General features: G+C 40.7%; 3 protein-coding genes and 1 long non-coding RNA gene across 4 annotated transcripts; 3 read left to right on the top strand and 1 right to left on the bottom strand.

Moving 5' to 3' along the window:
• The first annotated feature begins 13,060 nt into the window (after window positions 1-13,060).
• On the top strand, window positions 13,061-16,552 carry LOC121689473 (ly6/PLAUR domain-containing protein 8-like). Its single transcript, XM_042069339.1, has 5 exons — window positions 13,061-13,170; window positions 13,303-13,413; window positions 13,532-13,672; window positions 14,743-14,853; window positions 15,342-16,552. Exons 1-5 carry the CDS (start codon window positions 13,122-13,124, stop codon window positions 15,734-15,736), a joined length of 807 nt encoding a protein of 268 aa, XP_041925273.1. The 5' UTR covers window positions 13,061-13,121; the 3' UTR covers window positions 15,737-16,552.
• A 13,783-nt stretch (window positions 16,553-30,335) lies between these two features.
• On the top strand, window positions 30,336-54,052 carry LOC121689529. The gene is made up of 5 exons (XR_006024808.1): window positions 30,336-30,634; window positions 31,021-31,026; window positions 37,870-37,884; window positions 43,734-43,735; window positions 54,042-54,052. It is a non-coding gene; the product is annotated as an uncharacterized LOC121689529 (long non-coding RNA).
• On the top strand, window positions 45,357-46,815 carry LOC121689480 (urokinase plasminogen activator surface receptor-like). Its single transcript, XM_042069346.1, has 5 exons — window positions 45,357-45,497; window positions 45,719-45,829; window positions 45,960-46,103; window positions 46,204-46,317; window positions 46,403-46,815. The coding sequence occupies exons 1-5, from the start codon at window positions 45,449-45,451 to the stop codon at window positions 46,687-46,689; spliced, it is 705 nt and encodes a 234-aa protein (XP_041925280.1). The 5' UTR covers window positions 45,357-45,448; the 3' UTR covers window positions 46,690-46,815.
• On the bottom strand, window positions 48,049-51,877 carry LOC121689448 (GTPase IMAP family member 7-like). The gene is made up of 2 exons (XM_042069292.1): window positions 51,786-51,877; window positions 48,049-49,389 (listed from the first exon to the last, which is right to left on the bottom strand). Exons 1-2 carry the CDS (start codon window positions 51,814-51,816, stop codon window positions 48,245-48,247), a joined length of 1,176 nt encoding a protein of 391 aa, XP_041925226.1. The 5' UTR covers window positions 51,817-51,877; the 3' UTR covers window positions 48,049-48,244.
• Window positions 54,053-72,089: the final 18,037 nt, after the last annotated feature.

The following is a 72,089-nucleotide window of genomic DNA, read 5'->3' as shown; positions in this document are numbered from 1 at the left end:
TACATTTGTCTGACTCCTTTTAACCAAAGCAACTCCCAACATGGTAAACAAATAAGGTTAAGTATGATAAATACAAGTTAGTGCATCAGTGAGTGCTATTTCCATACAGTCAAGTGTCAGTTCTAGTCAGGTGATAAGTTGGAAGTAGAGCTACACGAGGATATATTCTCTGAAGAGCTGGGTCTTCGGGGGTTTTTTGAAGATGGAGAGGGATGCCCTTGCTCTATAAGAATTTCTCTTTTTATCTCTGTGTAACTGGTTTCACATCTCATTCAATTAAATTATCTGCTACCATCTACTTCTAAATGGCAGCGCATACCTCAAAATAAAAGAAATTTATCCATGGACCTGTTTACTGTTGACTCTTTTGTGTGTGATATGGGGTACTCTCTCCCTCAAAGCCAAGTTGTAATGACAAGCACAAATCTCAGTGTGTTAAACAGAAACAGAAACTGTTCTCATCTTGCACGTCATCATCGGTGATGTTATCATCCCCAGAGATTTTTAAATGTTTTCTTTGAAGTGCATTCTTTCTATTACCAACATTTAAGACCATGAATGATAAGTTTTATGAAGGTGGGTGGAGGTGCTGCTGTGCTGTGTAGGGAGCAAGTAGCTCAGTTAATATAAAGAACTTATGACCTATGTGTGCTATTTCTGGTGACCACTGTCATTAAAGGTACAATTTCAAGACACCAATACTGACATTTAGTATAACACACACACAGAGAGAGAGAGAGATACAGACACACACACCCACACATACGCACATACACACACACACACACACACACACACACACACCAAACACACATACACACACAGGTGGTATAGCAATTGAGCAGCAATTTTGATGACTGTCGATCGTACAACATTACGGTTCTTGTTTCATGGCATGATTCCAGTGTAACTGCATCTCCCTTGTACTATGCCACTGACATCAAGAGAAACAAACAAAAATGTCCTAAATCTCTTAACACAGTTGGACAGGAAAGTGTTTACTGTATATTTATTCACACTAGAACATTCTAGAACATTCATAGCCCTTGGAAATGCAGATAATCATTCAGCACTCAAGAGGAGACTCTTCCACCCAGTCACTACACCACCCTCTGGTAGTCTAAGGGCAGACCAACATAAAGTAGTAGACCAGCAGGAAATATGTGTGGGAGAGAGCACTACACAGAGGAGCTTCTGTTGTTGACAGGACAGTTGGAATACAAATATGTGTTAAAGTGTAGAAATCATGCTAGTCCTGAAGATATGTCTTTTGTGTGCTTTGCCACTGTGTTTATTACTGGATATTTAAAGCATCAGTCATGGTATGCCATTATGGCATTATCCTCTATTTACACGATTACCTAACCGGACCCCCTTCAGACTGTGTTTGATAATGGTTTGATGGGTACAAAGTACAGTATATATTGTTTGTTGTTGAACATAAGTCTTGGTCAAGTTGTATGAATTTCCCTGTCTTTCAAATGTGGGTATTTTGTGGTATGGCATTTATGCATGGTCTACAAAACTTGTTTGTTTTTGTTTTTGATCAAATACATTAAGGAAGAAAATCCATTATAAAACGCAATTCAAAACACAGCTCCAGCTTTGACCTGTTGGGGGCACTAGAGGGTTCAAGGCAGACATGACACTAGGCTTCTCTGCTTGGCCCCCAGTAATAACTGGTCATAAATAGGCTAAACAACAAGACAATTTCTCAACATGAGCTTTCCCTCACAATCTGCACAACAGGGTCCATAAAGCCCAGAACCAACTCTACCTGAATTTTTAATTTATGATGCTGATATTCACCCAAATGAACCCATATTTGGTCAAATGTTGGAAGAAATGCTTCCACTTATACAAGAGGGCAAGACTTAATTAAAATACTTTGAAACTTTGGGTTTCTTGATATACCTTTTTTATTATTATTTCAGGGTTCTTCTTCATTATCTAAGGGCCATGAAAATGAAAATGCAAAAACAATAGAATGTAGAATGCATGTAGAATGCTGGGCCGAATCATTAATTCTGAAATAAACGTCATTAGTGACTCAATGTGTACTCACCACCAGGTGGAGACAAATACTTGCCTTTTTTAACATTTGCATGGTACTGCCTCTTACTATCAGTTGCTGCAAGTGTGAATATGGTATTATTTGTTTGTATTACTATCTGTAATGGTGTAATGGGCCACTGTTGTTGAGAAACAAAACCACATCACTCTTGAGCACAGCAGCCCAATTTGGAGCCCACTCGATATTATTTTGCCCGAACTCTAGTCAGAATTAACAGTTTTTAAAACAGTTTAACATTGTTTTAGATGGTGCAATAGGGGGTGCAATTTTTTTAGACATTTTTATATGAAATGGATTCTTGGCTAAAAATATTTTACTGCTAAGATTGTTAAATTAACAGATATTGTTATACACCCCAAAACCAAAAAAGGACTAAAATATAGCCTGTCCGTATTGGAGTTAAGGCATATAAATTAGTGCAGATCAATTACACAAGCTCTGAGACCTTTGAAACTTGGCATGTTTATAGTCAGAAAGTTGCTTTACCTACTAGAAAAGACTGGATGTGAATATCTTGATGTATGGAATGAGTAGAGACATGTAAACATACACCTAAAATAAGCGGACATGCAAAAAATTAATATCTATGCAGAATGTTTTCATTTACTTTGTGGCTGCCTTGCCAGGGATTATCATAGAAACACATATGATAGCTTGTTGGAAAGGTGGGGTTGTACTGAATCCAACAATACCAAATATGTAAATATAGTATGACGAATTAGGGTGTTCTGTCACTCAATGTCTGAGGTGTCTGTATGCACTGGCAAAATACAGTCTCAAGTCCAAATCACATTATCAGTGGTGAGAAGAATGTTGACAAATTCATTGTTACTGCAAGGTAAGTTACATAAGGTAAGTGCTGCTCTATATTTACATTTACATAATGATACATTTCATATGTCCCAGTATTAAACAATTCATATGAAATACAGATCCAATTGATTCAGGTTAACATTGGGATGGAACACCTTTATTACAATATTTATATTCACTTGAATTTTGTTTTGGTCATGCCATTACTGAATAATGGAAAATAATATAGTTAGCTTTTATCTGTTCAGACCAGCAGTGGACAGTAGAGCCTACACTGCTTAAGAAAAAAGATCCCTATGTCCAAAACCCCACAGTAGAAGTCCTCCAATGCATACTTACCCTTGCTCAGCAGAGAGTGAGATGGTGATGTCCATAAAACTCTGGCTCCATATACAGATGATATTTCCTCCAAAATCAAAGTTTCATATCATGTAGAGTGAACTACTGCAGTAAGACAAATATCAGTGAGCAGCAGCAAGTTGCAAATGTTGAGAGTGAGAGCACATCTGCACCAAGAAGGCTGAGTAGGGTTGATACAACATCATTTCAAATACGGAGAGATTGTTTTATTTGTGGGAAGGCCAGCTCTAGATCAGAACCTCTGACAGCCATTTTGACTGGTACAGGCGCAATGTAAACTAGATGTACCGCATAGCGGTACAAAATATGACCGCCGCTCAGTCCTGTACATCCGTTCCGCGAAAATAAATCACACTTCAATTTGTCTCCATATTTTACTCCATCCCCCACTCTTGAAACTTTTGTGTATGCTTGTTTGGCATGCCTGAGTGTGTGTGTGCGGCTGCACAGAAAGTACCCTACTGGTGCTGAAAAGGTGAATAGATTGTAGAATAGCCAAAGAAGATGTAGAATTGTTATAAAACCTTTAAAATCTCTAAACAATCACAAGTAGGGCAGTTCATCACAGTTCATCCATTGCAACTGGATTGATGAAAGGTCACTTACACCTGTAGGCTACATTGTATTTGGGAAAAGCAAAAGGTATCAGCATAATGTTTATTTATTTATTTTTATTTTTTTTATGTATTTTTAAACAAAAACATCTCTGTCAGTTCCATGCCGTTTTCAACAGCTATCAAAAACAAAGGTCATTTTTGGATGGATGGATTTTTTGTGAATGTTTCTTCTTCTTACATAAGATTTTAGTCATCTTTAGTTCATGTAATACTTTATTGTCAATGCACAAATTAAGTAACAGTAGTCTGAAACGTTATTGTTAATGCACAAATTAAGTAACAGTAGCCTAGTCTGAAACGAAATGCTGTTTTACATCTAACCAGTGGTGCAAATAACTGACATGTCCAAATGGGCCTTGATGAAATGCGTCGCTAGACTGTTCATACACATTTTAACGGGCCAAAGTTGAAGAGCTTTTGTCCGTTATTGTTAGTGCAAATATAGGCTGATTCATGTTCCCTTGCATTGTTTAACTGAGGTCCATGGCTAGTCTGGCTTTCATCAGACCAAGCTCAATCTTTTAAGAAATCAAAAAATAAATAGCGGGCAGATCAGGCTGGGTTCACCCAGCCTAGTCCATAGGCACCCGATATTGTTTAATTTTCCGATTGAGATATACACGCTCTGGCTATTCTAAATGCAAAAATGCATCAGGGAGTTATGACAAAACGGTAACTAACAAACTAGATCCTAATAGAAAGCTGTTAGCTTCCCTAAGCTACAGGTAGGATTATAAGGTAGGCCTATTTACAACATAAATTGTCAATAGGCTATGCTGGCGACACAAATAAAATCTCCTTTGGAAACCAATGGCTTACGCCTTACAAGCGGACTTAAACTGTCATATCGTGGCGAAAAGTTGTAATAACATTCACGCAGCTCCATGAGTCAAGGAAAGCGCGAATGAAGTAGCCACTTCTAAATGGGATCCACTACACAGTAGCTTAAGGTGTTTTGCTAAAGCAGCCATAATGAAATGAAGGTGTCATTGTTTGGATACTTCACACACACGTGCTTTTTAATTTCACAGACTACAACTACCAAGCTGTAATCAAAGCACATCGATTCCCCTCTCACACCCTGCACGCACTTAAAACAAAATAAACAGGCGTCTCAGTCTCACGCATGTATAGGCAAAACTGTATCAGACCGGTGTAACGTTGGTAAATCTTCCATTGCACAGAATGATTTTGTAGCACGTGCAATAAATGACAGTCGAAAGATACAAACAGTGCTGCTATACATTTGCTTGGTATAACCGCATTTATAGTTTTCTACAAATGCAATAAATCAAATGCCTCCATCACTCAACCAACGCTAACGGTAACATTACCTAGGTCCTTATTGATATTACAAGATTAACGTACCTGCAGAAAAACCAAGCATGTCCGATAAACATCCTCAGATTTATTTCGGCTTCAAGAAGAAATGGGAATTACACTTCATGTGAACATCGTCCTATCCTTATTAGATGTTCGCTGCGGTAAATTACAGTCCTTGTATGAAGCGTCCATTGTTTTTTCCAACTCACTTTTAACTTCCAACAAAATTACGTCTCACTGCAACGATGCGCCATCTAGTGGACAAACGACTACTTCTCGCCAATACTGAAAATGCAGCCATGATGATGATGATGAATATTTATTTTGGCTTTCTTTTAATCCTACTGATTTTCATTTTTTACCGGGGGGGGGGGGGCAAATCACAAATGAGTGATTATGAGCCAGGTTGATGTGGGCCCTTGAGACCAACATACCATAAAAGATTCACAGAGAACTGTGTCTGCCCTACCCTCCTTTCGGGGGGTCCAGTCCAGCGGGGGGGCTGCAGATGAAAACGAAAAATGACGGTTCCATGCTATCCATGTGGGGGTACATGCCCACCAAGTTTTGTGTACCCCGGTCTTTCAGTGTCCCGGGAATCCTTGTTGGTGTACGTCACTAAATGTACACATAAATTATTTTATTGTAAGGCCCCCATGAACGAAAGTACACAAAACTTGGCATGCATTCAGAGGGTGTCATAATGATCCTACACTTTTAATTTCGTGCAGTTTTGACCTTGTCAGCCAGAGATATTGAGATGAAAACACCTAATTTTTTGCTTTTTAATTTTTAACTAGGTGGCGCTATACATGAAATAAGTGGTAATGGGATGGGTTGACATGCCCCCTTAAGACCAACATACAAAAAAAAGGTGGACCTCCTAGGCCCTACGGTTCTCGAGATATTCACAGAAAACTGTCTCCGGCCACCTACAGGCCAGTTGGTGTATAGTAACATAAATTAATTTATTGTGTGGCCCCCCATGAACGGAATTCCACAAAACTTGGCGTGCATACAGAGGGTGTCATAATGATCCTACACTTCCAATTTCGTGCAGTTTTGACTATGTTAGGTCACAGATACCTTCAATTACAACACCTCATTTTTACTTTTTTGTGTTTAACTAGGTGGCGCTATACATGAAATGAGTGGTTATGGAATGGGTTGACATGGCCCCTTGAGATCAACATACAAAAAAAAATGGTCCTCCTAAACCCTACGGTTTTCGAGATATTCACAGAAAACTGTGTCTGCCCTACCCTCCTTTCGGGGGGTCCAATTCAGCGGGGGGGCTACAGATCAAAACGAAAAACGATGGTTCCATGCTATCCATGTGGGGTTACATGTCCACCAAGTTTCGTGTACCCCGGTCTTTCAGTGTCCCGGGAATCATTGACGGAAATTTGGGCATGCGAAAAAGAAAAAAAAAAAAAAGAAAAAAAAAAAAAAAAAAAAAAGAAAAAAAAAAAAAAAAATCTGACTAAACCTATATGACCGCCGCTTCGCTGCGCGGCGGTCATAATTATAGGCCAAGTACACTTGCGTATACAAGGAATTTGGTCTCTGCATTTATCCCATCCGTGAATTAGTGAACACACAGAGCACACAGTGAACACAATGAGGTAAAGCACACACTAACCCAAAGCAGTGAGCTGCTTTACTACAGCAGTGCTCGGGGAGCAGTGAGGGGTTAGGTGCCTCGCTCAAGGGCACCGTGGATGTGGGCATGGGAGAGCAGTGCTCAACCACTTCCACCGCCTTTTTTCCTTTTTTTCATTCTGGGTCGGGGATCGAACCAGTAACTCTTCGGTTACATGCTCGAGCCCCTAACCAGTAGGCCATGGCTGTCCCCAGTACCAGAGACGAGGTCCTTCGGGCAGCTTCTGAAAGGCTTGATGAAGATGTACTGTACATCTTCAAATTCTTTCATGCCCAGATCTCTTTGCATATAATGCCAAATACCATAAAATGTGCCTTGCACACTACAGTACATATCTAAACGAAATATAACAGCAGCCATAGAAAAGAATCAAAAAAGCAGACCAATGTCTATAACAAAGCCTTTATTAAGCTCACTGAAGACATTGATAAAACAGTATTGTCCAAAGATATGAAAGTGAGGACTCAATTCTTCAACTGATAGCTATGACAACATACTAAAGACCATTGCTGAACAAGAAGGTGTGTCCATAGTTCAACACAAGAAATATAGATCCTGGAAACTAAAGGAAAAGCTGATACAGCACAAAGACAGGCTTGCATTTGTTCCACGTCCAAGACAGTCAGATCTGATCTGCTCAGATAGTATGACCATATTGTGCACTGAGGGAAGCTGCTAAACTCACAGACATAAAATCCAAATATTACACAGGGCTACAGACATATTGAGGAAGAGCATGGATCAGGTAGAGTATGACAGTGAGTAATATGTCAGCAGTGACTGTCTATTATGTTTCCAATGCAGCAAATATGTACCCAACATCCTGTATGACTTTGTGAACTGGTGTGTTGATTAACATGCCCACAGAGATTACCAAACATGTGATGATGACCTAACCTGACTCTCGCCAGATGAATTTCGTTCCGCCTAGCTCCACTCACATCCATCTGGGATTGATTCCGTTGAGAGTGATTTCAGCACGAGATTGTATGGTAGAGCCAATCAGGACGCAGGGCGGGAGTTTCATAGATGTGCCCTAGCGTAGAAGCGACTGTGAGACTGTTCTCAGCGTCACGGCTTGGCTTCGATGTGAGTGGTTGAAGTAGCACGTCAATAGATGACGGACAAGTGGCTTATCCAATCTTATGCAAGGATTTTTTAATCCTTGAAGGCCCAGCCTTCTGAAGCACCACTCCAATGGATCGATCCCAGATGGATGAGTGGAGCTAGGCGGAACGAAATTCATCTAGTGAGAGTCAGGTTAATGATGACCCAGCTTCAAAGCAGAATCTGTGTGTTATCGCAATTTGTCATGACCTCATTGAACAGAGCTGTCACATCCATACGCCAATCACACTGGGACTTCCCATTTTGATACATCATGATTTTAGTAGTAAGACAGTCATCAATGAGCTCAGTGCAAGGGGGTACTGTGTTTCCTATACAGAAGTCAGGGACTTGTCACATCTGTTGCAGCAGACCAGATATCAAGGACAGAGAGTGGTGTCTACATCCCAACTGGCCTCACTGGAGTTGCTGAACATGGAATTTTTGATGCAGCCATCAGCAACTTTGACCAAAATAAAGACACCCTGAATGTGAAGAAGGGACAAAAGAATGGACAAAATGTACCTGTAAAGTTTATCTCCATTCACATCAAACATGTTTAAGGTGGTGAGGGACCTCTGTGGAACCTGTGCTATAGGCATTTATCTGCTGTGGAGACTTGGCCTCTTCGGAACACAACGATGCCATAACATGAGTTGTATGCTTCCTATCCAGGGTGTCTTCATTTTGGTAAAAGTTGTTGATAGCTGCATCAACAATTCCATGTTCAACGTCTCAAGTGAGAACAGTTGGGATGTAGACACCACTGTCCTTGATCTATATTTCTTGTGTTGACACACCTTCTTGCTCAGCAATGGTCTTTAGTATGTTCTCATAGCTATCAGTGAACGAGTTGAGAGTCCTCACTTTCATACCTTTGGACAATACTGTTTTATCAATGTCTTCAGTGAGCTTAATAAAGGCTTTGTTATAGACATTGGTCTGCTTTTTTTATTATTTTCTATAGCTTCTGCTATATTTCATTTAGATATGTAGTGTGCAAGGCATTTAAGTATAAGTATAAGTATATATACTTTTTTGATCCCGTGAGGGAAATTTGTTCTCTGCATTTAACCCAATCGGTGAATTAGTGAAACACAAACAGCACACAGTGAACACACAGTGAGGTGAAGCACACACTAATCCTGGCGCAGTGAGCTGCCTGCTACAACGGCGGCGCTCGGGGAGCAGTGAGGGGTTAGGTGCCTTGCTCAAGGGCACTTCAGCCGCGGCCCACTGGTCGGGGCTCGAACCGGCAACCCTCCTGTTACAAGTCCAGGTATGGTATTTGGCATCGTATGCAAAGAGATTTGGGCATGAAAGAATTCAAAGTTGTACATCTTCATCATCTTTGGTTTTGACTCTGAAGAAGACGGATGGGCGTCGAAACGTTAGTCAGTTTGCACTAATAAAAATCACTTTAAGCATTTAGTGCTCCGGTCCTGGTCCTTGGCTCTTGTTAGACCTTGGATCTCCCTTTTTATCTTCATCAAGCCTTTCAGAAGCTGCCCGAAGGACCTTGTCTCTGGTACTTGCGCCTGTTCCAGTTGAAATTGCTGTCAGAGGTTCTGGTTTAGAGCTGGCCTTCCCACAAATGAAACAATCTCTCCGTATTTGAAATGATGTTGTATCAACCCTACTCAGCCTTCTTGGTGCAGATGTGCTCTCACTCTCAACATTTGCAACTTGCTGCTGCTCACTGATTTTTGTCTTACTGCAGTAGTTCGCTCTACATGATACATGATATGAAACTTTATCATCTGTATATGGAGCCAGAGTTTTATGGACATCACCATCTCTCTCTCTGCTGAGCAAGGGTAAGTATGCGTTGGAGACCTTCTACTGTGGGGTTTTGGACATAGGGATCTTTTTTCTTGCCCTTTTCAAAATGTATTCCACAAATGATACAAAGCTTTGGATCCAATGTCTGTAAGACATTCTCCATAATTCAAGAGACTAGTGAAAAGGAAAATGATATACATTTCAGATATTTTATTGAAATGCAAATCAAGTTGAATTACACATTAGTCAGAGGGCTAAGTACTAAGGACAGACAAAAGCTAACAATATTATTTTCCATTATTCAGTAATGACTTGACCAAAACAAAATTCAAGTGAATGTAAATATTTTAATAAAGGTGTTTCATTCCAATGTTAACCTGATTCAATTGGATCTGTGTTTCATATGAAATGTATCATTATTAAGTATAGATACAGATCAGCACTTACCTTGCAGTAACAATGAATTTGTCAACATTCTTCTCACCACTGATAATGTGATTTGGACTTGAGACTGTATTTTGCCAGTGTTCTGTTTTCTTTCATTTTGGACACCTCATACATTGAGTGACAGAACACCCTAATTTGCCATACTATATTTACATATTTGGTATTGTTGGATTCAGTACAACCCCACCTTTCCAACAAGCCATCATATGTGTTTCTATGATAATCCCTGGCAAAGCAGCCACAAAGTAAATTAAAACATTCTGCATAGATATTAATTTTTTGCATGTCCGCTTATTTTAGGTGTATGTTTACATGTCTCTACTCATCCCATACATCAAGATATTCACATCCAGTCTTTTCTAGTAGGTAAAGCAACTTTCTGACTATAAACATGCCAAGTTTCAAAGGTCTCAGAGCTTGTGTAATTGATCTGCACTAATTTATATGCCTTAACTCCAATACGGACAGGCTATATTTTAGTCCTTTTTTGGTTTTGGGGTGTATAACAATATCTGTTAATTTAACAATCTTAGCAGTAAAATATTTTTAGCCAAGAATCCATTTCATATATGGGAGACCTTAGAGATGAGGAAAAACATTGGTGGGTTTAGTTCTACCTCCGGTAGGGGTATCTCAAAAACGAAAGCCCTTTCTGACCATTTGTCACTAGCCTAATATATCGTTTTGATTTAGATATGTCAAAAAACAAATGATCTGAAGAAAATGTCAATTTGTCCCATAGGAGAATAGGGATAGGGACTGACATCGGGGATCGGGCCAGTACTAGGTACTACCATATACCTGTACTCGTAAGAATTCACCGATACCACTTAATTACACCCTAAATCATAGTAGCTTAGCCACTGCCGCTTTATGATTTCATGTAGCCTTGCTATGCTTACTTCAGTCTTGCACTTCAAAAACATAACAAGAGCTAAATGCAGGTATCTGCATTGAAATGAAATGAGAATCTGTCACGCAGCATCTCAAAGATCAGTCTCTGGCTACAAGTACAATATACTTTATTTAGTTTCAGTATTGTTTTAAGTATATTTAAGTATAAGTACAAGTATACACTAGATATGAATACTTATCAGTATAAGCCAAGTATAATTCAATTTAGTGTATCTCTGAGCAGTACACAAAAAGTTATATATATGTTTAGTTCAAAATAAGTAGACCAATAGTACACTTCCATTAACTTCTTTTTGCTAAGGGATATCAACTGTATCTGAAATCCATGACAGCTGTTTCTCAGAAAATAGATAGCCTGTATCAAAGTTCATGTAAAAAAACAATTCTTTACAATAAATTATTTTGGTTCCATAGTTTTTTTTTTTTTTTGGGGGGGGGGAGGCGGGGGGGGAGGAGTTCCTCTAACTGCCTTTTTACTTTTTATTTTGGCAAATTCTTTCTTTGCTTGTAAAAAACTACATTTGGACTACTTTACTGTAAAAAGCTTTTGCAGTTTACTGTTGCCTGGATAACACCATACTGCTTCTCAGGTCTTACAGTAACAGGTTTGGTGGGGACTACCCAGGCTATGTTTACACAAATAACAAATCAGTTATGGACCATGAGGAAGCAGGCACTTGTTTTGACAAAATATCAGATCTCGCTTACTTTTGATTTGACACATGCCTCCACAAACCTCCTTTATAAAGATGTTACACAGTGTACTGTTTAGAAATGCAATGTAAGAATGACAACATCCACTTCATCTGTACTAACTGTACTACTATATATGACCTCATAACTTCTTCAAAATCCATTTTAATTGGAACAACCCCTTACAGAAAGTTCAGGTTTCTGGCAAACAGTTGCCGCAAATTTGCGGCAAGGTTATATTTTCACATGCAAATTAGGTTTCTGGCAAACAGTTGCGGTTAACTTTTGGCAATGTTGCAGCAAATTTGCAGAAATGTCATATGCAAATTAGGCTTGTCACTAGAAGTTCACTGGAAGTTTCCCTAGACTGGGTAAACCCAGCCTGATCTGCCGGCGATTTCGCCCTGCAGCTCAGGCTGGAAACCTCCACATTTTTCGATCCTACTTCCGTTACAAATTTACGGGGACCAATCACAAACTGGCTTATCCACCTGGCACACCTGGATCATTGGTCTGATTGGTTGAGTCACACTTCTTGTGCAGTAGGAAATACAGAGTAAACTGCCCAAACTTCAGAGAAATGTGTTAATCATTTATCTATATTTTGAAGCAATGAGCTTTTTCATGTTACACATTATAGAATTTTAATGTTTCAGTATCTCTTATATTTCTGTCCCCCTCACACTGCATGCAATTCTCTTATCCTGTCTAACTTTTTAGTGAAAGGATGAAGAGGTAAGAGCTGCTGTGGGGGGTTCCTGTGAGATGGAAAGCATGCCTTTCAGCATTAACATTTACCTCATAAGCAGGAACTGACTGGCCTGTGAGGTTTACTGCATTTGTCTCTTCATGGTGCTAATTATTTAATGGTATGTGTTAATAGTGGCTGTGTCCTATTGAATGGACACAGACAGGCTGGGATAAAGGTGATGTTTGCATTAGGCCACAAAAGTGCTCTGCAACAAGACAGCTGTTTGTCACAAACTAAACTCTATCCAACGTTCCTGTGGAATAACTTATTCACATTGATTAGCCTTTTGATTCCATGACACAAATGGCTTATTTTACTTTTCTCGTTATGTCAGTCACTTGTAAGGACCTTTTGACCAAATTGAAATAATACTATGAACAGCTTTCTGTCAATACTATGAGCAGCAGTTTACTAACAACAGAGATAACATCAGTTATGGGCCACAGACAAGACTCTTGTGATAAAAACATTAGGTCTCGCCTGCATTCGATTTGCTGTTTCAGTCATGGAAAATCCCATCGCACCTCCTTCATATAAAAAGGTATCATTGTGCACTTTTTTATCAATTCAGTCAAGATGAAACTCAGCATTATCCTTGGTCTTTTGTGCATGCTCATATCTGAAGGTAATCATTTTAATGATTTGTGATTTTAAAAAATATGAAGGATTAGTGGTATTTTCAGACACTCAGACTATTTTGGCGTGCTCTGACATTTTTGGAAATGTAATGTCCACTAATTATTCTGTAACTCACCAGTTGCCGCACTCACTTGCTACAACTGCTATAATGACACATATCAATTCAAGTCCTGCAATAATGAGACCTGTCCAGAGAGTGATGGATATTGTGCAAGTAGGACTCTTGTAGGTAAGACTACAGTAAGCCATTAGTCAAGGTAAGACTATGCCATTTAATGTCATGGGCATTGCATTGCCTTGTCTGATGCAAAATTCTGACTTGCACTTCCCATTATTCCTTTTCACAGGTGGTTATAGAAGAGTGCATGAGCAGATGTGTGTTTCATCACATTCCTGCATATCGGGGTCAATAAACCTGGGATTTTCTAAGTACACAGTGAACACCGAATGCTGCAAAGGAGACCTCTGCAATGATGAGATTGCTCCAGGTACAGTACATACAACACAGTATTTAATATCTCTTGGAATTAAAGCAGTAGCCACTTTTGTTCATAAGGGTTTTGAGATGACATTGATAATTCTAAAGTTTAACACTGCCATAGGGATCATTCTAAAGTTTAACACTGCCATAGGGATCATTCTAAAGTGTAACACTGCCATAGGGATCATTCTAAAGTGTAACACTGCCATAGGGATAATTCTAAAGTTTAACACCGCCATAGGGATCATTCTAAAGTTTAACACCGCCATAGGGATCATTCTAAAGTGTAACACTGCCATAGGGATCATTCTAAAGTTTAACACTGCCATTTAACACTGCCATAGGGATCATTCTAAAGTGTAACACTGCCATAGGGATCATTCTAAAGTTTAACACTGCCATTTAACACTGCCATAGGGATCATTCTAAAGTTTAACACTGCCATTTAACACTGCCATAGGGATCATTCTAAAGTTTAACACTGCCATAGGGATCATTCTAAAGTTTAACACTAAAGTTTAACACTAAAGTTTAACACTGCCAATTCTAAAGTTTAACACTAAAGTTTAACACTGCCATAGGGATCATTCTAAAGTTTAACACTGCCATAGGGATCATTCTAAAGTTTAACACTGCCATTTAACACTGCCATAGGGATCATTCTAAAGTTTAACACTGCCATAGGGATCATTCTAAAGTTTAACACCGCCATAGGGATCATTCTAAAGTTTAACACCGCCATTTAACACTGCCATAGGGATCATTCTAAAGTTTAACACTGCCATAGGGATCATTCTAAAGTTTAACACCGCCATTTAACACTGCCGTAGGGATATCCTGTACGTCCACTCGCCTATATTCCTTATATGTCCATTTGTTTTCACAAAATTGAAAAAACTTGTTTTAATAATTTCAACAAAACTTGTTTGAAAAAATTTCAACATTACGTCGTCTATATATATATATATATATATATATATATATATATATATATATATATAGGGATATATATATATATATAGTGTGTGTGTGTGTGTGTGCATAATGTATTTATACATGTACTGTATGTTTTTTCAGAGTTAAATAGAAATAATACGGCCAATGGGAGGGAATGTTTCACCTGTGAAGGAGATAACTGCACAAAAACACTGTCCTGTGTTGGAGACGAGGATGTTTGCATTGCATCATGTGAGTTTCCCTTTCCCTTCAAGTCTATCAATATAATCAATCGTGTCTCAGTCATCTTTTTTCAACCACTGCCAATCACCAAAAATATCCAGGGGAAATGAACTGTGAAGGAACTTTTCCTGTAGATTGTTTTGCAGGTGTACTACTGTTTACCTGTATGTCAAAACATTCTTAAGTTTAAACATTCTTACAAATTCAAATGAAGTTATCATTATTTCAGCACAACAAAACTCAGTCCATTGTTAAGACTTACCCTGGCTTGAAATAATTTACCATGGCTACAAACTGAATATGAGTCTTTGGGCACAAGTTTGAGAGCAATTAAAATGTGATTGCTTTAGGAATATGGGAACCGTGGTTGGTTCTGTGAAATGCAATGTGCTACAGTGTTGATGGAAAAGGGACCGTATTCTCTGTAACAAATAAGTAATACGTTCTGCTAAAAAAAAACTGCCAGTACAACTGCCTTATTTCTAAACATTTTACAGTGTGGAACAATCAGGAGACAGTGAAAGGATGTGCTTCCCTTGCTCTCTGCTTGTCTGCACGAATCGTGGCTTATAACTTGTCCTGGACAACATGTTGTAAGGGGAACCTATGCAACAGTGAAAGTTGGCACCCATATGACTACCATGGCATGTCTCCCTCCCATCCCCACTCTGATGAGCACCAACACGATCCCCACTCTGACGACCACTATTATGACCCTCACTTTGATGACTACTATTATGACCCCCACTCTGACGACCATCACCCCACCTCTGATGACTACTATTATGACCCCTACCCTTGTGAGGGGATCTTCTGTAGCAGCACCAAGACTGTGGGGCAGAGTGTCCTGCTCCTGCTGGGGTCTCTCCTCTCTGTCCTGCTCGTCCACTGATCGGCCTGCTTCTCAGAGTTCTCAGGTCACAGATCACCTGCCCTTACTTTGCTTGTTCAAGTTAAATCTTCTGCATAGATTAATGAATATTGGACTTCCTGTCTTTCTTTCCCATTGAAACGACCAGTTTTGTGAAATATTTTAAATCATATTCACTTTGACTATAAACCTTTCTGGAGAACAACATACCGTATGTTCATCTCATTATCATAGAATGTATAAAATATTAACAATTAATATAGCATCAACATCTCATGCAGTTCATGATTTAAGTGGACATATACAACATGTTCTTAGTAGAATAAATCTATAGTGAAGCAGAAGAAACATGTATTTGCATGACAGCACCAGAGTAAAACTTTTACCTGGAATAAATTCCTTGAGAGCCTGTTATATAGCACTATGTAACTTTGTTGCACCATAGGCTATAAGTTCTTTCAATCAAGTACTGTATGTTGTGTTAAATGTGCTAAATAAATAATACGTTGACTTGACTTGACAAGAACGTGACACTTCTCAGCGCTAAAGACACACATCAGCGCTAAATTGGTACCCAGTATGTTGAAAAAAACATACCCAGTATGTTGTCCCCACATATGTGTGATGATTTCTGCATGGTTATGCACTGATGAGGGAGAAGGTTGCTAGAAAGTGCAATGTGGGAAAACAAATCTTGAAAAACAACCTGTGCAATGTGGGCAAAACAAAATGTACTGTTTTGAGTCCTGTATAAATCTGTGTCAGCAAAATTACTGCCTCTGTTTTTCCGTAAGTTGTATCAGGTGAGGAATAAAGAAATTCAGTGGCTTGATTTAAGCAGAAAATTTGAACTGAAATGGACCTTGAATTTCCCCTGGGGATCAATAAAGTATCTATCTATCTATCTATATATCTATCTATCTATCTAGTCAAAGTCAAAGTCAAAAAAGTCAAAGTCAGCTTTATTGTCAATTTCTTCACATGTTCCAGACATACAAAGAGATCGAAATTACGTTTCTCACTATCCCACGGTGAAGACAAGACATATTTTACCAATTTAAGTCCACAGACAAACATAACATTCAAGTAAACAAAAAAGTAAGTAAATAAGAGGGCACATATAATAATGAAAAAAATAAGAGCAGCAAAATTTGGTTGAAATTGTGCATAGACAGTCAATAAAATACTAGTGCAAAGTCAGGCCAATAAAAGGCTTGTGTAGTTCTGTTTGACCGAAGTAAGAAAGAAAGTGACATAGTGGTGCAAGTTATGTAAGAGCAGCAGATGTGTTGTGTTTTCAGGACAACAACAACAAGTTGTAAAGTGTACAAGTGTGCAAGTGTGCAAGTGGAGTAGTGCACGCGGCCATTGTGGGTCCAATGTCCAGGATGTTATGTAGCTGAGGGTGGAGGGGGGAGAGGAGGGAGAGAGTTCAGCATCCTTACAGCTTGGTGTATGAAGCTGTTGGTGAGTCTGGTAGTGCGGGAGCGCAGGCTTCTGTACCTCTTCCCAGAGGGCAGTAGATCGAACAGATTGTGAGCGGGGTGACTTGCATCACTCACAATTTTGGTCGCCTTGCGGGTGAGGTGGGTGGTGTAAATGTCCTTCAGGGAGGGGAGTGAAGCACCAATAATCCTTCCAGCTGTGTTCACTATGCGCTGCAGGGCTTTCCTGTTGTATTCAGTGCAGCTTCCGCCCCACACAGCGATACAGCTGGAGAGGATGCTCTCAATGGTGCCTCGGTAGAATGTGGTCATGATGGCTGGTGGAGCACTTGCTCGCCTGAGTTTCCGCAGGAAGTACAGGCGGCGCTGAGCTCTCTTCGCCAGTGATGCAGTGTTGGTGGTCCAGGAGAGGTCTTCGCTGATGTGCACCCCCAGGAATTTGGTGCTGCTCGCTCTCTCCACCACAGCACCGTCGATGGTCAGTGGCAGGTGTTGGGTGTGACCTCTCCGGAAGTCAACAACAATCTCTTTGGTCTTGCTGACGTTCAGCAGGAGGTTGTTGTCCCTGCACCACGTGGTCAGATGGTCGACCTCCAACCTGTATTGGGTCTCGTCGCCCTTGGTGATGAGACCCACCAGAGTTGTGTCGTCAGCAAATTTCACTATGTGATTGTTGCTGTAGGTTGCAGTGCAGTCATGCGTCAGCAGGGTGAAGAGCAGCGGACTGAGCACGCAGCCTTGGGGGGCCCCTGTGCTCAGTGTGATGCTGCTTGAGGTATTGTTGCCAACACGTACTACTTGAGGCCTCTGACAGAGGAAGTCCAGTAGCCAGTTGCAGAGGTAGGTGCTGAGTCCCAGTTTGTCAAGTTTGCTGATGAGTTGTTGTGGTATTATGGTGTTGAATGCAGAACTGAAGTCTATAAACAGCAATCTCACATATGAGTCTCTTTTTTCCAGGTGGGTGAGGGCTGGGTGGAGGGCAGAGCAGATTGCATCCTCTGTAGACCGCTTGGCTCGGTATGCAAACTGGAAGGGGTCCAGGGTGGGGGGGAGAATGGATTTGATATGTGACATGACAAGCCGCTCAAAGCACTTCATGATGATGGGTGTCAGTGCCACAGGGCGGTAGTCATTGAAGCAGGATGGAGCAGTTTTCTTCGGCACAGGTATGATGGTGGCAGCTTTGAAACATGATGGGACGATGGCTTGCTTCAGGGAAGTGTTAAAGATGTCTGTGAAGACATCCTTAAGCTCCCCTGCGCAGTCCTTCAGCGCACGACCTGGAATGTTGTCTGGACCTGTTGCCTTACGGGTGTTGATAGCAGCAAGTGTCCTCTTCACGCTGTCGGCAGAGAGGCACAGGGGCTGCTCATGTAGAGGGGGATGGGTCTTCTGTGGGCAGGTGCTGTTTTGTGCTTCAAAGCGAGCAAAGAAGCGGTTCAGGTTGTTGAGCAGAGGGATGTTGCTCTCACAGCTCTGTGGCGCGGGCTTGTAGTCCGTGAGGGCCTGAATGCCCTGCCATAGGCTTTGTGCGTTCCTGCTGTCTTTGAAGTGGGTGGTTATCTTGTGAGTGTATTCCTTTTTTGCTTCCTTGATGCCACGGGACAGGTTGGCTCTCGCTGTTCTCATGCTGTTAATATATTAATATAAAGGCATCTATCTATCTATCTTACAGATGCCTTTATATTAATATGTTTTGTTTGCTATTTGAAAAAAGCTTTGGTTGTGTTTATTTTAGATGCAGCATGTTGTTGCAGCTTAATGGATGTAGAGGTATGATTGCAGGATACAGGTAGAGAGATATGTTGTCTTTCCTACACTGCTTTGAACACCTACAGTAAGAGTCATGTGCCACAATGTCCTGAAAGACTTGAACCACCAGACTACTTTGGCAGCCTGTAGAAAATGAAGCCTCCTGGGAGGAAATGAAGCCTCCTGAAAGAACTGCTCCTCCTCGCCCTCTCCAACTGAATGACAACCATGGGGACAACCGAGAGCTTTCCTGGGTGGTGAGCGAGTGCCGGCTGACTATTAGAAAGGAAGTAACACAGCCTAGCTTACAAAACTGTCTACGGCAACCTGAAATACAGTGATACTAACAGTAATACTGATACAATACTAATTATGGAAGTGGTATGAAATTCATTTGTCTGTATCATTGTTTCTACTTTTCAAAGATACTATTGAAAGATACAGTAATATTGAATTTAGTCATTTATTCATTCATTCTAAAATCATGGCAGTTTCAGGGAAACTGAGAATGCTTCCTTTACCATTATATTAAATACTAATCCTCAGTTCTGATGAAGGTAAGACTACGCCATTTAATGTCATGGGCATTGCATTGCCTTGTCTGATGCAAAGTTCTGACTTGCACTTCCCATTATTCCTTTTCACAGGTGGTTATAGAAGAGTGCATGAGCAGATGTGTGTTTCATCACATTCCTGCATATCGGGGTCAATAAACCTGGGATTTTCTAAGTACACTGTAGCCACTTTTGTTCATAAGGGTTTTGATATGTATTGGTGTATGGACCCTTTCAAGAGAGTTCCATTATCAGCATCATAGTTGGCCCCACTAGGCTTCCGTTTTAACATTCCATATGTTATCTTAATGCAGAGGAAGTAGATTGGGGCCTATGGACCCTTTCAAGAGAGTTCCATTATCAGCATCATAGTTGGCCCCACAAGACTTCCTTTTTAACATTCCATATGTTATCTTAATGCAGAGGAAGTAGATTGGGGCCCAAATAGAATGTTCAAGTATTGTTTTTGTTTACCTTGTTGAAAGGGTCTATTAAGAAGTCCTTCAGTTTTTAGGATTCGCGGGCTATTATAGGCGGTATGTGAAAGGCTACTCCAGTATGGCTGCCCCTTTATACCATTCCATGACCATCTCTATGGACGCAAGTTCTCTGTTCTGACTGACAATAATCCCTTAAGGTATGTGATGACCACAGCCAAACTCGACGCCACTGGCCAGCGGCGGGTTTCTCATCTGTCCATATTTGACTTTGACATCCAGTATCGGAGGGGACAGGACAATTCCAACGCCGATGCACTCTCACGCATGTCCAATCAGGAGGTGTCGGAGGCCCTACAAACCTGCCCACAGCAAGTCAGAGAGAGTGGACAGATACAGGATGAGACGCAAACCACCCAGGAAGCCGAGGAGGCCTCAGGGGAGAGCACGGCTGTCATGGAGGAATCTGAAAGTGACCAGCTGCTGGTGACCAGCGAGCCATATGGAGATGTGGGGATGGAGACACTGCCTGCTATGACCACACAGGAGATTCGGGCAGGGCAAAAGGAAGACCCAGTCATCAGCCCCATCTTACACTACAGGAGCAGGAACCAAAAGCCGAGCCGTAGTGAGAGGATGGAAGTGGGCGTGAATGGGGGCCTTCTTTTTAAAAGAGTGGAGGAGGTTAGTGGTGAGGAAAGGCATCATATGTCAGAGACTGTCATGGAGGGTTGGTGAAGCAGTTAATACTGCCTGAGAGGTTTCGTGCAGCCGTCAAAACAGCTCTCCATGACAATTCAGGGCATTTAGGATTTGAGCGAACACTGCAGCTGATAAGAGAGAGATTTTACTGGCCAAGAATGTTTCAGGAGATCAAAGCCTGGTGCGAACAGTGTGAGAGATGCTGCCTTAGAAAGACCCCCACAACCAATGTCAGGGCTCCCCTTATCAGTATCCATACCAGTGCCCCCATGGAACTGGTTTGTGTGGACTTTTTGTCACTAGAAAAGTCAAAAGGTGGTATAGAGAATGTGCTCATTGTTACTGACCACTTTTCTCGTTGCGCACAGGCCTACCCCACCAAGGACCAAAAGGCGGGCACATTGGCTCGGGTACTGTGGAAGAATTTCTTCTGTCGGTTTGGCTTCCCTGCCAAATTACATGCCGATCAAGGACACAATTTTGAGAGTGCGATTGTAAAGGAATTGTGTAAGTGCATTGGCATCACTAAAACACACACAACGCCCTACCACCCCCAGGGTAGCGGGACCACCAAAAGGTTCAACCGTACCCTGATGAACATGCTGGGAACACTACAGCCGCACTTGAAGCCCCGGTGGCATGAGCATGTTGATGCCATGACACATGCCTATAACTGCTCACGACATGACTCCACGGGATACAGCCCCTACTACCTAATGTTCGGTAGACAGCCCAGGCTCCCAGTGGACCTAGTCTTTGGGTCCCCTACCACCAGCGAGGCACGTGAATACAGTGAGTATGTTCAGACTTTGCATGACTCTCTGTCGCAGGCCTATGCCCTGGATAATCACACGTCTCAGCAGGCGAAGGAACAACAAAAAGTATTACGACCGAAAGGCCAGGAGTGAAGACTTTAGTGCGGGAGATAGAGTCTTTGTTAAAGTTTGTCATGTGGAGGGGAGGCAGAAACTGGGAGATCGATGGGAGGCCCGCCCGTATGTAGTGGTGAAGAAGCAACCCAGCTTGCCTGTGTATGTTGTGCGACCAGAGGACGGAGGAGCAGAGAGAGTGGTTCACCGGAACCTCCTTACTCAGTGCATGTTTCTTCCGGTTGAGCAAGAGGCTGGAGTTGCCATGGAAGAGAGCCAGTCAGATAGAGAGATGGGTGAAGCAGATATTGAGTTGGGCACAGTAGAGGAAACCGAGGGTGAGAGTACCGAGGACATGGTGGAAAGAGTTATGACTGAAACAGTAAATGGAGAAGAGGAACACGTGGGTACAGAGGAGGCTGATGTGGGGACAGAATACATGAATGGAAGAGAGGAAGTGCTTGTGACTGTTGGTGGCGCCACCTCCACTCAAGGGACTGACACTCAAAGGAGGAACCCAAGAAGGAATCGTCATCCCCCCGTAAAACTCACCTTCGAGTCCCATGTCATGGAGCTAGAAAATGACCAGCAAAAGATAGAAAGAGGGAGAAAGTTGTGGCTTAGGGCCAAAGCAAAAAGAGCTGCAGGACATTTGTAGAGCCATAATGAATGCACCTTGATAACAGTCATCTGCACACACTTACTACACACACTTCATATCACACATGCATGCACAACATGTTTATTGTTTTCATTTTCTTAGATAATGCTGTAAAGGTGTTTTTGGGTTGATCTGATGGCTGGGACGCCATCAATTAAAGAAGGGGTGGATGTAAGGCAGTGTATGTGTAGCGCCACTAGGTGTCACTGCAGGACTATGTATTATTTATATTTTCGTTAGTTTAACTCTGATTGTTCCTTTTGATACACCGTAGGGTTGATGCGTGTTTAGCCTAGAACGCCATCTTTTCTTTAGTATATGCCATCAACCTTATAGGTAAGTCACATTATTTTCATGAGTTTATAAAATAGAAATTATCTTGGGTAATACTACTTAGAAAGATCGTTTTGTTGAGCTATTGTTTATACCTAGTTATTGAAGACTTAAATGCTGAGTCATTTTGAGAAAAAACACTTTTTATTTTCGTTATAAGATCGAGTGTAATGTGGCCACTAATACAGTGCTAAGCTATGTGTTACTGTGCTAGTTAGTTAGTGTTTTGGTATGCGTTAGCACTTGAATGTAATATGGGGATTCATTAACGTTTGAATGTGCAACTGAAGTGCATTAGGATTTTTTCATACTGGTTATAAATGGAGTATATGCCATCAACCTTATAGATGCTGTTTATGAAGCCCAGTAAACTACGGTCTGCCACAATCCCGAACCCTTCTGTGTCCGTTAGAGGGTGACACGAGAATCAATTTTCAATCCCGAGCCCACACAAATACTCCCGTCCAGAGCCATAGAGAGAAAGAGTTGCAACACTCTTTGATGTCACCGCCAGTGCAGTCACGTGGTTCGTGTAAACCGCTATAGTTCCAAAACATACGCTGGCTGTCATGTTCTTCTATGGGACAGACAGCAGCGATTGCGTTATTTAACGGTAAATATATATAATATATATAAACATACACCCTACTACTTTTTCAGCTGTTATTGCATGATTACATATTTATTAATGTCAGTTTTGCATTTTGAGAGGCAGGGTGACAACGAAAAAGCTGTATATTACGTTTTACATTTTTGGAGGGAAAAGCTTATGTTCATGTTCGCATGGACAGAAGTACAGGCTAGAACGGCTCTAACTTAAGTTTTCTTTTCCATATCATTCATGTGATGACAGATGTCTCATGATTTTCATTTTATCGCAACTGGGCTGTATTATTGATTACCGTGATTTTGCTTATAAATTCCGATTCAGCCATTAGCTTACCTTCGTGGTAGCGTCTGCCGTGGTCCATTCAGCATTCGCCTAGCAGCTAGCTCACTTCTGATAAGTGGTCACCCCCAGACCACAACGTGAAACATGATCATGTTAAGACTAAGAATATAATTTTAAGATTAAGCCATTCACATATTATCAAAAGCATTATGCTTATATGTTTGGGTCTATAGGTAAGTGCAGAGCTATTAAGATTTTTCTCTACGGCTCTGGGTTAATGCACAGAGTAAGAGTAAGGTTAGCTGCAGAGAGAGTGATAGAGAACAGTGACAGGTGACACTCCCATTGGACTCCGTTGTACCTTTTTGCTTTTTTGAGAAAGAACAGTCCATTCAGCATTTACACCCACTTCTTCTGATGGGGCAGGAGTTGACCACACGACCATGATAATTTTAATACTAAGCCATGCACAAAGAATCAAATATATTAAAGAATAACAACTCATTAAGCTTGGATGAATTAATCAAATATTGTTTAATAAAAAATACTGAGTGAGACAACAAGATGTGTGTGTGTGTGTGTGTGTAAATGTGTGTATCTAACTGGAAAAACAAGAACAAAGTGAAGGAACAGGGAGGAATATTATAAGTGATTAATACATTAAAAAAAATCCTCCACATACATCAGGCTTCAGAATGCATCAGGGCTGAAAGGAAGGACAACATTCATAATAAAGGTACCTGGCATAAGATAAAAATGAACAGTGTGGAACAAAAAAAAATGGGCATGAACAAGGAACAAGCATGAATAAGATCAACAAACATACGTACAGTGGCCACAACAACGATACTGGTGGTCCAGCAAGATCTGTTGAGACAGGGGCACAAATATATTCTAACAAGCCAGTTCACTCAGGACTGCCTAGAAAATACTTTCTCTTGCATACATCAGACTCACACCTGTGGAGTTCCACTATGCACTATGGCCAGTCACTGTAGGGCAGTTCCTCTCGACAACGCATACTAACATCCTCTTCGTCTGGACACTAAAAAGCAGATAAAGCGAAATAGGGTGACAATAGATTCAACAATGGACACAGCAGGTAACACTATATATAGGGCAAACCATTCACAACATATTATAACGTCGCAAATATACTATATTTTACCACACTTATAATAGCCCTGAGCAAATTCAAAAGTGGTTGAGGAGAGAGAGGGAGGGAGGATCCTTGTTTGGTTATGAACTCTGACCTCTCTGACCTATTCTCAAAAGTCAGAGGGCAGGTGGTTGAGCAAAAGTTGTCACCCGCTCTCTGTGATGTTCAATGGTGTCGTGGTTCATTGGTTACAACTAACATTTTGTAGATCAGTGGTCATACCATGGTTGGCTGTGCAGCATTTGGATGCACCAATCGGTCCGAGAAGGGTTACCGCATGTATGGCTTCCCCAAGGACAAAGATCGCATGAAAATATGGATGACAATGGTCAGCCGCAAAAACCTGCAAATGACCGGGACCAGCAACAACCGAAAACTATGTCATGTAAGTAATGTTCAGAGGTGACATCACTTGCAAGCATTTCAAAGGGCATCATATTTCTAAGTGTAGAGAATTATGACTGCTAATATCTGAAGTGCAATGGAAACTGATCTTACAAGCCTACCTTCAGGTACACTTTGAAGATGACCAATTCACTGCCACAAAAACCGGAGGCAAGTTGAAGTTGAGGCCAGATGCTGTGCCAACAATATTCCTTCATCGGCCTAAGCCGAAGAGGAGGAAACCCCCTTCTGGAAGGGTGCCTCCAGCACCAACCCAAAGTATAACAGACCACACATACGGCAAATTAAACTTCGGTATGACACATGCAGCAACAATGCAACAAATTTCCCCATTTAATGTAATTCAAGGATAGACTACACTCCTAATGAGACATTACATTCATATTAGTACATCCAGCTTCAGGGATTCTCTGAGGATTTGCATACAGAATGTAGATAATCTACACATTTCTACCAAATTAACCATTGCCAGTAGATGAGTTTATACATTTTTTTGGTTTCTGATTGTGGCAGATGATTTGATTCACATTACAGTAATGTTTCGCTTTAATTTCTTTTCTATAGGAGTGTAGTGTACCCTTATATTGAAGATAACAGTAGGTGCGAATGCAAAGGCAAAATACATTTAACAGCAACATTACCTTGTTATTGTTACAGAGGTTGAGGGAGAAATCGAGGTGGATTTTGAGGGCAAGGAAAGGGACATGACAGGAGACAGAGAGAGCTACCAAGAGGCCACTTTACCAGGGGCAGGTGATCCAGGGATGTGTGTGCCGAGGGCCAGTCAGTCAGGAGCCAGCAACGACGAACCAACTTTGCCAGGGCCAGGTGCTCCAGGGACCAGACTGCCAGGGTCTAATAGTGCAATTGTGGAGGACCTAATAAGGCAACTTAAAATGGAGAAGTTAATGAGAAGGAGAGCAGAGAGGGCTCTAGCACAGCAAAAAATAATTAATTTGGCGTTAAAAAAGAGGAACAATTTAGTTAATCATAACCAAATGACAGCCCTTGGACAGGAAAAGAAGAGAGGAATACGGTGGGGAAAGGATCTTATAAAAATAAGATTTACTGCTGGCACCACCGGTTATAAAACCCTCCAGCAAATGCAGATTCCACTGCCTAACATCCGCACACTGCAAAGGAGGATGCAACATGTAAAGCTGGAGCCGGGAGTTTTGGGGGAAGTGTTTGAGATGCTGAGGCTGAAGGCAGGTGGCATGAGTGAAATGGAGAGAGTGTGTGCTTTCCTTAGATGAAATGTCCATTACTCCAGGCGTGGAGCTCCATCTGGGAACAGGGAGGCTATTTGGCAACATCACGCTGCCTGGCCACCAAGGACAAGCGACGCATGCACTGGTGTTTATGCTGGCTGGAGCTACAACGCGGTGGAAACAAGTCGTGGCTTACCACTACAGCGGCAATTCCACCAATGGTGCAGTTTACCGGCCCATCATAGTCAGCATTGTTGAAGCGGCAGCGTCTGTAGGGCTTCATGTGCTTAACATCACCACAGACATGGGGAGCCCCAATAGAGCAATGTGGAAGTCCTTTGGGGTGACCTATGACAAACCATGGATCCAGCATCCTGTTGAGCCAAACCAGCGCCTCCATTTCATGCCTGACGTTCCTCATCTCGTCAAAAACTTGAAGAGTGCCATTATCCGTGGTCACATCATCACCATACCTCTGGATGTGGTGGAAAAGGAGCAGCTGGCGTCCAGTGAGGTCTCTGTTGCCCCTTTAAAGGATCTGGTGTCCTTCCAAGAGGGCATGGCACTTAAGCTGGCACCCAATTTGTCCAGAGGTGTCCTTGAGCCTAGCCATTTCGAAAAAATGAAGGTGAGTTCAGCAATGCATGTATTCAGCAAAGCAACAAGTGCCGCCCTGAGGTACATGGTAGAGGAGGAGCGCAGACCAGAGTCCTACCTTACAACGGCATTGTTTTTGGATAAGATGGACCACTGGTTTGACCTCATGTTGTCCCGCAATGTTGTCACTGCCCTCAGTCACTTCAAGATGGAAGAGTATGAAAAGGCCATCAGCTTCCTCCGTGACTCGATCCATCTTTTTCAGGGCCTGAAGATCGGTCCCCAGGGCAGCTGGAAACCAGTCCAGACAGGACTGGTGATGGCCACAACGACAATACTGGAGGTCCAGCAAGATCTGTTGAGACAGGGGCACAAATTTGTCTTAACATGCCGGTTCACTCAGGACTGCCTAGAAAATACTTTTTCTTGCATACGTCAGAGGAACTCAGTCCCGACACCTGTGGAGTTCCACTATGCACTACGGGCTGTCACTGTAGGGCAGTTCCTCTCGACAACGCATACTGGCACTTACCTGGATGATGCATCAGACCACTTGGCGGACTTCTTGGACAGCCAGAACAGCAACTGCAGTGCTTCTGAGGTTGTGAGAGTGGAGTAGCTGGTAGACCCATCACCACCTGACCTCACAAAGACCGAGTCTTGTGTCCTCTACCACCTGGCAGGATACATAGCGAAGAGGGTCATCGGCTTCTCGCTCTGTGAGGAATGCCAGTGTGCACTGGTTGAAAAAGTAACCAACACAACAAGTGAGAGAGCTGTTCTGTTCCAAGACGAGTGATTCCCTTATGGAATCCTCCAACGTAGTGGAACAGCTGGAAAGAGAGGCCATGAGTCTGGACAGCAACCTTCCCTCATGCCATGAGCTGAAAAAAAAAATCCTTTCAACATATATCAGGCTGAGGTTAAGGATTCACTCAAAGTGCATCGGAGCTGAGAGGAAGGCAAACAGCCATAATAAGGGGTACCTTGGCAGCAAGAGTCAGACCAAGAAGGCAATTTCCACACAGCAGACTTCCTCACCTAAGGTCATACCATCTAAGCCCCTGCCGAACTCCTTACTGGTTGCCATGGATGTATTCGGCCTCTCCATTCCCGGCACACCGTCAACAGTCGCCACCAGCAGCCACTACCTGCAGACACCACCAGCAGCCATGGCCAGCACCAGCCGCCAGCACCAGCCACCATTACCAGCAGCCGGCACCAGCAGCAGCAGCAGCCACCAGCAGCAGCCGCCACCAGCAACAGCCACCAGCAGCAGCTGCCACCAGCAACAGCCGCCACCAGCAGCCGCCAGCAGTAGCCACCAGCAGCAGCAGCCGCCACCAGCAGCAGCCACCAGCAGCAGCCGCCACCAGCAGTAGCAGCTACCAGCAGCAGCCGCCACCAGCAGTAGCAGCTACCAACAGCCGCCACCAGCAGTAGCAGCTATCAACAGCTGCCACCAGCAGTAGCAGCTACCAGAAGCAGCCGCCACCATTACCAGCAGCAGCCGCCATCACCATCCTTCGCCAACACCAGCCAGCTCAAGCAGTCATCGCCTCCAGCAGCAGCCGCCTGCAGCAGCAGTGTTTGGGAAACAAATTAGTCACACTACTGTCTGAGTAATAAACATTTTAAAGCTCATTATGGCTTATGATAATTTTTTGTGTAAAATAATTTGTATTCCTACATGCAATCCAACAGCCCTTTCAAGGGTGTAATTAAACAAACCTTATTTCTACTAGCATCAGATACACCGCCAGGTTCAGCAGATACAACCTAAAAAAAAACGTCCTTAATCAACCTTAATGATCCTAGTAATCTAACATCAATAATTTACTAAATAAAATATGTCAGAGATTCACTACTGAACTTAGTAATTTTTGGTGTAGCGATACCTTCTTCACAGCTCGCAAAATCGAGATAACTAAGTAGCAGGCAATGACTGAAAATCGGTTGTCTACCAAGTTAAGAAAATATATATAAATTGCACTGTGCACATACAAATAAATATAAGCATATGCACCATAAAGGGCCTATTTATATAATATACAGAGTTGACGATTCAAAAGAGGTAGCTATTTAATGAATTTACGCCTGGATATAACGTTAACGTTACCTTTACAGAGGGCGAAGTCAAGCTAACAAACTAGCAGGCAATCGGTGGTCTACCAAGATAAAACATATATATAATTACGCTGTGTACATACAAATAAAGATCAGTATATGCATCATAAAGGGCCTCTGATAAAATATAGACAGTTGACAGTTCAAAAGAGGTAGCTATTTAATCAATTTACCCCTGGATATAACGTTACCTTCACAGAAGGCAAGTCAAGCTAACAAACTAGCAGGCAATCGGTCGTCTACCAAGATAAAAAAAAATATATATATAATTACACTGTGTACATACAACAAAAGATCAGTATATGCATCATAAAGGGCCTATGATACAATATAGACAGTTGACAATTCAAAACAGGTAGCTATTTAATCAACTTACCTCAGAAGTTACTCGACAGTCAGCAATGGAAGTGAATGATGTCCAACGGCATAGAATGGCTTTTTGGAACTACGCGAGGCTGCATACCCCGGAAGTAGGCGGCAAAAAGCGTACAACGGAGTCCAATGGGAGTGTCGCAACTCTTTCTCTCTATGGCTCTGCTCCCGTCATATCCCGATCACGTGACTGCCCCCCAAAAAAATCCTGTCCTGCAAAATCCCGAGAGAAAGGCTCCCGAATCCCGTCCCACTCCCGTTTCCTTCCCTATGTTGTCTAAAGCATTGGTTCCCAAAGGGTTGGTCGTAGGAGATTTTATTTGGGTCGCCAGCATAGTGACAATTTATGTTGTGTAATAGGCCTAGCTTATACCTTATATAGCTTACTTTCTGTGCACATTTATTAGAACACCACCAGAACGTGGATATCACTCGCAAAATGAAACAATATTTCTGTCGGGCGCCTACCATGGACCCCACAGTTGCAAAATGCAAGGGACATGAATCAGTTTATATTTGCACGAACAATAACGGATATCAGCTCTTCAACATGGCCCATTAAAATCTAGAAAGTATCATTTTAAATCGTAAAAAAACACTGCTGTCAACAATAGGCTAAAGCAGACATCCATAGACCGGACATGAGGCTTATTTGCGTCATAGGCTACAGAGAGTTTCAATTGTAGATAGGCCTCTTTAAAGTTAATAGCGAACTTACAAAAGTGCATTAGAAAGGCTATAATTTAAATGGACATGTAAATGCTATTTCCTCTTTCCAATCTTGCAAACTTCACTACAGTAAAGCTGCATTGCCATTTATTAGCTAGTTTCCCATAACAACCACCACATAGGCTAGTCGAGGGGACGAGGGTTAAGATCGACTTTGAACACAGTGAGCCATACAACTTGACAATTATCATAGTCTTAATGTGTTGAGTAAAGCTACACATGTTTAGACTGATTTTGTTACCATGTGTGTTTATTCCTGCCGTTACAAAAACTAGCATCTCAGATAATGTTAGTGATTAGCTCACGTTGATATGGCAACAGAAAACACCTTCAGTTTTTGGTGTAGTCGCTGACGCTGATTGATTGGCGGCTTGTGAACAGGGCAGCTGCTTTGTATTGCTCTGATAGGCTACTCTGCGGCTAGCAGTAGCCAATCAACAAACGTATTGTGAGTTGTAAGTGGTTCTCTTTTCTAGAAATGCCTTGCAATCTTTGGGTGCACTCACCGCATGTTTTAATTTAATCTCCGGCTCCGTTCCCCTCCTGCCCACTCCCGTTGATTTCTGCCCGTCCCGTCCCTATCACGTTACCAACAGTGAAATTGATTCCCGTACCGCAGGACTCCCGCGGGAATACCGTGACCCGCGGGAGTCCCGAAAAATTGTCACCCTCTAGTGTCCGTGTCTCCCTTCATACCAGAAGCACCCTCACGTTCACAATAATAACACAACGCAGAGTAGCAGTGGAGGTGCTAGAAGCCGGCGGTGTGCGCGGATGGAGAGCTAGAGGGCTACATAAACATAGTTGCAATGTCTCTTCATACAGTATCTGCCTCGTTTAAACTGTTCCGACAAATCTGGTCACCCTAGTTTTTGTCAGCATCTATTCCGGCAGAAAAGTGTGTGCACAAGGCTTCACAACACCAACCTTGCTTCAGTGGTGAGGTCACATCTACAGTGGAGAGAACACATGATTGGCACAATGTGTAGGATATCTGTAGACAACTGCCATACGGGCATTACAAACCCACCCCATGCATTTCTGTAGAGGGTATTTTGAGTGCTGTGTCTCCTCATTAGAAAGTCTCTGCCTAAACCCCATGCATGCATGTATTCCCGCTCACTAGACTTTGGTTCCCCCTACTGGTTCTGGAGCAAGTACCACTTGGACATATCTGGCAGATGTGTACTCACTCTCTCACAAGCTGACACACCTGTATGGGTTTAGAATGCTATATTTAGGGCTCGAGCACCGAAGGGCGCAAGGCCCTATTGTTTTTGTAAGGATTATTATTATTAGGGCCCGAGCACCGAAGGGCGCAAGGCCCTATTGTTTTTGTAAGGATTATTATTATTTTTCACTATTATTGTTATTCCACTTTTTTGCTTTCCTGTTTTTGAGGTGCTTAACATGGTCGAAAACTCTTGAAATTTGGCACACACGTCAGGTGTCACGCATCACAGTTAGGTACAAGAGATTTACCCCGGGCGTGGCCCAGGGACTCGCTAGCGCCCCCTTAGGTGACTGATTTCGTGTTTGGAATATATTTTGAGGTGGTTAACTTAATCGAAAAGTCTTGAAATTTGACACACACATCAGGTGTCACACAAAGCAGCTAGGTACAAAAGCTTGGCCCCGGGCATGGCCCAGGGACTCGCTAGCGCCCCCCTTACGTGACTGATCCCGTGGTGGGCATATACTTTAAGCTACACACACCAAATTTGGTAGGTGTATGTATCTCAAGATGAACGACTTTCGTATTTATAATGCATTAGCCACGCCCAACAGGAAGTGAGGTATTTGGGATTTTGTGCAGACTAATATGTGATGAAATATGTGCTGAATTGTGATCCCAAAAAAGGTGCTTCCCATGGGTGAAAACGCTGGCCAAGCAGGAAATGTACCAGAAATGTTCTATGTTTTGAATGAATGGTCTGAAACTTCTCAGGTTAATAGATATTATGATTATGATGATATCCAGATACCCAATGGGCTTGCCTGGCATAGCGCCACCACCTGGCCAAGCAGGAAAATGTGCCAGAAATTGGCAATGCCTTTCTTGATTGATCTGAAACTTTACAAAATATTAGATATCATTATTGTGATGATATTCACATGTGTAATTCACATGCCTAGCATAGTGCCACCATCTGGCCAAGCAGGGAATGTTCCAAAAATGTTCAAGGCTTTGATGGATTTATCTGAAACTTTACAAAAAATTGGATATTATGATTGTGATGACATTCACATGTGGAATTCACATGCCTAGCATAGCGCCACCATCTGGCCAATCAGGAAATGTGCCAAAAATGTTCAATGCTTTGACTGATTGATTTTTACACAATTTTACACAAAATTAGATATCATGATGGTGATATTCATGTCTTATTAACATGCCTTGCATAGCGCCACCAATTGGCAAGAGAAGGAATGTGTACAACATTTTAATTGAATATCATTATTTTGATGATATTCACATATGTAATTTCCATGCCTAACATAGCGCCACCATCTGGCCTACCAAAAAGTGTATCAGAAATGTTCTTTGCTCAAAATGAATGGTCTGAAATTTCTCAGGTTAATATTATGATTATGCTGACACCCAATGGGCCTGCCTTGCATTGCAAGTAAATGTGCCAGAAAATTAAATACAAAAACAAATAGCACACGCATCAAATATGTACATTTCACAAACGGACCACGTCGGTGCTTTGTTGGATTCCGAAATGTCACCGGTTGCGGCCCGTAGGTGCTCGGGCCCGCCATTGCCGCTTGCGGCTATATTATAATATATTTACATCCCTCAGACCAGCTCATCTAGTATACTATAAAACCATTTATGGTTTATTGTATCTCCTTTTAGACAGGCCATCTGCCAAAATAATCTGACCTTTTTTCCTGTCATAGTTTTCTCTTCAGATTCCTTGTCAGAAAGCATGTTGAAACAGAACAGGACTTGATGAATGTTGAACATTTTAAAGAGATCAAAATGAGCCAAATGAGTGTTTCGATCCACAATCTTACATATGGTTCCTTTAAACATACTGCCAAATTGGTAAAACAAATACTGTTGGTGATGTGATGACGTCATAAAAAAGCTAAACAATGAATGGAGCTTCTGACTGGTGCTGACCTACAGTAGTAGTGCTTGCCCAGACTTCAGGAAGATGATCCAGTGCAAGATGAGTAGCGTGGAGGTTGCTTACACACACACAATACACGCCCTCTCTCACACCAACCCACTCACTCAGCCACTTTTATACTTGTTTACCCACACTTATAGGTTTGCCTGTTTTTGGTAGAACTTTGGAGCAACTTTGACTGTGATGTGTATGTGTCCTCCAAAGCTGATGATACACAAGGCATCTTTCTGAGGAATGTTGCTGGCCAGTGTTCCTGAATATTTCTGTTCTGGCACGTTCCCTTTGATTTTGGGCAACTTATTTTTCTTGAAAAAGTTTATCATCAGTAGGTTAACACATGATCATCCAATCTAAACACATGGAACCGGTTATGTGGTTGCCCTGCAACATTGCTCAAAAAGTTGCCCCATGTATCACCAAAACAAACGTAATGTAAAAATTCACAAGTATGCCCCTTGGCGTCAATATCACACCATTTAGTGCTTAGATGGCAGGCTACCCAGTTAACAACAAACAAAAAGGGTTATGATCCTACCTGATCAACAGCATTACACAGTGCAATATCAAGCATTCTGGGCATGCATTGACAATGTCAGAGACTTCATTCTCCGTATTATATGTCAGTGTACCATGAGTTTGAAGCCGTTATTTCAAGCTAATAGAACTGTATTGGGTTGCTTTAAGCCACATGCTGTGGTTCTCAATAGGTTTGATCGGTGGTTTGTATTAACTGACAAGTTCAGTTGTGACCTTTTGAGTACATCTTTGAAGTATTTAGTCTATGAGATGTAACAGACAGGTCAGCATAACTGATCTGTTGACAGTTTGCAGATGTATGGCATGTCTCGTAGGCAGAGAAAAGCTGTTGCTCTCAAACACTGTCCACTTAATCAACATCAGTATTAATTCCAAAAGTATGTTCACCTCAAGTTACCTTATAGTCCAGGTGATATGTGAAATTTAAGGCACAGCAGCAGTATTCGGAGAAGGCAGGGTGTGTCATCCAGCCACAAACTTCCCCTTTCACATTTGTTGCATTGAGTGACAAGTATCGTCTCTGAAGAGACTGGTTCTTAAATCTGGGTCACAACTGCAAATTGCACAAACACCGTGATAAGCAAAATGTTGAGCTACAACTTTGATGTTTGACCCTGTGATCTAGTGCCTGGTCAGTTGGCACATTACGCCTTTTTATTTTGAAGATAAAATGTTTTACATGAGCTAACAAGCATGCACCTATATTGGTTTTATTTTTTTGACAGAAGGAAATGACAAGAACAATGTCATTAAAATCAACAGATGTCTGAGAGAAATTTGGTGATCATTGATTAGTGATTTGAAAAATGAATCCACATTAACATTTTTCATGTGAAGTGTCTTAGAATGTTCACTTAGAGAGAGTCTTTGTGCACATCTCAAGTGCATGGTTGAAATGTCATGTAAGCCGAACATAAGAAAATAAAACAAGAAAACTACCAAGGAGAGTGCAGACTTCTCTTAAACAAAGTGTATTAGAATGTCCATGTTCTGTGTTTTTTCTTTCTTTCTGATTACTGTATATTATGATTCTTTCTCACTTGCAATGCATTCAATGTTATATTGAAAACACAATATTGCACCATTGCATTGATTATGTCAAATCTATTTCAATATCATCAAGAGTGTTTTGGTTGGTACAGTAGTAGGTTTTGGTTTTGGTTGGTAGCTAGGTAGTTAGGGAAATAGGTATAGTTTTCCAAAGAGCAATTTTGGAGTTACAGCAGCGGAGATGAAGGAAGTTTTTGATGGATGTTGATGTGGCTGCTCTATGGTTAGGCAGTTATGCTTAGAGTTGCAGTGGAGGCTAAACACAGTTTATCCACCTCTTATTACAGTTTATCCACCTCTCAAAAGAGTTTGTTCACCATGTTTGGCTGAAAAGGCCTAGTAAAAAAATTATAATTATTAAATAGGATGTTTTGTTGTCTGTACACACAATACATTTGACAAAGTTTTCCATTATCATGCCCCTATAGTTGCTAAGTCAACCCCCTTTTTGCATCACTATTGTTGTCCCATCCATTGAAATGAGCCTTGATGTTGGGAAAGCACACAATGACCTCAAATAAAAGTAATTAAAAACTTTTCTCAAACGCATTCACACAAAAATAACAAGCCAGTTTTGAAAATGTAAGGAGTAAAAAGTACAGATATTTCTCTGAATTTTTTTGTTATGTAGTTTGAGCAGGCTCACGACACATGATTAGAAGTGGTAATAATCAGTTCCAGCTTGGATATCTGGCATGTTAGATTGTTTTGTCGGCTGTCTTATGCCGCATTCCAGTTGTCTTGTAAAGTAACTTGGAGCTCGGAGTGACATCATATCCATGTAAAAACATGAGCTGGGCCCATTCCAGTTGTGAGAACAATATGCTACTGTTTGTTAGCTATTGGCTGTTGTTAGTTATTGCTACAAGATATAGCAATGCCAGTTTGTAATAAAGCATTAGACAGTATTTTGCACAAACAAACGTCATAGCAATATAGCGACAGATAGGTTCACAGAGACAGAGAGGCTAGACACTATTGTTTCTATGACTGACTTATATGACACAGATCGGACAGAACTGCTAATAAACAGCGTACATACAGCTCACATTTACTGTCAATGGGCGCAGTCATCTTGGAAATGCGAAATTCGGGGTACTCTGGGTTTGACCGAGCTGAGAAGTCAGAATAGAACTTCAGGGGGCTTTCCTTTTGCAACTTCTTATATGAAAACAACTCGGTGACCAACTCAGGCAGACAAATGAAACACGCCATTACAGTGTGACCAGTCAAACATAGGCATACAGTATGAGCACATCAATCACATTCAGGATTAAAACGCACAGTGGGAGTTACCATATTGTATGTGACAGAAAAAAATGCACTGTACCTGTCTTAGGTGGGACTTGAGATTTGAAGCACCAATGTGAGATTTAACATAATCATCTCATTCTCTCCTCCAGTAGAGCATTTGCTCTCTTTTGCTGGATTGATCAACAGGCTTTATCAACATTTCAGTGGTTTTTCAAACAGTTGGTTGTGCTCAAAGGCATTAAAAGAGAATTCCAGCAATTTTTCATGAACACGGGGGCTCATGAACATACCCCCAGAGTGTAGCACTGTAGCTCCAGCTGTTGATTGCAGCAACTCTAGGTAGAACCGATTGTGTTTTTTTTTGGTTTGGACAGGTGACTCGAGAAACAGATCTGTGTGAAAAATCACCAGAATTTTCCTTAAGCTAAAAAAACTCCTGCTTCTTGTCACTTTCTCCACTGTCTTGCATAGGCTAGAAACTATAAAAAACTGTATATACTGTAGGGAAAACTGATTGTTTGGGGGGGGTTGAAACGTTGAATCGTTTGCCCAATGTCACTGGTGGGAATAATGTTTCACGGGTTCGGAGTGTTCATCGGGAAGTTAGCAGGGTGTTAGTGGTGTGGCGAACGAGGCTGGAGGTAGCCTAATGTCCATAGCGCTAGCTTCTGAACGTGTGCCTCTCCGCAATCGCGGTGACAGTAACGTGGTGGAGCCTTTGTCTAATGCCACTGGGTATGTTAGACGAGGTCGAAGTGCTCATAGGACAGTTAGGGGGGAACGTAGAGGCAGTGTGGGGAGTCGCAATGAGAATGACAGTAGGCCTAGTCCGAGCTGCGCAAATTCTCTCCACTCGACGCGAGCGCGAGGCAGATCTGGCCATGCTGCTCGCAACAGGAGCAGAGGTGGTGACAAGGGGCAGGAGAGCAATTAGGCCATGCATAGTCTATCACAAGATGATGGGAATGCCGGCCCTGTATGGATAGGATATGGATATGGATAGTCATTATCTCTACATCAAAAGGCCTGCTACATAAAAAAAAAAAAAATTGTCAGCCATTTATTAGTAATGATTTACACTGTTGATTATCTATTTCCCTGACCATTTAGGACATATATGTGTTCATTTTTGTGTGTTCATGTCCTTGTGATGTGTGTGTCTTTGTCAGCTAAGAAAAAAACAACAAAAAAAACATCAACAAAAACAACAAAAAGAAAACAAATACTAGCATTGTCTCTTGTCTTGTCTCGTCATCTCACTCCTGATCTGTGCCTTGCCGTGGCAAGTGAGCTTTTGAACTAAACAGGTCTTGTCTACTTGTGTTTGTGTGTCATCTGAATAATATATATGTGCCCCATACATGGAATCAGAGTGCCTACTGTATGTAGTAAATGGAAAATCTCTACAGCAAAAGGCGCCTACCGCTACATGCATTTGGTTTGTTTCTGCCATTTATTAGTAATGATTTACATAGTTTGTTTACTACTTAGTATTTACCTGAGCATTCAGTATTGTGCAATATAGCATACAGAAGGTGAGGGACATTTTGGGGGGAAAGAAGTGGTGCATTTTATCATTCAAACATGCGACTTTTCATGAAAATTCTATAATCCAAGATGGCCGCCACCATATGATGTCATAATATGCAAATTAGATATAAACATTTAACCCCTACATAGACTTTGGGTCATCCTTAATATTTCTCTAATTTACAGAAAGTCTCTATCTCTTATCACTTTTAAGATATAGCCTTTTGAAATGAAGATGTCAAAATCGAACGTTTCGAAAAAAAAACCTCTGGCGCCTAAAGGGTCTGTCCAGGCTCCAGCACTGATATTTTGTTATGTGTAGTAGATTTTTTTTTAAGATGTCATGTGTTGCCAGGCAGCAGCCGAGAGATATATGTAGTAAAGTTCATGAAGAGTTCATGTGCGGCCAGGTGGCCAGGCAGAAGCTGGGGCAGGATGTCATGCACGTGCGTGAACGTGACACAGGCCTACTGGGGATTATTTAATCATTTTTGTGGCAGCTCAGTGAGCTCATCTACCTATATGAATTATTATAACCGCCGCACAGCGAAGCGGCAGTCATATAGGTTTAGTCAGATTTTTTATTTTTTTTTATTTTTTGCATGTCCAAATTTCCGTCAAGGATTCCCGGGACACTGTAAGACCGGGGTACACGAAACTTGATGGGCATGTAACCCCACATGGATAGCATGGAACTACCTTTTTTCGTTTTGATCTGTAGCCCCCCCGCTGGACTGGACCCCCCAAAAGGAGGGTAGGGCAGACACAGTTTTCTGTGAATATCTCGAGAACCGTAGGGTTTAGGAGGACCATTTTTTTTGTATGTTGATCTCAAAGGGCCATGTCAACCCATTCCATAACCACTCATTTCATGTATAGCGCCACCTAGTTAAACACAAAAAAGTAAAAATTAGGTGTTGTAATCGCAGGTATCTGTGACCTAACATAGTCAAAACTGCACGAAATTGGAAGTGTAGGATCATAATGACACCCTCTGAATGCACGCCAAGTTTCGTGGAATTCCGTTCATGGGGGGCCACACAATAAATTAATTTATGTTACTATACACCAACTGGCCTGTAGGTGGCCGGAGACAGTTTTCTGTGAATATCTCGAGAACCGTAGGGCCTAGGAGGTCCACATTTATTTTGTATGTTGGTCTTAAGGGGGCATGTCAACCTATCCCATTACCACTTATTTCATGTATAGCGCCACCTAGTTAAAAATTAAAAAGCAAAACATTAGGTGTTTTCATCACAATATCTCTGGCTGACATGGTCAAAACTGCACGAAATTGAAAGTGTAGGATCATTATGACACCCTCTGAATGCATGCCAAGTTTCGTGGACTTTCGTTCATGGGGGGCCTTACAATAAAATAATTTATGTGTACATTTAGTGACCGTACACCAACAAGGATTCCCGTGACACTGAAAGACCGGGGTACACGAAACTTGGTGGGCATGTAACCCCACATGGATAGCATGGAACCATCGTTTTTCGTTTTGATCTGTAGCCCCCCCGCTGGACTGGACCCCCGAAAGGAGGGTAGGGCAGACACAGTTTTCTGTGAATATGTTGAGAACCGTAGGGCCTAGGATGACCATTTTTTTGCGTATGTTTGCCTCCAGGGGTCATGTAAACCCATTCCATATGCACACATGTGCATAAACAGATACACACGCACACACATACATTCACAGTAATCAGTGACGGACTGGGATTAAAAAATGGCCCTGGCATTTTCACCAACCAGCGGCCCACACGGGGACGTGCATGCACACGTGTGCATGTGCCCGCAACACACAGATATAACTTCACATGGACATAACACGTTTGTAACCCCATTGGTGATGAACTCTAACTTTAATATGCATAAAGACTGAACCAAGAACATGGATATATCAATGCACAACTCCAAAATGAATGCAATATGAAAATGAAAAAAAGAATAGCCTAGAATACATGGATTTCTATGCAACGTCACAAAAACATGCGTGCGCAAGAGGCAGAAAGCACCATAGAACAGCATAGAGCAGTGCTCTCCATGAAAAGAACAAAATGAGTTTTTGTGCTGAAAACTGCACCAATTCGAAATCACAATGGTTAGAGAATGTTCAATATGTTCAATATCCCTAAAGGAATGCATGTCTTCGCCAAAAATGACAAAATACGATGTTAATGCAAATGAACGGCAAACTCTGAAATAATAGCCTGAAATTAGATGTTATTATCATTGAGACAACAGGGGACCAGGGGTATATAAAAAATTCCGATTGTAGCTTACAGCAGGCGACTATTTAAGTCAAGTTTATAACGTTGTGGCACCAAGCGTCTTCTGCCCCACGGCTGCGCGCGAATGTACTTTTGTTGGTAAACGGGAAACCCATCAGAGCAGCCACTCCACAAACGTGTCTTAATTAACGTCATGCAGTGAAAAAGGTGCGAAGGAGCTTGCTCTTCTCCGCAACCCTGTCTATCACGTCATCAGCATCCAAGTTCATTATAGGACCTCTTTCTCTGTCGCCATCAGCATAAAGGCCTCCAAATTATCCTGTGACAATCGTGTCCTTAGGCGATTCTTGATGAATTTAAGGGCCCGTCCACACGGAGACGCTTTTTAGGTTAAACGCAGAGGTTTTGCTTCGTCTTGGCCGAGCGTCCAAACGAATCCTGTAAACGCACTGCCCGAAACCGCACTTTTCTGAAACCTGGTCCCAGAGTGGAGAAATCTGAAACCGTAGCCCGTTTGAATTCGTTTAGACAGAGAAACCGCACATCCTGCTTGCGTATCGATGATGTCATCGCCACACCTCAGCTGCCCTGGACTTGCACTTATAGTATTGCCTAACAATACTAGTTTTCATACATGACATTACCTACGATTACACTCCGTAAGATAAATATCACAACTGGTGCTGCGCAGCGCCGATAGCTTATGATCCTATTATGATGATATTATTGGTGGACTGAACACTGTTTTTTCCCGGTGTTTTTTAATGCATCTACTGTCAGTGACACGAGAGAACTTAAATTATTAGGAAAGTGCGGTGTAAGTTTAGGCTACATTCATTTGTGCGTAGTGCCAGTGTCATTCATTTATTTTACATGTCTTACAACATATATACTGTACATGCATTCAGTCGAAATCAGATATAAGCATACAAAGACGCTTAGAACTCACGTTAAGCCGATGGTAGCACACTGAATGCAAATGCGCGATTTGTTGCAGGCAAACGTATCGACTGTTACTAACGAAGGTTTTATAGCAATATTATAAATGTGGCGACAGAATAGCCTAGAACTTGGGTAAGCCTTGTGTTTAGTAGCCTAATTGCGGTGATAGCCAAAACTAATGTGAATCACGGACTATCCTACAACCAAAGAAAGTAAAGGTGATTAGTAGGCCTACCTGCGTTAGCCAAATAAAGGACGGGACTGCACCCTTCACAAACCGTAAAATAAAGTTTATTAGTTTTACAGTTGACTACAGTTGACAGTTCACCATCAGTCCACACAAACAATTCTGGTTTCCTTACACTAGCCTATTTCGTCATAGCCTATTCTGTCTGTTTGTAAAGCACAAATTTTGGTCAATTTCTGTAAAGAAACAGTGCCACCTATAGGCCTGGGGTATGAAGTAACGTGTTGAGTCGTGTTGAGGTGGATCCGTTTGGACGCAAATATTCTTGATGCGGTTTCAGGGAAGACGGAGGAAAAAAAGATCGGTTTCGTATGTGTGGATTAGCCCTAAGAGTGGAAAAACTCTGTTTGCATGCCACTTGAGTACATGACAGTGTTAGTAGGAATTCATTTGCTAACCATATATAGTTGTAGGCACAGGTAAAGAGGTTTAACTGCTGGAGAAGGAAATAGCAACAGATTGCACAGTTCTTGCAGGTAGCACATTTCTTGCTCACCTGTCACCAGGTTTATTTCTGTATCTTCCTATATCTCCGCGGCATCATTAAAGTCCGACGCTTTGATTGTAGGCCTATACTCGTTTAGAGGAGACTTTTTGAGGCTGTCCCAGTGCGTGGCGAGATGTGTCAATTACGACTGTAGATTTTCAACCGTAGCACCTTCACTGAATTTAAGCAGACATTCTCTTATGTTTCTAAGTGCATTTGGGGGCAGTTTATTCGCTTTTATAAGGGGAAAATTCCGAGGATAAAGGCATGCTAGATCGGCAATTCCCTGTGCTGAAGGAAGTAGACGCATTCGGTTTTGAAATTCCCAGAAGTCATTGCTTCATGTAGCCTAACTTTTGTAAACCAATAATAAAATAAAAGATACAGGCAGCATATTTATTGTATTCCAATTTCAAACAATGCACTTTTAAATAATTTGATTGAATAAGGTTACAAAAGAATGTAGACTGATGTAAATATTGAGGGTCACCATGACTGTAGTGTAGAGACTCATGTCTGGTATAAATACTGATCAGGTTCCTACTATGAAGGAGGAAAAGGGAGTTAGAGATAAATGGCTGATTCGAAGCCATGTAACACTAATGATGCTTGATAGTGGGCCGAGAGATAATGTGAAACCGTCTTTACGATAAATGGGCCGCGCAAACCCGACAAGCATGCCGCTCCATGATTGGCCGGCCCAAACGGCCCACGAGGGGCCGCGGCCCTTCTGGCATCTGCCCAAATGCCAGACCGTCGCTGACAGTAATCCTACGTATGACACATACTCACACAGTAGACATATATACGCTTGCATGCACATGCGCACATAAACAGGCAAACACACAAGCACAGGCACATAAACAGGCAAACGCACACACACACACACCCACCCACCCACACAAACATAAACATGTACACGCACACATGCACACAATTCAAGAATTTCTCAGAATTATGAACAGGCAAGATGGGGGTGGGGTTGTATAAAATGTATTTTACATGTGAAATCTATGAACTAATCATGTTTTGGTACTTGTTGTCTAGCAGATACCAGTGAGAATTAAGTGTGCAAAATGCAATTCAGTGAGACAGTTAGAATCATATATGCCTTTCAGCGTGACTTATTTTTGTGGAAAACATGTGCTGGACTTGGCGGCGGTCATATTTTGTACCGCTCTGCGGTACATCTAGTTGAATATTCATTGATTGGATGAAAAAGGGTCTGCCAATTACATAGGGGGCAAACACCGGGCCAGGGTTGGCCATAAGTAAAAAAGGAGGTGTTTTTGACCACATACAAAAACTTTCCCCCAAGGGAGCAAACTTCAGAACGTGCGCACCTTCTCCCCAAGGCCTGGGTCATGGAGTCTCCGCTGCAGAGGACATCCATCATTCGCAACTCCTGCCTGGCGACACTTAGTCTCTGTGCATTCAGAGCTGTACCCAGGAGGACTTGTGAATAAAAGGCCACAAGTGGCCACTTCTCATCTCAGACAGTTCTCCGCTGGTTTTTGTTCAGAGTGCTAAGTTAGAGTTAAAAGTCAGTGATTTTTTCCACAACATATTCCATTGCATTTTAGAAGACCAACTGAAATATCTTAGGCTTTATTTTTAGTTTTAGGCTTATATGCTTTGGTATTTAGTATCAGAGCAAAACACTCTGTAGAAAGTTGATTAAACAAGTTGGCTCTGTGCTTGAAAGTCTAAAATGGTGTTTGTAAACGGAAGTTCTTGAGGGGCGTCGCAATATTTTCCATGGCTACAACTTCATTCCTATCAGATAATTTATTCCCAGCACACCTGCTCATGCTGCAGTAACTGGTTTGCTCTCTCGCTTTCAAACCACCACCTCCCCTCACACCTTATCATCTTAGGTTAGGAATAGCATAGGGAAGTACACTTGAGCCTCTATACTGTAGTTGGTTGTTGAGAGAAGGATGTTGCAAAAACTCCTTAACATTATGGACAACACCAACAAACATCTACTGAACAAACTACTGGTCAGACAACAGAGTGTTTTCAGCTGGAGGTTGCTTTGACTGCTGTAACAAGGACTGTTGTAAAAAATCAGTCCTGCCCACTGCCATAGCCTAACTATTTACAATAACTCCCCTTTGTGCTGTGAGAGGAGAATCTTTTTCTGAGAGACAATGCACAGTTTACAACCACTTGCACAGATACTTTTTTTATACAATTGGATTTATTTTTGACTTGTATGTATATGTGTGATGTTTATATTATTGATTGCTGCTGTAACACTATAATTTCCCTTTGGGGGTGAATAAAGTAATCTATCTATCTATCTATAAAAATATCTGCTGAATGAACATACACACACATACACAGGCGTTCCACCTCCTTTTTTAAGTGCAGACTGGAAAACACCTAGATACCATTGATTAAAATAATAAGTCAAGACAAGTTGAACTTGTCTTCCTTGGGTGAACCCCTGCATAACAGTGTCATACTTTTCATTTCTTAATAAACAAATTCCAAAAGACTGGCCACCTCGAGAGGGAGAAGGTGTGTCATCCACAGACTTGACTGTTCACATTTGTTGAGCTGAGTGTCAAATATCATCTCAAACAAACAAATACCATAGGGCTTAGGTGTTTACTGGCATTCATGTTGAACATTCTGCCAAGTGCATTGTCCTAATAGTGCATAACCGGTTCTTTAATCTGAGTCATGACTGCACAATGTGCTGAGCAAAATGTTGAGCTAATTCAAGTTTGACGTTTGACCCTGTGATAAAGTGCCTGGTTTGTTGGCACATTAAGACTTCTTCATTTTGGAGATAAAATGGTTTACATGAGCTATAAGCATACACCTATATTGTTGCCTGCTACTCGCAGCATATGTTGTACTATGAGAGAAAGGGTATAAAATGCCACGCAGGTAGCAGTTGTCTCCAGTGAGATATGTGGAGTATTGATTATGCCAGGTTATTGACTGGCTGCACCTGTTGTATTATGGAGGAGGGCTTTATGGGTCCCTGGTGCAGCATGTATGCATTGCTTACTAATTAGGCCTGATATCAATCTGCTACAGGGGGAATTTCCCAGTCAATGTCACAAGGACAAGATACATATTTTCAATACATAATTTCAACATTATGTAGCCTGACGTCGTCATACTCAATTCTAGTCAGGGGTTTTTCTTCTCCACAAATGCCTTAACATTGTTTTCTGGTTATTGCGATGTCAATATCTTATATATATATATATATATATATATATATAGTCTATACAACAGACTTGATAGCCAAATCTAAATGTCTACCTTTTAGCAACAGCGTTTTTGTTAGGAAGAACCGGGAAGAAAGAAACACTTTTTATTTAAATGTCACTTAAAGACATCATACTGAAAGCTAATATTTGGTCACTAATAACCTACATCTGTCCTCTGTCAAACACAGTTGCATTCCCAGCTCTGAACAAAACCGTTCAGGAGTTCTGGTCCGAACCGTGACTCCGCACATCTCTGGTTTGGGCATAGTTGCTCCACAACGGAACAAGTCCAGACCGAACTTCCCAACCTCAAATATTGTGGGCAGGGCTAAGTTTGGCTGACATTATGACCATCTTTGGTTGTTTGTTGACAACACAGATAGAGAATCATTATTGGCTACGGATAAGGGAGGACGGTTTCCGGACGGATTTCAGGACGGATTCCGGTTTCATGAGTTTATGCTCCAAATTTGCAGACGTGTTTGGTGCGATCTCTAGCCAGGGTCATTTGCAGGGATCGCACAGGCAGGAGTCAAGCAGGATCCATGTGTACATCCCTATGCTATTCCTAACCTAAGATGATAAGGTGTGAGGGGAGGTGGTGGGTTAAAAGCGAGAGAGCAAACCAGTTACTGCAGCATGAGCAGGTGTGCTGGGAATAAATTATCTGATAGGAATGAAGTTGTAGCCATGGAAAATATTGCCACGCCCCTCAAGAACTTCCGTTTACAAACACCATTTTAGACTTTCAATTTGGTTTATTCAGTCAAGCCTCTCTACACCCAGATGTAAAGAAGATTCTCACTGCACTTTTTCCTCACTTTCATCAAGATGAAACCCAGCATTATCCTTGGTTTATTGTGCACACTTTTCTGTGAAGGTATTTCTGCTAATGATTATCTGTTTTGATTTGTTGGTCTATTTGAGTATTACAGGGTGTGGATTGTAGAATTCTATAGAATCAACGAGTTTAAAGTGTTACAGTGTTGTAATCATCGTCATACTACAACATATGATATTTTTACAAGCAGATTATTTTGGCATACTCTAATATTTTTAGATAAGATTTTAAGTGTCACTTCTTAATCTACATGTCGTCAGTGGCTGCGCTCTCTTGCTACTCCTGCACTCAATACAAGTCCCAGAAGTGCAACAATAACTGCACCTGTAATCCAGGATTATGTGCCAGCGTAACTCAGGCATTTTATGAAGGTCAGACGAAGACATTTAATTCATTTGTTTGTTCGTTAACTCATTAATTCAACTGGTGTTATTCATCGCCTTGACTAATACAGTGCACTGACTGGCACTGTGGTGACACGGCATTCCTTCTCACTGATAGGTGGTACAGAAATGGTAATGGATACAAAGTGCTGTCTCCAGTCGGATCACTGCATCGCTGGCTCAATAGACCTTGGAGTTTCTAGAAGGACAATCAACACTGAATGCTGTGAAAAAAACATGTGCAATACTCAAAACACTCCAGGTACATTCAGTACTGTATTGTTTAGTATTTAATATCTTGTGTAATGTCAGCACTAACACACATACTCGTGTGTGTGTGTGTGTGTGTGTTCTTATTCCAGAGATGAACAGAGATAATACTCCCAATGGGAAGAAGTGTTTCACCTGTGTAGACAATGACTGCACAAAAATTATGGATTGTGTTGGAAATGAGGACTGTTGCATTAAAACAATGAGTGAGTTAGTTTCCCCTTCAAATCCATCAATACTGATTGTGTTTCAGTACACGTTTTCAACCATGTACTAACTAACTCATTACAGCTGAGTCGAACGGGCAGAAAACTATTATGAAAGGATGTGCCTCCAGCAGTATCTGCAAAGCAGACGTATCTGGTCTGATGGGCTTTCCGTTGGAGTGCTGTGAGGGGAGCCTGTGCAACAGGCCCAAGACTGGCGGGGCGCAGAGTGCCCTTATCCTGCTGGGCTCTCTCCTCTCTGTTGTGATCATCATTCTGATTGGTGTGCTTTTGGGACTTTTTATAAGGTCACGGAACAAGTGTAACTACTGTTCCACAAATTCCATGGACATGTATCCCATAGATACATGAATGCTTGCTCATGTTTGTAAGTTGTAAATAAACTGTAAGTTGTAAAGTTGTTTGTAAGTTGTTTGTTGTAAAATTGTAAATAAATTGTTTAAATGGTAATTCAGTTGTTTTGAGTGTTACATTCCCATGACCCTTTCCAGCATCATTAGAATAATCCATCTTAGTTTTCAGTATAGTTTTTTGTATGCGTTAATACTAGTTGTACTAAAACTAATATAAGGGAAATGTGTTTGTCATTTTTTCCACCATGCACTACACACTCACAGTTTCCCAAAACCATAGTTGCTAACCAAGTTAGAGTTAGCTATCTGGCAGGCTAGCAAACTGTCATTCAAACACAATGGTTGAAGACTATTGCTTTTTCACCTAACACTAAGATGGCAACCAGGAAACCGGTCTGAAACATTTGTTTTCCCCTTGTGTGCAGGGGTTAAAGTGTGTGTGTGTGTGTGGGGGGGGGGGGGTGGGGGGTGGAACGCAGTTTCCCCCACCTCAGATAATTTAATAAATAAATATATTATTTCATGCCAACGATATAGCGCGATGATATTGTTAAAATAAATGGTGAGTTATTGGTGAAGTAATGTTAAAATTTCACAATTTAAACATGTCAAACGCAGGGCGGTATATGGAACTTATTGCTGTAAGCTATCATCATCATAACTATTCCTGTGTGCAAAACAGTTTTGTCTAACCTCTGAATTTCTTTTCAAAATGCACCAGATTGATGCATTTAAATGTTAAAATATACAACATTTTCATACGGGGGACTTGTGTCCCAGTGCAATTTTACGTCTAGTGATACCCCTGGTACAAATCAATATGGGGCCTATTTTGACTGACAGGTGTGACCAAGAAACTAGCAAATCAAAAAAGATTTGTCATACAGGAAATGCCTTAAAGCTGTTATTGCAAACAAATTCTTTACTGCAAAGTATATAAGAAATTTCCGTAAAGTTCAGTTAAATATTGGTTTCCTCTGTCATTCCACGTTATTACACATAACTGTACTGAACTTTAATATTTGTTCTGTAGCCAAAACTGTTTTGCACGCACCAAGAATTGGGTGGCATACCAAGTTAGATACAGTACAAACTGATTTTTCTAAAGTTGAGTAGTGCAAATTGGCACAACTTGGCGACATTGGCTACAAGGTTTATGAGAGATAAGGGGGGGGGGGTTTGCTGTTGATATGATGTATTGTCTGTTTGCCAGGGAAAACCAGTAGTTTTGGTCTTTAGGAAATGAAGGTTTTTGTTTCTTCATCTGTGAGGATATGTCTGCAAGACATTACAAGATCCAAGACTGAGGCATGAACTGGCAGGAATGACAAATGAAATTAAGTTTGGTACATGAAGATCGATAGAAAAAATTTAATTGCACATTGACATAATATGAACAAATCTTAAATCTCAAAGGTCTTAGGTCAAAGAATAATATTAAAAACAATAATTAAAAAAAAAAAACTTGATAAGTGTGCTGCATTTCCTGAAGTTTGTGCATTTCAAAGATAAAAAGGTAAAAACATCAAAACATCAAAGGCTGGAGGTTAGGGTTAAGAATATTCCAGTTTCTTGAAACCTTGCTTATTGGGGTCATTAGGTGTATTGAAAGCTTCCTTAATTTCATTTTTTAATTTTTTAGCAGTGTCAACGACACTTTTTGCATTTGTTAAGTTTGCTTTTACTGCCTTCCTTGCTGCTTCGCCTGCAGTTAGTGCACCCTCTGCTGCCTGAGCACCCACAATACCTCCTCCAATGGCTCCACCAACTGCACTTATGCCGACAACGGCTCCAGCTGCAGTGCCAATCCCTCCAGCAGCTGCTGTGGCCTTTCCTGCAAACTCCGCTAAACTCACGGTTGTTGACTGAGACAGTAATTCACCTGCAGTTATTCCAACTATGACAGCCAAGGCGGCTGTCGTTCCGACACCAAGAAAAGCTCCAAGGAGTGCTCCTGCTCCCACACCAGCACATTTCACCAGGAGCTTATTTGTTACTCTATTAACGGCTTCTTCTCTGACATTTATACTCTCGTTTATGTTTTCTGATAATATTTCCCTCATTTCAGTCTGTATTTCATCATCCACTGCTTGCAGCATGTCATTAGTGTAGCAGCCTCCTCCGTTCTCTCTGACCATCTCCTCTATGGTGTTCAGCAGCTTTTCAACCTGAATGCTGTTGTTCTCTGGTTTCCAGTATTTGTTGTCAATCACATGGTAGCGGCCTCCACACTTCTGAATCAGCCTTTTTAACTCCTCATTCTTATCTACATATTCAGTCTGACCCTTATTTAGTTGGTCACCCCTAGTAAACAGGACCACTGTGTATTTTAATGCATCCTCACCAAATGTTTCTGTAATCTTGTTCACTATCTCCCTCTCCTGCAATGTGTATCTCTCAGCTTTGAGCACAAGAACAAATGCATGAGGTCCAGGTGAACACTCAGCGATACATCTAACAATCTCGCTCTTGATTTCCTCTTCAGGTCTGCAAATGTCAAAGAATCCAGGAGTGTCGACCACTTTAATCTTGCGTCCATTGATCATCTTCAGTTTGGAAGAGCAGTGAGTGGTAACTGCACTGGGTCCATTGTTTACTTCAAAAAATTCTTCTCCCAGAATGGTATTTGCAGAGGAGCTTTTCCCATCTCCAGTTTTCCCAATGAGCACAATTTTCATGTCCATCTCAGAGTCACACACTGAATGATAAATAAATACATTGTTAATTACTTTCTTTCTTAAGTAGATGGTAAGAATGGTAAGCAGAACTTTGAACTGCCACCTGAAAAAATATTCAGTTCAGTATTCAGTACTCTCTTAAGCACCACAAAGTATTAGGGCCACACATGAAGAAAAACAATAGTTTTGCCATGATGAGATTAAACTTGACATGTTGACTTTAAAGTCGACATTGAACTCGAAATTTCGAGAATAAAGTTGGCATATCATGGGCTGCCTACAGTGACCGGGTGTGTTTACAGTGAACTCACGGAATGGGCAGCTAGCGGTTGTGAGGAGATGATTGCTGAATGTGACAAAAAATGTATGGGCTTATAACCCCTGACTGCATCTTTAAGGAAAGATCAGAGCAGTTTTACCTCGTCTACACAATTTACAAGCTATTCATTTCCTAGAATTTATTTGAATGTGTGAATTAAATGCTAAAATTACATTGTGTACAAACAGACCACTGTTCTGCTGTTCCTTCTCTGTAGGCTAAGGTAGGAGAAATGTCTGTTTTCTTCTGTTTTAATTAAAATTAACCAAGGCTAGCATTAAGCTATCATGAAACTTCATTGCATGAGTCCCTCAGGGTAAAGCCACATAGGCCTACATTAAACCTGGATCTTAAAATCAGCTGCATCTTCATGGGTAAATTTAGCCATATAGAGTTGATTTATAATCAATCAGTATGGTATGGCATTGACAGTGTGTATAGCATATTTATCTATTAAAGGAGAAATCTAGTGAGTTTTCACATACTGTAGATTTCCATTTCTTGAGGTCACTAAGTCGGTACGAAAAAAAACCCAAAAACAATCGGTTTTACCTAGCTTGAGTTGCTAAAACTAGCAGCTAACACAGTCAGACAGATAAAGTGCTACATTCTGGGGACATGTCCATGAGTCCCCAGGTACAGTACATGCCCCCAGAGTGTAGCGCTGTAACTGCCTAGCTGCATTAGCTGCTGGTTTGTTTTCATTTTTTTTTACCAATAGTACTCGTGATCTCGAGAAATTGAGATCTCGAGAAATTGAGATCTATGTGAAATGTCGCCAGACTTTGTTCCTTTGTATCCTTTGTTTTTTTGTCAGATTTAATGTTAATTGCGTAGTCTGTGTAGGGCTTCCGGTCTCCAGGCAGTTTACCTACAAATCAGCTGATCCTGTGTGACTGTGAATTACATTCAACTTTAGTTTTAAGAAGTTAAACTTAACCGCCATTAATATCTTTTTTAGTATGTAAACACTGAATCCCGTCAACTTGCAAGTACACTATAAGGAGAAAAGAGAAGTTGTTAATAATAATTAAACTACATTACACTTGAAATACAACTAGTTATGTTTCTCATTAAAGCAATGTTATTAGGTTGAAATTACATTTTGTCACACAGCATTCAGTTCATCCAATTGAATCATGGATTGAATTATGGAATGACCCTAATTCACGTGGGGTCTCTGAGATACCTTACTGTCACCACTTCTATATTATAACTGTGTTCCCAGAAGCTTTTGCAAGAAAATAATAAAACCGCCATTAATGGTGGCAAAACTATTTTGCACTTGTTTATGATATAGACCCTTTCAACAATAAAAACAAAAACAATGCGTGAAATTCTACTTCTTCCTCTGCATTAAGATAACAGAATGTTAAAAAGGAAGCCTTGTGGGGCCAACTATGATGCTGATAATGGAACTCTCTTGAAAGGGTCCATAACAGAGCAACTAATAGAATTTGCAAGGTTGTTATGCTTTGACTTGAGTAACAAGGGTTGACATGTGTAACAGGTGTCCATTACAAGTAAGTATACGATAAACAAAAGTGAGGTTTAGTTCAGTTTACTGTTTAGCAGAGGAAAAGGAAGCCCCACCCTTGGTAAGAGCAAACAAAGCAAAACTTGGTGGCGAGACAGAAAACTGATAAATAAATTCTATAAGAATTCAGCTCAGAGCACAAAGTGTTGTAGTAGTCCTCTACAGTTTTAAACTGAGTTTAAGCTGCACAAAGGAATAATATTCAATGCCATTTACAGTAGAGCTAAGACGGCACCTAGTTAATCACAAAGCCAACTAAATGAGTCATTATCCTACCCAGTTAGTAACGTTACATAGTGTAATATCAAGTGTTCAGTCAGAGACTTCTTTCTTTGTACTAAGTCACAGAAGTAAACCCCTTTAATATACAGTATATATCTAAAATAAATTAGTGCAACATGAACCTAGGAGTTGCCCAAAGCTTCGCTAGGGCTATGTGAACTAATTTGGCCCCAGAAGTTTAGCTTGCAGCCTAAACCCAGTAGCAGACAAATTGTTTTATTTGGACCTGTATCGATTTTCCACTATGGGATTAATTCAAAACGTTAGAAAGGACTTACCGGAATGAGCTTTGCTTCTCTCTGGAGGCATTCAAAGATGATGTACAATAACAGGAAACCCTTCCTGTTTAACCATACCTTCTGTGTGTTATGCCTGTGATAACACGTCTGAACGTCAAAGTCAAAGTCAAAGTCAAAGTCAAAGTCAGCTTTATTGTCAATTTCTTCACATGTTCCAGACATACAAAGAGATCGAAATTACATTTCTCACTATCCCACGGTGAAGACAAGACATTTTACCAATTTAAGTCCACAGACAAACATAACATTCAAGTAAACAAAAAAGTAAGTAAATAAGTAAATAAGAGGGCACATATAATAATGAAAAAATAAGAGCAGCAAAATTTGGTTGAAATTGTGCATGGACAGTCAATAAAATATTAGTGCAAAGTCAGGCCAATAAAAGGCTTGGGTAGTTCTGTTTGACCTAAGTAATAAAGAAAGTGGCATAGTGGTGCAAGTTATGTAAGAGCAGCAGAAGTGTTGTGTTTTCAGGACAACAACACCAAGTGTACAAGTGTGCAAGTGTGCAAGTGGAGTAGTGCAGGCGGCCATTGTGGGTCCAATGTCCAGGATGTTATGTAGCTGAGGGTGGAGGGGGGAGAGGAGGGAGAGAGTTCAGCATCCTTACAGCTTGGTGTATGAAGCTGTTGGTGAGTCTGGTAGTGCGGGAGCACAGGCTTCTGTACCTCTTCCCAGAGGGCAGTAGATCAAACAGATTGTGAGCGGGGTGACTTGAATCACTCACAATTTTGGTCGCCTTGCGGGTGAGGTGGGTGGTGTAAATGTCCTTCAGGGAGGGGAGTGAAGCACCAATGATCCTTCCAGCTGTGTTCACTATGCACTGCAGGGCTTTCCTGTTGTATTCAGTGCAGCTTCCGCCCCACACAGCGATACAGCTGGAGAGGATGCTCTCAATGGTGCCTCGGTAGAATGTGGTCATGATGGCTGGTGGAGCACTTGCTCGCCTGAGTTTCCGCAGGAAGTACAGGCGGCGCTGAGCTCTCTTCGCCAGTGATGCAGTGTTGGTGGTCCAGGAGAGGTCTTCACTGATGTGCACCCCCAGGAATTTGGTGCTGCTCGCTCTCTCCACCACAGCACCGTCGATGGTCAGTGGCAGGTGTTGGGTGTGACCTCTCCGGAAGTCAACAACAACGTGTCACTGTCACGTTAATTAATCTATTGGGACGTGTTGTGTAACACGTTTCTATGGCAAGCCTTTCAAGACATAACGTCTGTCAAAAGGACGCCTCCACGTGTAGATTTTTTACTTCTTCAGGAGTAAAAAATAGACGTCTGAGCGTCAGACGTCATATTTGTACGTGTGCCACGCGCAAAACCTTTGCGTCTGACGTCAGAAGTAAAAAAATGACGTCTGGGTGATTTGCTTCCATACCTCAATAGCACTTTTGCTTATAACCAAATGTTACAACAGTACTAGTGTACTGTAATCGCAATTGTATTGATTTCTTTGTCTACACTAAAATATTGCCACTTAGGCTACAGGGTACATACAAGATAAGAGGCCAATCTATTAGAAGTCCTTCTGTTTTTTGGTTGTCGCTGCTGTTTATTCTACTGTATATTGTGAGGGTGTTCTCTCCTCTGTTCCTTATGCCCCTCACTACTCCCCGAGCGCTGCTGTAGCAGGTAGCTCACTGCTCGGGGTTAGTGTGTGCTTCACCGTGTGTTCACTGTGTGCTGTGTGTGTCACTGTGTGTTCACTGTGTGCTGTGTGTGTTTCACTAATTAGTGTGTTTCACTAATTCACAGATTTGGATAAATGCAGAGACCAAATTTCCCTCACGGGATCAAAAGAGTGTATATACTTATACAGAAAGGTTCCATAAATATTTAAATGAGATCAGCCATTCAGACACCTGAGGGGTAGGCTATTCCAAGTAGGCTACGTGGTTACGGGTGCAGAGAGACCTGTAAAGCCTCCCTGAGGAGAGTGGGGTGAACAGTCTGTGGTTGGGGTGAGAACAGTCTTTGATGATGCTGCACACCTTACGCAAGCATCGCTTGCCCTGGATGGCCTCAATGGAGGGGAGTGAGGAACCGGGGATGCGTTGGGCAGTTTTCACACTCTCTGCAGTGCTTTCCGGTCATGGGCAGAGCAGTTGCCATACCAAAAAGGTGATGAAGGTGGAGCTCATAAATCAAATATTCAGTCACAGTCTAGCAGATGCCCTGCAGTACTGCAATGTAGAGCTGCAACTTCCTCAGTTCCAGGGGTGTGAGGAGACCGTTCAGCTCATTTGTGGTAGTCCTTGAGCAAGGCAGTTGTTCTGGGGAGATATAAAATAAATAAATGAATAAAATGGGATTTGAGATGCATCTTATTTTTGTGAATCAGTCATGTGAATAATACAAGTGTTGGGCAAGCTACTTTTGAATTGTAGTGAGCGAAACTATCAGTTACTCTGCCATGAAAAACACTACACAAAACTACCTCCCCAGTCAAATGTAGCAAGCTTAGTAACACAAACACAGCAGTAGGCTAGTTCACTACATAGGAAGCTACTTTAAATTGTGCTAATTTCACATGACAAAAGTGTAGCTTGTTTGGCCAAGCTACTTCATATAAAGAAGTTAAGCTATTGAAAAGTTACTTTATTCAGGAAATAGTGAAGCTACCACCAACACACTTATTACTAGCTAAGCTACAAGTAGCAACTGCCCGATAATAGGCAACAGTCTGTGCAACTTGTGTAAAATTCGCCTGCCAATGTTATATTAGTAATACAATCTATCTACAATAGCATTCTTGTGTCAGTTGTAATGTAAATGATATATAGAATGATAAAGTGCAGTTGTGCATACTGTGATAGTCCAGCTGGAAAGAAAGTGCATGGTCCTGCAGGTAACGTCTTGTTCATCAATGTAATGCTAGTTGGAATGAATTACCTACTGGCTCAATTTGTTTGGAAAGAAGGTAGCCTGAACCTCCCTGATGGCAACACCTCATATGCCTGGTGTATGGGATGTGACATATCTCTATTATTTGCATGACCTTTCTTCAACACCCTTCTCAACACAGGTCGTAGCAATACTGTCTGGTTTTTGCCCCTCAACCTTCCTGGCCATGTTAACTATCTTGCTCAGTTTGTTTTTTTTTGGTCACTGACAAAGAGAAATACCAGGTAACACAACAAAAAAGTAGCATGCTCTTCACAAATGAATGATAGAAAAGTAATATATCTCTATCCACTCTAAATTGTCTTAGTTTGCACATAAAATGCAGCCTCTGCAGCCCCTTTTTATAGATGGTGTTAGTATTACTGTCCCATTGCAAATTATTATCTATTATTGTGCCTAAGTACTTGTACTCGACTACATTCACAACATCCTCACCATTTTTAACCATACACTGGGGGGACTGGCTCCCAGTTCTGTACTGTAGTCTATTATTATTTGCTTTGTTTTCTGTATATTTAGAAAAAGACAGCTGGACCTACACCATTTCGCGAATTGATCCACCCAGGCCCTGTAGTTGGTCTCCTCGCTATTCTGTATTAACCCCACTATTGCTGTGTCATCTGCAGATTTTATGAGGTATGTAAACGTTCGAAAAACGCCGAAGAGCCCCGTATAAGAGCTCCAGTGTGATAGGCTGGTTGCTGTCATGTGACACACGCCACCACAAGAAAGCGGAAACGCATCGTAGAGCGAGAGCTGGCCGTGTGGGGTAAGGTAAGTTAAACTACGTAAATTTAGTAAATAATAATAATAATTATAACAAATAGTTGTTTTTTGTTGTTTCGAACAAAATATAGAGATACTTATCCTGACCAAAACTCCTTCATGCTGTAAAACAGCTAGAATCACGCGAAATCAGTGCAATTTCTTAGTCAATGTCTTATAAGTGTAAAAGACGTGGACAAATAGCCTACGTAATAATTAGCTAAATAAATCATTGATCACTACACGTTATGGTTAAATTATCGAAATGAATGCGATGGTGATACAATCCTGCTTTTCAATTAGTTGAGATGGTGTTTGACATTAAATTATAAGCAGGTCAGTTTCACGTAATAAGCTATTTGTTTCTTTGGGTCTGGGTAATTCATGTAATGCATTGTACGCTTGTGTGTACTACGTAGTGCATGCAGCTTTTAATGTCCAAAGTAGCCTATACTGATTTTCCTGCATAAGAACTACAAATACTCCTCCAAAACTACAGTGTTGACACTTGAAATTGTGGAGTTATATTTTAGTAGCCTATTCTATAATAGCATAAATACCCACATCGGTTTTACCTTTGTCTCACCTGTATACAACATATGTCTATGAATTGCAGTAGTGATCAAATGAAAAAGGAAAGAAATGTGTCCTGATGTGTTGTTTAGGGATGGTCCTGCAATGTTTTCTCGACATATCTTTATGTCTTTTTTTTCTCCCCTCTACTTATGTTTTCACAGATCCTTGCTCCTGATATCCTGATGTATGGGATGCACTTCATTATATGACTCCAACAGAACACTCACAGAAAGGAGAGTGGTGTCAAACTACAAGACAGCCAGCATGTAAGCAAGGCCTTGTTTGTCCTTGTTTGGCTACTCATTTGTCTACTTCCTGAAGAGGCTGAAGCATGCTGGCCTCCTTGCTTCCATTAACCCTTAGAACCCTAAGCTGTTTTTAGGGCATTTTCACTACTTTTATTCATAAGGATTTATTCTGGTCATTGTAAGTGCCACACACACATATTATATATTGTTTTTTTTTAGCAGAGTCTAGGCTATCCAGATCTATCCATCATTTCATGTATTAGTACTAGCACTGATTTTATTTCGATTTTTAAAGAATTAAAATATAAAAATCATATTATAAAAATTCTTATATTTTGACCTGTATCTCACCACAGCAAGCTCATAGCTCTACATGCATTTCATGTATGTGTAGGGCAGACTGTCCTGAAACGGGCAATATATTTGCCATGTTGGAGGGATACTCTGGGGCTGAGCAATTTACAGAAATATGTGGTGTGTGATTTACGGAAATAAATGCCATTTTTTATTTAGCGATGAAAAATGACCATTCTGCGCTCCATATCTGTGACACGAACTGATCTGACCTGACTTGACCCAAGTTTGCCTGTTAGCATGTGTGACTATGGTGTATGCACTCATGATGATTCTCAACTTTTTACTGCATTGCCATGAACAAAGTAAAGGCAAAAAAGGTGTTTCTCTGTTGAACAAATTGGGATGCAATGTGAGCCTTGCATTGGATGCCATGCAGGAATTTGCTAGGATCTCAAAACCGGATTATGAACATGTTTTGCCATAGAGAAACACACAATATCGTTGGATTATAAACATGCTTTGCCACAAAAACAGACAAAAACGTGGGGTAAGTTGAGCTATATGAAGTTATTATTTTGCTGTCACTTCGTCTGTTTTATAACCCAGAAGGATGTATTTGGTATCAAATGATAGCTATGTGTCTCCTCTTTCATCTAACATACGTGGCATATATATCCGATCACGGGTCCGCGAGTAATTACTCCGAGAGTAATGGGTGTGCAGCGTTGGTTTGTGTACATGACGTTAATATTTTGCAATCACTTCGTCTGTTTTTATAAGCCAGAAAGATCGATATCCGTGGTACCAATGGATAGCCCTGTTTCTCCTCTTTCATCTGATATGCTTGCCATATCTATGCAATCACGGGTTCACGAGTAATTCAAACGAGAGTAATGGGTGCGCAGGTGAACGCCGAAAAGTATAGACTTTAAATATGATGCAATTTTATTTAATTTCATGATTTTTTAAAATTTTCATACTTGATCGTACATACAAGTGCGTAGTCTCTTTGGAAAGCCCCACTTCTTCTCTGTCATAAAATAAAGGTTTTATCTCGTTGTGATGAACAGTCGCGGAGCAATGTAACAGAGAAGAAAGGGTGTGTTTTTTGACGCACTTTGCGTCAATCGGGTTTTAAGGGTTAACAGCTGTGTTATGGAGTGCATCCTCACATCATGGTCTACTGCAGCGGTGGATACAGAGGACAATTGGCAGGTATTTTACGTCACTTTTACATTACTTTTACTGTGATTTTGCTAGATATGGTTGTCGCTGTGCTAAATATAGGCCCATATTGTAGATCGAGAAACGCATTGTACAGCTGATACATCTTGGGCTATACTATTAAGGGACAGCTGTATTGACCACCTAAATCATATATTTTCTGAAAGCCTATAGCCTCTAGATGTCAATTAATATACATTAAGACATGTCCCACCTTCCTACTGACTTTGGTGCATCATAAGGCGTACATAGGCCCATAATGTAGATCAAGAAACACATTGTACAGCTGATACATCTAGGGCTATAATATTAAGGGACAGCTGAATTGACCACCTAAACCATATATTTTCTGAAAGCCTATAACCTCTAGATGTCAATTAATATACATTAAGACATGTCCCACCTTCCTACTGACTTTGACATATCATAAGGCGTACATAGGCCCATATTGTAGATCGAGAAACGCATTGTACAGCGGATACATCTTGGGCTATACTATTAAGGGACAGCTGAATTGACCACCTAAAGCATATATTTTCTGAAAGCCTATAGCCTCTAGATGTCAATTAATATACATTAAGACATGCCCCACCTTCCTACTGACTTTGGTGCATCATAAGGCGTACATAGGCCCATAATGTAGATCGAGAAACACATTGTACAGCTGATACATCTTGGGCTATAATATTAAGGGACAGCTGAATTGACCACCTAAACCATATATTTTCTGAAAGCCTATAGCCTATAGATGTCAATTAATATATATTAAGACATGTCCCACCTTCCTACTGACTTTGACATATCATAAGGCGTATATAGGCCTATATTGTAGATCGAGAAACGCATTGGACAGCTGATACATCTTGGGCTATAATATTAAGGGACAGCTGAATTGACCACCTAAACCACATATTTTCTGAAAACCCATAGCCTCTAGATGTCAATTAATATTAATTAAGACATTTCCCACCTTCCTACTTACTCTGGCATATGATAAAGCATACATAGGCCCATATTGTAGGTCGAGAAACAAATTGTTCAGTTGATACAATTTGGCGTACACTATTAAGGGACAGCTGATTCAACCACCTAAACCATACTAGGACTTGGTCCACCCTCCTTAAATACTTTGGCGCACTATATGAAAGGCATAGACCTGCATTTTATAAGTGGACTTTATAGTCATCAGTATGTTTGAACATGTCAAGAGATACACTGAGATTGTAGTTTCTTTCTTTGTACACTTGTTTTATCTCTATTTCTAATTTCCAGGTTGTCAGCTGTTTGGTTATCCCCAAAGCAGAAAGACATGCCAGGAAGGAGCAAGGCAAAGCCCGGGGATTTTTCTGCAGCTGTTCCTGCCCGTTATAGAAGGACTGCTCCTGAGAATAGATGGGTGTCTACATCGTTTTGGAAAATGGGTCTTCTACACATGATGTTTGTCAAGCACTGCTCATTGACTGGCCAGGGGTCCTCTGTATTGTGACCACTGGTCAAAGGCGCCACATGACTGTCTCAAAGTCCTCTACATCATTCCGGTGACGGGACTTCTGGCCTAGTCTGACAGGATGGGTCTTGTGTTACTGTGACCAGACGGCTCAACAATGCATCATTCTCATCCATGCCCTCATCGCCTCAAGACTGGAGTACAGCATTCTCTATGGTCTTGAAAAATATTACTGTCTTTATTATTATTATTATTATTATTATTATTATTATTATTACAGGTCTCTCTGCACCCGAACCAGCAGGTTCAGAGGAAGCTTCTTTTCTGTGGCTGTCACCCGACTGGACTAGCTCTGTATCCCGTGGTGTATACTACGAATCTCGATTAGTCGGTTAGCGAGGTATGTTGCGCTCAAAGCCAGGGTATGCTGTGACACGAAAGTGGATCTGTTTTCTATATCACCATGGTATCTTATGCTGTCAACCAAACCTGGTCGGGAGGAGGTTATGTGCTAAGTTATAGCTCAAATCGTGTAATCTACCGCCCACTGACCAATCAATTGTCTTAGAAACGAAGTTATCTCACATGTAGGATTCTGTCATATATCGTACAGGTGGAGCTCCACCTCTACTAACATTTTGGATCTCGGATGTGCTTTAATAGTGCTGTGCGTGCAAATATCCCACTATGGACGTGCATACCATACAACAACTGATGACAGTTGATTTATTTGATGTTATAGGTTAGACACAAAAAATTACCGCAGTGTAGATTAAGCTATCGCTCATGAATGCGGAAGTAATTGTTTTTAAATAGAGGCGGTCTTGTGCGTCTCCACGTTTCACGATTGGCCAACGTCATCCCAACACCGAGAACGCGCACAGATCTGAGCTGGAAGCCTAGTTTGACAAATATATCACATAACTGCTATCGTAGTATCACTTAACATATACCCCTGAGTATATGTAGATATAACCTAGATATGTCTAACGTGCTTCGTAGTATACCCCACCAGTGACAACCAATCAACTAAGCCCCCAAATACCCTATCCCACCCATAGTGTTATTTATTTACAAATGCACATACTGTAATTACAATTATACATAACCATATTCTACTGCTCTTCATGCTCTTATAATGTTACTGTTTCTGCGCTACAATGGTACTGTTACCACACTGCACATATCTGTCTATATGGTTCATACTGAATATCCATATTTATTCTGTTTTTCTCATATGTTCTGTTAATACACTGCCCATATTTATATCTAATGTATATTACTCTAAACCACCTTCTGTAAACCAACTGCATATTACTGTCTACACGACACTATACAGTATTTCTTGTCCTGCCTATGCACCATCTGTCTATACTTTGTATATCACATTGCACTTTTGCTTTGTACAGGGTTCCCACAGGTAATAGAAGTCTATTCCAGACATGGAAAGTCAGGGAATTTTTATCATTTTGGGGGCAAAGTCATGGAATATCAGGGAATTTTGTCGTAGTAGTTTATGATGTACTAGCCAAAATGCATAACATATTTCCACAGAGTATTGGTGTATATCTGGTTATTAGCATTACAGCTTGCTTGAGTAGCCCAACTGTGTTAATTCAATGCCTATTTATTCATCTCCCGCTCTAAAAAAGTAAAAGACTCTTGATGCGGGTGCTCTGAAATCATTGGTCGGTATATTGTAAGTCATGGAAATTCAGGTGTTTTGTCAGGAAGAAGTCATAGAATTTTACATTTGACTTAGAGTGGGAACCCTGTTTGTACTTTTACTCTGCACAATGACAATAAAAGTGAATCTGATCAAATGTAAATTATTATTTAGTGCCTGTAGTGCTGCTTTGTATTAGCATATACCTTTGCTGTTTGTTTTATGTGTATTGGACAACCCCCTGTTTAAAGCAATCACAAACTTACATATTTTGATTGATCTTGATACACAGATGTGTGTTGTGCTGAAATAAACCCAATTTCACTTATCTTAGGTGCGGTGGGAATTTTGATGCACAAGAAATCTTCAGAAATGGCCATTCAGAGAGCATTTTTTGACAGATGTTGACCAACAAAAGTTATTAAATCATAAACAAACCATTAAAACATCCATATTTTGATTGAATATGATACACAGAGGTGTGCTGTGCTGAAATAAACCCAATTTCACTGATCTTACCTGCCATGGCAAGTTTGATGCACCGGACATACTCAGAAACTACAATTGAGACACCCATATGGCCAGACAGGCCTAGGTAAGTGTCACACCCATTATTTCATGAAATGTCAACATGTGGCACATATTTTGATACAGGGAATGATAACAAACGTGTTTGTCAAATTTGAGACCTCTAGCTGCTTGTATGTTGTCAGGAGGCGGAGCCAAAGATTGGAAAATGTAGATTTCTAGGGGGCGCTATAGAGTCTATGAATGTGTGAGGTGTGATTTTACGTATCTCATATATTTTATGTCATAGATAGATATCACATGCCAAATTTAGTCTGTTTATGAGGTATGCAAGTTAGAAATGCTAACCCTAGGTTTAGATGGCCATAATTTGCATAGGTCAGACAGGCCTTGATAGGATTACACCAGTTAATTCAAGATAGTACCAACATGTGGCACATATTTTGATACACGGGATGATAACAAACTAGTTTGTCAAATTTGGGACATCTAATGACTTGTGTGTTGCCAGGAGGCGGAGCCAAATATAGGAAATATTGGATTTCTAGGGGGTGCTATAGAGTCTGTGAATATGTGAGATGCGATTTACCTACATACTCAAATATAGCTGCTTGTGTGTTGCCAGGAGGCGGAGCCAAAGATTGAAAAAAAAAAAAAAGGATTTGTAGGGTTGAGTCCATTTCACTATATTTTGTGTCATCCAAGGATGTTACATGTCAAATTTAATCAGTCATATTCTTGTTAGAAATGTGAAACCAATGTGTACATGTCCATGAATTGCAAAGGTCAGACAGGTCAGATAAGCTTACACCAGTAATTTTCAACTAATAACATGTGGCACAAATTGATATAAAGGGCATAGAAATTGGCAACTGGTTTGCCGTATTTGAGACCTGTAGCTGAGTTTGTATTGCTGTAGCTTCCTGGATGTGTGAGGTCATTTCACTTTGAGGTTTCTGAATGTGTGAGGTAATTTCACTCCGATCCCATATTTACTAACCCTAGGTTATTAGGTCATAGGTCAGACAGGCCTTTGTAGGGTCACACCAATTACTTCACAACATTAGCACATATAATGCATGTGATGAAAACAGACTTATCTGAGGTTAATTTAAGCCTTGACCTTGCTGATGAAAACCAGAGTGCAGTCAATCAGTGGTCCAAACATATAGAACCAGTACAAGTGAAAGACAATTCAAGTAATTATTTACATGGAGAGTCCTTTACTATCAAAGATGCTTTAATGTACATTGATACACGAAGGGGATATTGAAGTACTCAAGTCCCAAAGAAGGATGACAATACAATAGTATTATAGTCAATTAACCCTTTCGTGCCCGTGCCGAACATTCCATTTTTGGTGCTGGATGACCTCCTTACACAAAAAACCTTATTTCTTGAGTATAATACATACCATCAATGGGATATACATACCATGGTAACGCTTTAGAATAACATGTGCTTATTAGGCGTTAACAGTGCATAATAAGCAGTTAACAATTCATAACTAACAGCTAGCTACAGTAACTGTTCATAACATTAAGTAACTGTTAACATGCAGCTTGTAAGTGTTTATAAGCAGCCTTTTAAGTTACTTACAAGCATATTTGTTAACAGTTGACGTGCAGCCTGTAACTGTTAACAAGCAGCATGTTAATGCTAGTTAATGGTGTATAAGATAAAAGGGTGGATAACTAATACGCTTATAAGACCTTTCTTAACCTTTTGTAGTAAATTTTGCAGCCCCCCAATCTAAAGCGAGGTCCACGTAGCCTATAGTTCCACAAGCCCAACCTTCTATCTCTATATATTTACTGTATCTATCTATCTAACTCGGTTAAGCTGTGAGAAATGCACCTTCAAAATTGCTGCAGCGAGCAGGATTTGAACACCGATCTCCTGCGTCGTGAATTGCCGCGCTACTTACTGAGCCACATTCCTACCTATTATAACGACGAAATTGTTAATCTTGATTCTATATTCCGATAATGTTCTATATCATACAAGTTATGTTTTTTACAAATATGTTTCTGATGGAAAAGTGGTGTTTCATTTCCATAATCTTTATTGAGCGAACGCATAAAACAGTCAGTTTGTCAGCAGTCTAAAGATATTATGCCAGATTTGTATAGTTTGGTTACCTAGCAACCGAGGCTTATAGACGACAAGTGGGTGCGTTCAAAGTCTTGTAACGTTTGTGGAGAACTACGTTCGCAGACATTCATGGAAAACTGAAGGCAAACTGAAACATGTTTCAAATCCATCGCGAACGTTCGCCTAATGTTTGCGACTTTGAACCAAAGATTCTAGAACAGAGCTCTGTTCTAGAATCTTTGCTTTGAACGCACCCACTTGTCGTCTATAAGCCTCGGTTGCTAGGTAACCAAACTATACAAATCTGGCATAATATCTTTAGACTGCTGACAAACTGACTGTTTTAAGCGTTCGCTCAATAAAGATTATGGAAATGAAACACCACTTTTCCATCAGAAACATATTTGTAAAAAACATAACTTGTATGATATAGAACATTATCGGAATATAGAATCAAGATTAACAATTTCGTCGTTATAATAGGTAGGAATGTGGCTCAGTAAGTAGCGCGGCAATTCACGATGCAGGAGATCGGGGTTCAAATCCTGCTCGCTGCAGCAATTTTGAAGGTGCATTTCTCACAGCTTAACCGAGTTAGATAGATAGATACAGTAAATATATAGAGATAGAAGGTTGGGCTTGTGGAACTATAGGCTACGTGGACCTCGCTTTAGATTGGGGGGCTGCAAAATTTACTACAAAAGGTTAAGAAAGGTCTTATAAGCGTATTAGTTATCCACCCTTTTATCTTATACACCATTAACTAGCATTAACATGCTGCTTGTTAACAGTTACAGGCTGCACGTCAACTGTTAACAAATATGCTTGTAAGTAACTTAAAAGGCTGCTTATAAACACTTACAAGCTGCATGTTAACAGTTACTTAATGTTATGAACAGTTAGCTAGCTGTTAGTTATGAATTGTTAACTGCTTATTATGCACTGTTAACGCCTAATAAGCACATGTTATTCTAAAGCGTTACCCATACCATTGTAATCAGAAGGGTCAGTTCTATCAAATGATGTAAAATACATATGGTAATGTTGATATAGTAATGAACAGTCTTTGAAAATCCTCTCCAAATGTATACCGAAATTCGTTAAAATTGAATTTCATTCGCATAAAAATGAATTTTCATCATATTTCTATACGAGATAGAGAAAAATATAGAGTGTATGACATGTTCAGCAAGTTGTGGGCTATTTAACAAAAAAGACTGAATTGGAATATCATTAACCTTTCAAAAGTTATGATAAATTAAGTGATAAGTGTAAAAAAATGCAGGAAACGGGATTTAGAATGTTGACAGAATTCACATTCTCTTTCTCACCAAAAACATAAAAGTATGCATAAAAACTAATAATGAAGTCAGACACAATGGTTTAGATTTATTTGGTCCATAAGAATAAACCATTTATTTGTATATAAGCAAATGCTACAGTCAACAATAATGATATATAAAAGAAAAACATGTACCTTACCAGTAATACAGGAAGTAAGTATACTGTATATTTATTGAAGATCAATTCTGAAGAGACATAGAATACATTTGATTCAACAGATACAACTTCCTTATATAAATTAGTGTAATATGAAAATGATATACATCTATAAAATGTATTATTTATGAAAAGCTAGGAATACAATCAACTTCAACATCACTCAAAAATCAATGTGTCTAAACATTTGAAAGTGGATTACATAGAACAAGCCTGTTGAGAATAAACACATACACACATATAAACACAAACTCACACACACACACACACACACACACACAGAGGAGGATAGGGAAAGGTGGGGTGGGGAACCTGAAGGTTAAACACAGAGGACCTATGACTCATAACGAAACGCAGTAGTTGGAGCAGCTGAAGGCGAGGCTGAAATTTTGACGGAAATGCCTGCCAGCTGTTGTGATAGATTTTCGCCAAAATCTTTCTGGCTGTAGCTACCAAACCTAGGTTCAACACCAGATTCTGCATTGCCAAACTTGAAATAATAAGAAACTACTGAAACAGCAATGTCAATGGAGAAAAGTGTACACAATATGTATTTCTCATTTGGTCAACGCTCCCTGATCCCTTCAGAGACTTGGTTCCCCAGTAGCAATGGATATTAGGGAGGGAAGTGAAGTCCCATGTCAATGATCAATCCCAGAAAACTGTGAAACTCTTCTGGGGTCTCTTCGTCCCATGCCCCTGCACTGTGTGTTTGCATACAACGGCCTACTAAGCACAACCTCCCACCCGTTCCGGTTGGTAAAACCACATATGCCTGGGACAACAACATAAAAATCAACATAACAAGTCTATTTCACAGTGTTTTAGTGGCAGTCTACACCACCCTACGCACGCCACCTAAATCTATACCTTCTTCCTCCATCCTCACATGGTCTTCAACACTGTGAGCGCAAGCTCATCAGCAGTCAGCCACCTCTTCAGGCCTGCAAGGAGGTCTGTGTAGGTCTTGTCATCCTCCATCTGAAACAACAGTAAAATCATACAAATGTAATACATTTATTAATTAAAAAAATAAAATCACAAAACTACAGATGTGTGCGTGTGTGCACATACATACACAAGAAGAGGTAGCCTAAACTATTGAAGCATTTTCAGTAACTCAAAAATATTTAGAAGTATGAAAAGTCATTTTATTACACATGGGTTTAGCTACCCTAAATCTGATTGCCTGGCTGGCATTAAGATAAAGACAGATTACATTTCACCTAGTAACTAACTGCTTAAATGCAATAATGACATTTCTGACATAATATGTGATTTCACATCATGTTTTCTATAAAACTACATATTGAGAAGAGTAGAATATCAAGTCATGCCATCTTAGAAAATGTTGAGACAAGCACGTCTGATGTTTGTCATTTAGAAGCAAGGTAAAACAGTTCACTACAAACTGCCTAGCGAGGTAACAACCCGATGAGAGGCAATACGTTAATTAGCACTACATTTCTGACAGAATCCGTGATTTCACATCTTGTTTTCTACAACTACATATTGAGAGGAGTAAAAATATCGCTCAACTTATTTCATGTAAGAGAACGCAACTTAGAAACGCGGCGCCCATTGATTTATTCAGCTTTGGTATGCTATACTGACTTGCCAATATAATGCTTACCTAACAAGCAAATTGGTACTAGAAAACAAACTTACTTACAGGTTATATACTAACAGGTTTTTAAATGAAATTGTCAAATGAAAATAACTGATATAAAAAGCAAACGAGAATACTGCAAGCAGTTCAGAGTAATGCAGCTAGCTAAAGTTACATGACGATGCACTTAGCCCCCGCTATGCCATAATGTTGACGCTGATGAGAAAGCATATTACTGTCAAATAACATGATTTTATGACTACAAATTAAGATTAACCATAACTAGAAACGATGTAAAATATATATTACCTCAGTTTATCCAGCTGTGTGGTTTCCAGTCGAGGTAAACTCCAACGAAGTGCAGGTGGCATCTGGCGGTCCATGTTAAAATGTACGACTGAAGTGAAAAGTTTTTTTCACGACTCATCTTCAAGTATCCAAAACATTTCGCGCCATAAACCCCTTAACCAATCATATCAAATTGAAGCTTATGTTGTCAGCATTACGGGGAAGATTTCAGAAATAAAATCAGTCATTGGACAGCTGAGATATTAGATGATTGGTCATCGTTAAAATTTTAACGAAATTAGAACGGTCGGGCTTGTAAGGGTTAACATAACTCAATAAAGAATATGGTTACAATTTCAAGCATGATTTAAAGAAAATGACTTTCAAACTATTGTAATCAGTTAGCGTTTTTAAAGTGATTATGGATTTTTATAGTCTAAGAGCAAAAATAGCAGTATTGCTTAAGCCTATATGATGCACCAAAGTAAGTAGGAATGTTGGACATGTCTTAATTCATATTAATTGACATCTACAGACTATAGGCTTTAAGAAAATATATGGTTTAGATGGTCAATTCAGATGTCCCTTAATAGTGTAGGCCAAAATGTATTACCTGAACAAAATTCTTCTAAGTTACCCTAGCAACAACCTAGCAACCAACATACGAACCATAGCAACAACCTAGCAACCATATTAATTACCCTACCAACAACCTCACAACTACCACCACAATGTCAACCGAGCAACCACCATTGCAACCAACATGATTAACCTTGCAACCAGCATAGCAACCACTTTATTTGGAATAGCAACCACCATATCTACCCTAGCAACACCCTAGCAACCTTCTTGGTTACCCTATCAACAACCTAGCAACCACCTGTACAATGCCAACCTAGCAACCACTTTGATAGTCAACCAACATGACTAGCCTCGCAACCATCTCAATTACCCTAGCAACCAGCATAGCAACCACTTAATTTAGTATAGCCACCTCCATATCTACTCTAGCAACACCCTAGCACCCTTCTCAGTTACTCTATCACCAACCTAGCAACCAACATGATTACCCTATAAACCTGCATAGCAACCACTATATATCCTGTAGCAACACCATAGCAACCTTCTCAGTTACCCTAGCAATAGCTTAGCAACCACTACCATAGCAACCCCTATGTTTCACAAAATACCTGTAGAAAGCCTCCAGGGTTTCCCGCAGAAAATGGGTTAGTCAAAGTGGTATGGTGGGGTGGGGTGTTCTTGTTTGTACGATACAATAGACTCCACCATACAAACTATACCACACTATACAATTTTTTACAAATAAGAACAGTGAATTAATATGTGCAACTTTAACAAACATTATACGAACTATACAACAATGAAGTGGAAAAGAATGCAAAAGAAAGAAAAACAACATTTTCAAAATGTGCAAACGTAATCACAGTCACTGCTTATGGCAGAGCTGACAGCATCGCTACAGCCATCCTCCTTGGTTTAAAAAAACACAATTCAAGGGCCCTTTGATAATTGCACTCTTTAACAAGTGCGGACCATTTATGCTTTCATGCAGGCTATCAGACTGTTGCCCTGCAGCCTGTTCTGCAAGTCTATCTTGATCTATACATGGAGAGTGAATGAAGTTTAGATTATTTTAGACTTTTGTGTAAGATGTGTAAGATTTACACAAACGATGATAAATAACGCGATGACACCACCCGCTGCAGACCATAGGATGTGAGAATGCGCTCCACAACACAGCTGTAAATGGAAGCAAGGACTGAGGTGTCAAGGCCAGCATACTTCAGCCCCTTCAGGAAGTGGACAAACAAGGCCTTGTTTACATGCTCGCTGTCTTGTTGTTTGTAGAAGGACACTGCTTTAACAGCTCCTTTGTGTAGGTGTCCTGTTGGAGTCATATAATGAAATGGAATGCATACATCAGGATATCAGGAGCGAGGATCTGTGAAAACATAAGTAGAAGAGAGAAATTTAAGATATGTTTAGAACATTTTGAGCTCCAACACAAAGGCAAAGCAGTTTCAGCCATGCAAACCATATATTTTCTTAAAGCCATGGCCCACCTTCCTGCAAACTTTGGAGGATATAAATGTATACATGGCACTATTTTGTATATTGTCAAAGTCAGTAGAAAGGTGGGACATGTCTTAATGTATATTAATTGACATCTAGAGGCTATAGGCTTTCAGAAAATATATGGTTTAGGTCAGTGTTTTTCAACCACTGTGCCGGGGCACACTAGTGTGACTGAGATGTCAAGGCCAGCATGCTTCAGCCTCTTCAGGAAGTAGACAAATGAGTAGCCAAACAAGGACAAACAAGGCCTTGCTTACATGCTGGCTGTCTTGTAGTTTGACACCACTCTCCTTTCTGTGAGTGTTCTGTTGGAGTCATATAATGAAGTGCATCCCATACATCAGGATATCAGGAGCAAGGATCTGTGAAAACATAAGTAGAGGGGAGAAAAAAAAGACATAAAGATATGTCGAGAAAACATTGCAGGACCATCCCTAAACAACACATCAGGACACATTTCTTTCCTTTTTCATTTGATCACTACTGCAATTCATAGACATATGTTGTATACAGGTGAGACAAGGGTAAAACCGATGTGGGTATTTATGCTATTATAGAATAGGCTACTAAAATATAACTCCACAACTTCAAGTGTCAACACTGTAATTTTGGAGGAGTATTTGTAGTTCTTATGCAGGAAAATCAGTATAGGCTACTTTGAACATTAAAGGTTTCATGCACTACGTAGTACACACATGCATACAATGCATTATTTTGGAGATAGAAATGTTGTTGTACTGCTTTGTTTTTCAGAAAAACGGTAGTAGCCTATAACAGAATTTTTTGTCACATGAATTACCCAGACCCAAAGAAACAAATAGCTTATTACGTGAAACTGACCTGCTTATAATTGAATGTCAAACAACATCTCAACTAATTGAAAAGCAGGATTGTATCACCATCACACTCATTCCAATAATTTAACCATAACGTGTCGTGAACAACGATTTATTTGGCTAATTATCATGTATTTGTCCACATCTTTTACCATTATAAGACATTGAATTGAACTAAGATATTGCTAATTTCAATTACCCAGACCCAAAGAAACAAATAGCTTATTACATGAAACTGACCTCATTATAATGTAATGTCAAACACCATGTCAACTAATTGAAAAGCAGGATTGTATCACCATCGCATTCATTTCGATAATTTAACCATAACGTGTTGTGAACAATGATTTATTTAATTGTCAATCATGATTTAACAATGATGTGTCACATGACAGCAACCAGCCTATCACACTGGGGCTCTTCGGCATTTTTAAAGCGTTTACATAACTCATAAAATCTGCAGATGACACAGCAATAGTGGGGTTAATACAGAATAGCGAGGAGACCAACTACAGGGCCTGGGTGGATCAATTTGCGAAATGGTGTAGGTCCAGCTGTCTTCTTCTAAATATACAGAAAACAAAGCAAATAATAATAGACTACAGTACAGAACTGGGAGCCAGTCCCCCCAGTGTATGGTTAAAAATGGTGAGGATGTTGTGAATGTAGTCGAGTACAAGTACTTAGGCACAATCAGAGGCGCACCTTGTCAACAGGCAAGGCAGGCAACTGTTTGGAGCCCCGAGCCACTAAGGGGTCCCCGACCTGGTCTCAGCGCGTTTGCCGGTGGGTCGAGCGAGAATTTCGTCCATAGAGATTGAATGATATATTTATTTTGCGTGCTCCTGTCCTGTTGTACAAACAGTAGGCTACATCTGTACATATGTAGGCCCTATGCTATGGCCTTATAAACAGCGGATCTGAGTTCAAAAGAGTTAAAAGAATCCGCACATATTTAGGCTACTGTGGTAGCCTAAACGTCAATCGAGGGTGCAGTGATGACGGATCAACATCGGAGTTTGGCATTTAGCCTACTCAATGAAGTTAGGCTAATGTTAATTGACAGAAAGATTGAACATGGTTTGCTACATCTATACGCCAGTAAACTTCAGCTAGCTAGTTACAGTAACAGTTACAACTAGTTAAGCAAGGAGACGGTTAACGTTATGTTTGTAATAGGGCTGTCAGCCATAACATTAATCACGATGCAGTAAGGACCAAGCATACGTTAATTTTAGCGTTAATTTTTTAGAACCCGATTGACGCAAAGTGCTCCAAAAACACAACATTTATTCTTTGTTACATTGCTCCGGAACTGTTCATCGCAGCGAGATGAAACCTTTAATGCGTGACAGAGCAGAAGTGGGGCTTTCCAACGAGACTACGCACTTGCCTGTACGATCAAGTATGGGTATGGGGGAAAAAATCATTAAATTAAATCAAACTGCATCATATTTACAGTCTACAGTTCTTTGCGTTTACCTGCGCACCCATTACTCTCGTTTGAATTACTCGCGAACCCGTGATCGCATAGATATGGCAAGCATATCAGATGAAAGAGGAGACACAGGGCTATCCATTGGTACCATGTATATCCTTCTGGGTTATACAACAGACGAAGTGACAGCAAAATAATAACTTCATATAGCTGGACTTACCCCACGTTTTTGTCTGTTTTTGTGACAAAGCATGTTTATAATCCAACTTTATCGTGTGTTTCTCTATGGCAAAGCATGTTCATAATCCGGTTCTGAGATCCTAGCAAATTCCTGCGTGGCATCCAATTCAAGGCTCACATTGCATCCCAATTTGTTCAACAAAGAAACCCCGTTTTTGCTTTTTTTACTTTGTTCATGGCAATGCAGTTAAAAAAGATGTTGTAGAGAACCATTATGAGTGCATACAACATAGGCACACAGGCTAACACGCAAACTCGGGTCAAGTCAGGTCAGATCAGTTCGTGTCACAGATATAGAGCGCAGAGAGGTCATTTCATCACTAAATTAAAAAAAAAGCCATTTATTATGACCGCCGCGCAGCGAAGCGGCGGTCATATAGGTTTAGTCAGATTTTTTTTTTTTTTTAATTTTTTTTTTCTTTTTCGCATGCCCAAATTTCCGTCAATGATTCCCGGGACACTGAAAGACCGGGGTACACGAAACTTGGTGGGCATGTAACCCCACATGGATAGCATGGAACCATCGTTT

Source organism: Alosa sapidissima, chromosome 18 (assembly GCF_018492685.1).
Source record: "Alosa sapidissima isolate fAloSap1 chromosome 18, fAloSap1.pri, whole genome shotgun sequence".
NCBI classification, from domain to species: domain Eukaryota; kingdom Metazoa; phylum Chordata; class Actinopteri; order Clupeiformes; family Clupeidae; genus Alosa; species Alosa sapidissima.
This window is presented reverse-complemented; position numbering and strand designations above follow the sequence as displayed.

Excerpts from the sequence above, each read along its gene's own strand:
- LOC121689473 (XM_042069339.1), top strand. The coding sequence starts at position 13,122 with ATGAAACTCAGCATTATCCTTGGTCTTTTGTGCATGCTCATATCTGAA. Across the intron at positions 13,414-13,531 it reads TGCAAGTAGGACTCTTGTAG|GTGGTTATAGAAGAGTGCAT; the intron begins GTAAGACTACAG and ends TCCTTTTCACAG. Across the intron at positions 14,854-15,341 it reads GGATGTTTGCATTGCATCAT|TGTGGAACAATCAGGAGACA; the intron begins GTGAGTTTCCCT and ends AACATTTTACAG.
- LOC121689480 (XM_042069346.1), top strand. The coding sequence starts at position 45,449 with ATGAAACCCAGCATTATCCTTGGTTTATTGTGCACACTTTTCTGTGAA. Across the intron at positions 45,498-45,718 it reads GTGCACACTTTTCTGTGAAG|TGGCTGCGCTCTCTTGCTAC; the intron begins GTATTTCTGCTA and ends ACATGTCGTCAG. Across the intron at positions 46,104-46,203 it reads CAATACTCAAAACACTCCAG|AGATGAACAGAGATAATACT; the intron begins GTACATTCAGTA and ends TTCTTATTCCAG.
- LOC121689448 (XM_042069292.1), bottom strand. The coding sequence starts at position 51,816 with ATGCCTCCAGAGAGAAGCAAAGCTCATTCCG. Across the intron at positions 49,390-51,785 it reads GAGAAGCAAAGCTCATTCCG|TGTGTGACTCTGAGATGGAC; the intron begins GTAAGTCCTTTC and ends TTTATCATTCAG.